The 72089-nt window shown below is 39.9% G+C and overlaps 2 protein-coding genes across 2 annotated transcripts in view; both read right to left on the minus strand.

Annotated features, from left to right (window-relative positions):
• cbx2 (chromobox homolog 2 (Drosophila Pc class)) overlaps positions 1–2040 on the minus strand; it is an 8227-nt gene extending 6187 nt beyond the window's left edge. Inside the window, exons 1-2 of the mRNA XM_053490399.1 lie at positions 1870–2040; positions 1721–1764 (exon numbers count right to left, since the gene is read on the minus strand). Coding sequence (XP_053346374.1) covers positions 1721–1764; positions 1870–1941 — 116 coding nt within the window. The 5' untranslated portion in view covers positions 1942–2040. The remainder of the gene's footprint in view (positions 1–1720; positions 1765–1869) is intronic.
• A 4919-nt stretch (positions 2041–6959) lies between these two features.
• Positions 6960–15794, minus strand: LOC128515878 (ectonucleotide pyrophosphatase/phosphodiesterase family member 7-like). The gene is made up of 7 exons (XM_053490119.1): positions 15567–15794; positions 12304–12431; positions 11299–11444; positions 9987–10619; positions 9562–9796; positions 8101–8221; positions 6960–7919 (listed from the first exon to the last, which is right to left on the minus strand). The coding sequence occupies exons 1-7, from the start codon at positions 15683–15685 to the stop codon at positions 7865–7867; spliced, it is 1437 nt and encodes a 478-aa protein (XP_053346094.1). The 5' UTR covers positions 15686–15794; the 3' UTR covers positions 6960–7864.
• Positions 15795–72089: the final 56295 nt, after the last annotated feature.

Below are 72089 nucleotides of genomic sequence, written 5' to 3' on the forward strand. Positions count from 1 at the left end.
GGGAGAATCAAACATGATAGATAAAAGACTGATTTGAAAAGAAAAATTATTACAAATAACAAAAAAGATAAAGAAAAAAAACATAGCCAATAAGAGAAAGATAAAAGTAAAACAAAAAAGAAACAGATAACGGTGATGTGTAAATATTATCATAAAGAAAAAGAGGAAAAGAGACAGAAAGCAAGACGGAATGACAGAAAACATGGAGATCAGAGGTGGAAAATAAAAGAAATCATTTTTGATATTTAACAACCAAAAAAACTGTTTTATTAAACAAAATATTTATTTTGTTTTAAGTAGTTTTCTTCAGAGCTACAATTCTTTACTGTTTCAACTTTTGTTACCTATTAATTATTAAATTCATGTGCTAGATTCATAATAACGTTAATCGTATTTTCTCTATTATCTTTGCTTTTTTATTGTTTTTTTTTGCTTAAGTGCATTATGTATATATTTTATTACATAATCAGATGGAATGGAGTTTATATCATGCATTTCTTACATCACAAAGTTAATTTTTCAATGTATTATTATTATGATTAGGGCTTCATGGTTTGATTAAAAATAAGTCACACTGTGATTATTTTGACACACATTGCGATTGAACCTTAACTGCAATATGTAGTGATTAAATGTACCATTATAAAAGTTATAAACAATCCCATTTAAGAGAATGTTTACTGATATTTATTTCTTAACCCAAAAGTATTTGAAAAAATAAAAATAAAAAAAAACTCATATAAATATATAAAAACTGTATATAACCTGTACATAAATTCTAGCTAAAGCTCTAATCGAAGGGTCGTCACAGTGGACCATCCGACCCGCACAGTTGTGATTTAAACTGCGATATGCAACAATTACCATTCCATGTACAGTTTTGTATCCAGTGGTATTTGTTGAGTCTAACCGCACATACCACTGGATCTCATTACGAGGACGTTTACTGATATTTAATCATCAACCAAAATGTTACAAAATCAAATTAAACAAACACTTACATAAATAGACAAACTTTACATAAAGTCTATTTAAAGTGTTACATACATCACCTGTGATAAAGTGCAGCTTTTTGAGATTAAATAACTGTGTTGTGATTTGGATTTTTATGTGATTATTGTACAGAACTTAACTAATATACTACTAATTATTATTATTATTATAATAAGAGAGATGGATAGCAGGAAAATGAAATGATTAACAGAAAGAGTAAGAGAAACAAGAGTATGGATAAGGAACTCCGTGTGTGTGTGTGTGTGTGTGTGTGTAGAAGGGCAGCTGCAGTTGCTTATGAAAGACGGCACGGGGCCAAAAACGGTTGAAAACAAAAGAAAAGAAAAGCAACAGAAACCCAGAAAAATATCACGCGTCGCTGTAAACAAGAGCGTAAATATTTACACCCGGTGTGTGTGTGTGTGTGTGTGTGTGTGTATGCGCGCGCGCGAGATACGAAAACGCTCACGATATTAAACACTAACAAACAAGAAAGACGAAAACACACACACACACACACACACACACACACACAGAGTGCTAAAGGTATAAAGTTGTTTGTGCTGTGTGCAGCCTGGCACTGATGCAGTGATAGCGCTCGCGCGCAGACAAAAGAGCTGCAGAGAGTTGCAACAATGTATCGGATCAACAGTTACAGTCACGCGCGCGCGCTTCATCCTAATCACGGAGATACAGTGTAGCTTTTATTGTTTCTGCTGAGACTTACTTGGACGACCATCCTCTCCACTTCACCAGATACTCCAACTTTCCCTGTGCAACACACACACACACACACCATCAAACCCAGAACGCGCACAAACCCTTCCGTCATAATAATCATAATAATAGTCATAATAAACTAATGAACCCTCTCACCTTGCGCAATCTTTTACTGAGAATACACTCTGCATCGAAGACCTGCTCTCCTACAGCGCTCAGCTCCTCCATGTCTGCTCCAGCAACAGCCTGCCTTCCTCCTCCTCCTCCTGCTGCTGCACCAGCGCTGAAACACAAGGAGCCACGAGGGGGAGGGAAAAAGGGAAGGAAAGATAAAAAAAACAGAAGAGAGAGAGAGAGAAACGCACTAAAAACAACCCCAAGTGGGGGTTTTTTGGGCCTCCGTGTACACCGTCGACTCTGACGTCATCTCCTGTTTCCTTCCTGGTGTAACGTTTGCCTGGATTTAATTACAAAACGCAATTAAAAGTTACATACAAAAAAAAAAAAAATCACCACAACAAAGCGTTCGAGCAGAGACAAAACTGAATGTCTCTCATGTATATCCTACATGGACAAGCAGTGCGGCACAATTCTAATACAAATTACAAATCAATTTACAATTAATTAATCAATCAACTAATATATTAAAAATGTACACAGACCATACCTGGTTTCTTTAAATGTATATTATTGTGTAAGAATGTGTGTCAAAATGAAAAAGAAACAAAATATGTCACTATAGCAAATACAGTGAAATAATTGAACCGACAAGGTTGATCCCATGTAGATTGTGTACTAATGAATATTAACGAGTATGCAAATGATACGGTCACGTGAAAATTACAAACAAGATGTCGGAAACTCAAACAAGTGAAGATTTTCTCTTGTGAGGCTTTATGTCTGCCATGATAATAAGGTCTCAGTGTTATATATACAGTGAGCTCAATAAGTATTTAATCATTCTGTGATTTTGCAAGTTCTCTTACTTAGAAATCATGGTGGGGTCTACAATTTTTAGCATAGGTGCATTTCCACTGTGAGAGACAGTCTAAAAAAAATCTGTCTGATAAGCAAGTGATCAAATACTTATTTAACACAGTAATTCACAAATAAATAATTAAAAACAATTTTTCTTTTTAGATTCTGTCTCTCGCAGTGGAAATGCACCTATGCTGAAAATTGTAGACCCCTCCATGATTTCTAAGTAAGTGAACTTGCAAAATCACAGGGTGATCAAATACTTATTGACCTCACTGTAGATAGATAGATTGATAAATAGATTGATAAATAGATAGATAGATTGATAAATAGATAGATAGATTGATAGATAGATAGATGTGCATGACCAAGACATAAACGGTATCACTCATCACTGAATATTTAATTAAATTTTTTGTGTACCTGTATAGTCTGAATCAATCTTTAACGTTGCTTAAGCGCTTAGGAGTACTTTAACAGCCTTAACACAGGATTGGTGCTGATTTTTTTTTTTTTTTTTATGTTATGCATATAATACAGAAAATGAGTTTGCCAAAGAAGCTACTCTTTGTTTTGTTTTTGATGATTTTATATGTGCTCTTTTATATGTGCTCAAAAAAAATCTAAATTATTTAGCATTATACTGTCTTGCTTTAAACAATACTTAAAATGCTAATTATTCAGATTTCTTTATGAGTATCAATGTTAAAATCAGTTTAAGCTTCTATAAGCATATGACCTGTAAAATGTTTGCTTAAATTATGAAAGCATTTCATAAAAACATAAGGATTTTTTCCCCCAAAAAATCTGTAGTGTTTGTAACAATGTCAAAGTCATGTTGCAATACCTTAACAATTTAGCGTTTTAGAATAATGCACATTTTCAGGTTTACGTCTTTTCATGTAAAATCTAAATTGGCCAAGTTTCATCTGAATGACAATTAAGATCATTGAAAAATTTGAATTCAAAAATGTTGCCGACACTACACCTAGGTAAGACACCTTTTATCACCAGTACCATGCTTTGGCTGTTAGCAAAAAAAAAAAAAAAGTGTGTGTGTATGAACAATTCGGACTAGAAGACTCATGAAAAAAGCCGCTCAATTCTGTTTCCAGTGTAATGCACTGCATAGTGTCTATGGTAGTCACATGACAATAAAAACTAAAGATTCAGAGTAATCAAAGGTAATTTCTCATTTCTGTTTCCTGTACATAACCTACTGAGGTTTTGCGATGGTTTGCGCATGCAGGCCCAGTAGAAAATTAATGAATCACTTTCTGAGACTACTCGTTTTTCTGTGTCACATTAAATACTTCTTCAAAAAGAAGGAATTGTTCATGAATGACCCATCATTATTAAAATTAGTCACTGATCTTGTGCTACACAGCAGTGGTTCTCAAACATGGTACTGGAGAACCACCTGCCCTGCACATTTATTACTCCCTGCATACCTGATTTAATTAATCAGCTAATGAACAGCCTTTTGTTAATTGAAGTGAATGTGGTTGAGCAGGGAAACACTAGGGTTGGAAACCATGCTATATAGATTGCTATGTGCTTTCTAAAAATAGCATGTTTGAAATGATAGGGGCCAGATGTATATTCTGATGGGGCCTATCTGGGTTAAACGTGGGGCAGATGGGTTTCACATGGACTTGGTCTTTGAGTGGGTTCAAACGTGGGTCAATACTGAAAATCCATTTTGGGTGGCCCCAAAACAGATATGGAATAAAAGTGAGCAGCCATAAAAGTCTTTATACAGTATATGTGAAACACATTGTCCCTTAATGTGTTCTTTAAAAATATATGAAATATAATATAATTCCATACTATACTTACTAATGAAAAAATGGGCACAGTGGATGAGTGGTTAGCACTGCTGGGGCTTCAAATCACACCTGTCTGCGATGCAGAGTACTTTTCTTCACGCACTTCCTCACTCTCCCACACACTCATTCCTCTATCCCACTTATCCACTATATCCTTGGAGCCTGTCGCTGGGAGACTTAGGGCATCAGCCATGGTACCCCTGGATAAGGTGCCAGTCCATCCCAGAACACACACACACACACACACACACACACACACACACACACACACACTACAGGCAATTTGAAAATACCCAATCTTCATATATCTGGACTGTGTGAGGACCCTAGCACAGGGAGAACATGCAGACTCAATGAGAATCAAAGCCTCAACTTGGGAGGCCACTTCTTTTCTTCTTAAAATGAATTTTCAATTTTTCTTTTTTTTTTTTTTTAGATGTTAAGGTAAATTAGGGGTGTTGAGGTGTTATGTTGCATTACACCATGGTTTTCAGGATTCCATTAACTGCAACTGCTAACATAATACTCATAATACATCTGATAAAAAATAAAAAAAAACTTTGAGTCTTTGTCTATGAGCCCCACATTACACTTTTTAATTGAATTTCCAAGAGACTTTTTTGTATTATCAGTTATTGTATTATCAGTTGTATTATTAGTGATGAGAGAAAAAAGATACTGGGGAGGGAACGACTGTGTACAGGAGCTCTGCTTTATTTCTGGACTTATCCTGATGTTTATTCAGTGCTGAAACTCTTCCATGAATGCTAAATTGGCTAAATGTTTCCATCCTGATAGTTTTGCCAATGTAAAGATTAAATACTTTTCTTGGGTAAACAATTTAAAATAATGTAGGTAACGTAAATGGTTATTGTGGTTCCTATAGAAATAATAAACCCATTACGATAAATGTAGCTCTTTTCACAGAGCCGTGCTGTTGTAAAAAAAATCAATCAACACCCTTTGATTCATTAATTTAACATTGCTGTGGTATAGCAATGTACCAACGTATGTTCTCTGTTAAAGGGAAAGGAATTTGACAGGTGTGACACGCCTCAGCCAGGGTGCTTAAAATTCCAGCAGCCCAATGAAAGATGCCTTCCTGCTTCCCTATGGAGCCCCATCCACAAATACTGCACATGTGCATTTTATGGAACAGATACTTCTTTTTTTTAACATATAAAGTTAAAGGAACACAGCTCATGCTTTACTTTCTCCTGTAAAGAATGAAGTGATCACTCATTGTAAAGTGGTATATATTGAATTAGTTGTAATAAATTTATGGTTCAACTGTGGAATGTTTTAATTGAATTTGGTTTTCACCACAGCGATGCAACCATGTTAAAATGTATAATGTTCGATTATGACTCTTTATCATATACTAATCAACCATACTGACTGTACGGCAAATAGTGTGTCACAGAGGATAACAAAGTCCAATTTAGATCCACTAGTTTCTATTTAGGTAGACATTATTTGTTTAATTAATGTTGTAAATATTTTATCACATTTGTTTATTCAGGATTTAGCTTAAATAATGCAAAGTATTAACTTACATAATTCTAAACTTAGAGGTTTTTTTATTATTATTTGAAGAAAGTATGTTTATGTGAAAGACTATCTGAATGGAAGCAAGACAAAGGGCTTAAGAGGCCACCACTTCCTGTTCCAGAGAGCCGACTCACAGGTTTATTACCTTAACCGCAAACATAATTGTTGGATAAGTTAGGAATGTGTTTTTCTTACCTTTGGTGAAAAGAAGATTTATGTTAGAATTAGAAAAAAAAGAATAGATTGTTTTTGTTACCTTTGGGTACAAACGCCCCAAAGTTTTAGCTAGGGAAAGTCTATTTGTGCATTTTTTATTACAAATATTATAAAAAAAAATAGTAATTCAAGTCAAACAGGGACTTATAACTTATAAAACTTAAACTTCTGGTGAATGAAAGCACAAAAGCCAATGACATTTATAGAAGCCTTCAAGCACAGTACACTCATGAGATTGGCCTAAGTGGCTTTATGCCCACTGCAGTCTTTCCCGTGAACATTCAGTGAGCGGAACGCCGGATCCTCGAAAATAAACTGATAAATTGTCGCCAACTTCCAGAAGAGACGTATTTGTGTTACGTGTCTGTGGGAACTGTATACACAATCATTGACTAACACCACCTGTACATTACCGGAACTCGACTAGACATTATTGCCACATCCCCTGTACAGTCCTGACGTCACTGGACTACCTTGATGGTGTCCAAGCACTAGTGAAACACTGGGATAAGTTCATAAGTGAAGCCGGGGATTATATAGAGAAATAAAGGGAGGTTTAATTCTAAAGGACCGTGTTTTGTTATTCTGCACAATCAATAGTCACACTTTGACTTGAACACCCTCCACACAATTTATTTATTTTTGAACAAATAATAATAGAGAAAATATACATGTTATGAATATAAACAAACATTACATTAGATGATAAATATATAGTTCCATGCTGTTTTACTTTCAACATTAATGCTATCACTGGAATTAAATCTGAGTTTCTTATTGGGTGTTCATCATGAGGGCTCCACTTCAGTAGGCAATATGGACATCCACATCTAAGCACCTCATTAAAAATGCCATATATACTGTAAGCCATGTGCACCTTTCTGAAGTGCCATTCATGCTGCTCCACAGGGGTCTGAGTAACACACTCTGAGGAAAGCCTTATTCACCCTCCTCCACGTGCATAAGCTTACAGATGTCCACAATCTGCTCGTGCATCATTGACTCACAGGGGACATAGAGAAACCAGTCAGAAGCAGATTGTCTAGGATTGAATGCTTTCTCTTCATTCTATATCAAAGGGAAGAGTTATGCACAATTCTAGGACAATATTAAGTCGTCTACCACTCAGCTTTCTACATCACTTCTACATCGACTATTTCACTACATCCTGTTTCTAATCTAAACCTCAATTATCTGATGTCTTGCAATGCCCATCTGACCAGTTAAAAAATCCGAATGTCCTTTTATTTTATTACATTTTTTTCAGAAGATTCAACGATTCAACTGGAGCCCGAAATGTTACAAAAAAAACCCACAAAGCATAAAACAGGGGAAAAAAAATTTATTTTAACACTATGGCAATACTTATGAAAATCTTGACAATAAAATGAAAATATCTTGACATAAATAATTTTTTTTCTGTTTTCTTTTCTTCTTTTTTGCAGTATGGCTGAGGAAATTAGTTCTTTAAAGTATTTTATTTCTTTATTTGTGTGTTAGTTTATACTTTTTCATATAGTCTGAAATTCCCTAATTTTCTTTCCAGTGGGGCAAAATGATACAAATGTAACTGCAGGCTAAAATGTTGTCTGTATTTTGTCACAATCTTCAGATTTTTCACAACTCCCAGCTCTAAAAAAAAAAGCACAAAAAATAATAATGAAAAAAAAGAGAAAAAGCAACAACAAACATATTAATAGACAAGAACATCATATGTTAAACCACCTTCATTTATTAATACATTAATACTAGAAATTGAATTGGTATTTTTTTCAGAGTTGTATTATTATTATTATTATTATTTATCCCATACCTCTGATTTTTTCTCTTGCGTAAAAGGACACTGTGGGTCACCATGACAACAAATACAATCACCAGAAAACCAGCGACAGCACCAAGGCCAATGAACACTCTGGACAAGTCAGAGCTGCTTTCTGCAAAATGGATGAGATTTTACATTAATTTGTGATCATAAGCTTATGAGTTTAAATCCCAGAAAGGCCAGAAAGCCACTGTGGGATACTGGGATGCAGAGGAAACTAAAAACAAAACAAAACTTAAAGACACCAATGATCACATGTTAATTCTAAATATTAATCTGCAGGTTATTCAGGGTGGGTTGTTACTTTCAGGAAAAATTTAGGAATTTCCAGTCTGTCCAGTCGCTGGCTGCAGAAGCAACGTCTTGACTGATTGCTTTTGTTGTATTTGATTAGTTATTTATAAGATTTAAACATTTCAGTTGAATTTAAAAAGCAATCAACAGTTTGACAGCAAAATAAAAAATCTCCAATTTTGCACCTTTGGAAAAAAAGGTTTATTCAAATAACCTTGCAAACTGATGGAGAATATTTTGTGCATGTTTAAATATTATGCTAAAATAGTTTGGGTTATGTAAGTGTGAATTTTGTGTCATTAAAAAAAAAAAAAGCTATAACTCCAACAGCGCACAAGATTGTCACTGGATAAATCAGCCTGCGGTTGTGTTTGTGGTTATTTGAGTATGCAATTTAGTATAAATGACATGTGGGTTGAATTTAAATAAAAGTATAACAAACTCAAGCTGTGATTGTTATAATTGTTTGAAAATCATGAGAAGTTTCACTGCTGTACATGAAGATAGCTTGCTATCATATTACAGGTATGTGCCATATAACTAACAGCTTCGCACACATAGCGCATGCATCTCATGTCTCTTGTACACAAATCACTTGTGCATGTTTTACATTTTGTAACATTGTTTCTCTGCTCCACCATATGACTTACATTACAGCATCCCTCATAGCTTTGGTAACATTGTGTTCAAAAAACATCCAAATTGAATAATGTCCTTGAACTTTGTCATTTAGTACTAGTAGAGTGAATGCAACGGCAGGAACAGGGTGTAAATGTCATTTTCTTGTCTTTAACATTTTCCAAAAAAGCTTTAAACACATTCAAACCATTCACAGGCTGTTGTGTTGCACAGAAAGCATTTTCACTTTATTGATTACGAGACAAAAATAAAAATGTGATTGGCTCATCAAGGCATGTTGTCTTTTGCCTAAAAATCTGGTGTCATTCTTTGCTTAAAACATGTACGTTTATAACTTTTAAAATAAGGTTTGCTTTAGACACACTTGTATGACAGAGGAAAACAATTCTCCAAAAAAATTCTCTTTAGTGTATTCAGTTGTCAAACTGTTCCAATTATTGCTTACTGTATTTCCATTTATTTCTACTAAAGTTAGGAACCATCTAAGATAATTAAGGATAATTTGAATAGTTAACTAACCATGTGGTTTCTCAGAGGAGAGCAACATGGAGCGCGTGACGTCCAGGTGTCCGTCGTTGGGTTCGGGTGTGATGCCCAGCAAGTGGCACATCAGTGAGTATATGTGCACAGTCTCAAATGGCTCAATAATAAAGTTTTTCCTGAAGTCAGGTCCTATTGCACGGAAGAATGGCTTCATGTCTAAATCATCATTGTCAAAGCCATGCTCTCCTTTGTTAAACTGCACAGGGAAGTACTGCAAGAAAAGTTCCACAAGACCATCCTTTATTAAACATTTGTCATTTACTGTACAACAAAATTTACCATGATTTGCAGTTGCACTTCTATTAAAGTTGTTGTGACCAAGCAGAACAATATTAAAATAAACCTAGAAAATCAATTGTATTTAAATTACTTTTAGTTGGTTGAACAGTCCAGTTACTCACCCCATTAATGACGTATCCCAAGTCAGCCCACAGGATTATAGGCAATATGCGGTCGTTTTTGGCAAAGTGCAACCTTGGTGGCATTTCCTCTTTCTTGTAGACATGGAGGTGAGGATGAGCCCCCTTCAGGGCATTGTACACTTTCTCCAGCTTTCCCTCTTTAGGAAGGAGCAAACCAGAGGGCCCGTAGTCCACCAGATGGAAGTCTAGATCTTGGAAAGAGAATCCCGGGATCTTGGAAAGTACAATCTCGTTTACCCCATTGCCACGAAACACTGTGGTCATGCCATGATCAGCAGTGATAATGATGTTGAGGCACTGGGTGAGGCCGTTGTGCTTGACAGAGTCTCTTAGGTAACCCACCGTTCGATCCACTTGTCTTACCATCTCCCTGCGCTGCTCTGAGTCTGGACCATATTTGTGGCCTGTGCTGTCCGGTTCTCCAAAATACAAGGCCACAAAGTCCAGGTCATTTTCTCCAAACCAGATGCCAATGATTTTGTCAATGTTCTGGCGCCATGCTGTCTCATTGCTGTAGTTGTAGAAGCGAGGCTCCACTTCAGACACCTCTGCTTTCTCACCATCATAGAATGAAGCTGTTCCAGGAAAGTGAAATGAGCCAGCTCGGAGACCCTGGGTTTTGAAAAGAGAAAAGGAAAACCATATTTTATAGAAACTCAGCTTAAATGTCAGATGTTAAATGTTATTGCAACACCAAATGTCATTAAATGCAACATAAACGCGGTCATCCAGGACTTGTTTATTATCTATTACATTTTCAGCTGCTGCATGATGGTGCCTTGAGTTGCATTCTGATAAATTCGAGGTCATTGGTTCATACTTAGACTCAGGTTACTTCTCTTCTGTACCGGGACTGGGATACACACTGGAGGTTCCACTTGCCAAGCGACTAACTAATGTTTATTTTATTATATTTATCCATCTCTGGCATTAATAGTCCAGGTGCTGTGACTTGTTACCTTATGCTTGCAACAATTACAATGTGTCTAAATGTAAAAGGTAATCGTGCCAGTTATCACAAGACAGAATCTGTTGTGTGCCATGTTGCCATTCTCCGAGCAGATAAAATCTAAGATCTTTCTTATCTCTGCCATATAATAGATAGCAATTCATACTTTTATGTATATGATAGTCCAGCAAAAGTCCATTGACCAATCCCAGATTCAGCTTCAGGACCAGAAAGAGGTTTCACCCCTAGCATATTTGTATGATTATAATAGTGATTAGAAAGTTTCCATGCATGGTGAAAGTGTAAAATTTTGCTTAGCAAGGCTTTTGTGTGTTTTTGTACCTGTCTCTGAGCGGTGATCCAGATTGGCAGGCTGCCGTTATCCCACCACTCGTTCACAAATTGTGTTTGGTAGTATGGCTTCTTCTCCGATGTCGTGGTGTTGAACCACATGTTGTGTATTACACCATGATTCTCAATATATTTACCTGGTGGATAAATGACAATGCCAGTATTGGAATGAGCTCAGTCAGGGTCAGGGGTAGTTCAGGTTAAGGCATAATGTCCACGGTTTTGAAGATTCCAGGTTCAAATCCCCTGACCACCTACTTGTCCCTGTTGGGAGCTTGAGCAAAACGCTTAACCCTCAACTGCTCAGATGTATATTGAGATAACAGATGTAAGTCACTCTGGATAAGGGTGTGTGCTAAATGTAATGTCAATGAGCTCTCTTCACACTGTGTTATGATGTTTTAGTAAACATAATTAATAATGGAGTGGTGTGAAAAAACAGAGTTACTGTTACCAACCAGGTGATGAAGATTTTCTTATCACAGCACATCCCAGAGTTTTTTTTTTTAAATAACAATTGATTATAGAAACAGTAACTTATTATTTCAAGTGTAGTATAAGATTTACACTGAACAATCATAAAAACAATCGAAAAGAATGGAAGAAAGTAAGGAATATCTGGGTGACACCAGATATTGGAATTATAAATGACTATACAGGTGTGAAGTGTGAAGATAAACCGTCTTGAGTGTGTTCAGTATAAACAGATTTTGAATAAGACACATAGAATAAGTAACAGGGCCGTGTTTATGGTTACAGCAGCAGCTTTAGGGTACAAATCTAAAGTTCACCAGGTGTTGCCTGATAAAGTGGCCGCTTCGTGTAAAGCACATGGTATCAGTGTGTCTTAATGAAGGATATGTCTTGATAAGACAAAAACATTTTGATTGATAAGAGAGTTGCATGTGTATGGTGTAGATAAGAAGATTGTGTGAAGGACACAAACAGCAATAGTCAAATTCTAATGAGGTTATTAAAGTACAGGTGTGTCATTACCTGTTAAAATTGTGAAGTGAGTAGGACTGGTCATGGTGAGGAAGGACGGTGTCACATAAGGAGCTTTTACTCCATCTATAGCCATTTGGTCCAGGTGAGGTGTATCCACATCCCTGTCATAATTCCATCTGAAACAACAGTAGGTTTAATCCCATGTAGTAGTAGTATTTTATTAGTGCTTAGTTTATTTTATTACTTATTTATTCAAGATCTAAATGAACATGCACTATTTGTGTGTTGTGAATGAAATGCAAGTGGATAGCTTTATGGCAGATTCATTACAAAAAACTAACAGTTGCAGCAGTTATTAACTTTAAGAAAGAGGGATAGAGGTATAGAGCGAGATAGAGGGTTAGATAGCTAGAGATAGATATATGAAATTGTTCCTGAATCTAGGCCATGCAGAGCTAGTGCAGAGCATTGGAGCATGTTTAAACATTTTGGCTGCTCCCCTACTGACATTAATGCCTCGTTAATCCCTTGGTATCAATTGATAAGTCTCATTATCAAGTCATTTTTTTATTTTTAAGCGCATTTATGGAGCCTTTATTGTTTTTTATCCTCTCTTTACCTGTTTGGAAGAAATCGGCAGCCAAAAATCCTTGTATTACATGTAGATAGGAGTAATTACTCAAATTAACAAAGTGATGTTTTAAGGAATATAGTGCTGATTAAACACGAGTGAAAGATATATTCCATGATAGTACAAGTCAGATGCACAATAAAAAATTTTTCAAGAATCTTAAATGGCTGTGGTTTGGTTCTATAATTTGTGTTAATTTTATAATAAAGTTTTATGACTTTACCATATTTTATGAATTTAAATTATATAAATTCACCCTATAATTTTTATTCCTAAAATATGTGTGGCATAGCTGGCAACATTTCAGAAAAGTTTGGAGTGAGATATTGAAAATAAGGGCGTACAGTACATGACGCCTCATAATGAAAAATACTAAGAAAGGAAAATGTTATTTTCCCTCACTTATGTTTATTACCCTTTGAGTATCTTATGATTATAAAAGGTGCCACATGATTAAACTCAATGCAAATATGTTAATGTTACTGTAAATGCTGACATGTTCTAATGATAATACTATATCACTGCCGCCACTGCTTAATGTGACAGCAGGTGCAAATATTATTTCTGTCCACTTGGAGAAAATAAAGTGGAAACTCATGCCGATGCGTTCCGGTATTTCTGTGTATGTGAGAGAGTGCAGGGATGCAGTGAGTGAAGTGCTATCCATCGACGGGATGATATGAGGTCATTATCATATTGTTATCACCATTGTAATCATTTTCAGTACTCGGTTATTGTTCTTAAGTCTTACAGCTGCTCCTAGCAAGGGGTTGCCACATCAGACCATTCAATCCACACACAAGCTTGGCACAGTTTTTACTTAAAATGCCCTTCTTGACAGAACTCTTCCATTTTATCTAGGCTTGGGTCTGGCACTGCCGCAGCAGTGGCTGGGGTCTAGGCATTGGGTGGGAATCAAACCCAGGCCTTCTGCATGGCAGACAAGAAACCTACCACTGAGCCACCAGTGCCTAATTCGCAATAGTCAGTACTTTGTTAAAATTTTATGTCGGTGCAGTTTAATTATCAGTTATTTAGGGATTGGTAGAAAATTGATAAATTATTTAATGGCTCACTATGGAAACATTATTATGTCAATAAAACATCATTATTGCTTTGTGTACAAATGAGCTGTAGAATCATTTTCATGTCCTTACAAATGTTTAAATCATTAACAGCTGAATGTGGGGTCACTGCACTTTACTGAATTAACCGAAATGGAACCAAACGAACAACTTTAGAAACAATTTTAAATCAGGAGAAATCGAAATTTGTCTCAAATTTGTATATTTGTGAATGTGGTGAGTGTATAAAACAGTGTAATGTTAATTGTAAATCAAATTACATGGATTTCACACCACCCCTCTTTTATTTCTTTTTTTTATTTTAATTTCATTAATTAATTCATTTATTTATTGCAATTTCATGTTGAAATGCTCCACAATGCTGATTCCTTAGGTCCAAACACACAATCCTCCAGGAACCTTGTCAATCATTCAGTATGTTTTTCATGGTATTCATAAAAATAATTCTATAAAAAATAGAAGTGAGTTTTCCAATGTAGACATGGATCACCTCCCCACTGAACATGCAATGTTTAAGAATAATGCCTTTTTTTTTTTACCTGAAAAATACAATTTATTAAAAATTTTTGAAATAAAAGTGAATTACCCTGATTAGAAAGGTTAGTAAATACTTTATTTATGGCTTGGTTGGGGTCCTCAAACGTACACATTTAGAGCTTTTAATAAAAACCTTTCATTTGAAATTATGCATCTAATATACCCTTCAAAAAGGACACATGGGCCTCAGAGTAGTGTAGTGATAAAGTGCTCACCCTATCATCCTGAGATCGTGAGTTTGATTCTCGGGTGATGCTGGAGAGAGCTATTTGGCCAAGCTCTCAAAGCGAGGTGCGATGAGAGGCACTTAGCGCTCGCATAACACTCATGGCTTTATAGCCAGCCATGGATGTTTGTGTGCTTACAGAACAGTGAAATGAATTTTCCCCATATCCCAGTTAGGAAGCTGGGGTCAGAGCACAGGGTCAGTCAGGATACAGAGCCCCTGGAACAGATAGGGTTAAATGCCTTACTCAAGGGCTCAACTGTGGTAACTTAGCAGTGCTGTGGCATGAACCCCCGACCATCCGATCAGTAACCCATTCACCCACAGCCTTAACCAACTGCACCACATGTCTGGCAGGACTGTCCCTAAGTGTCTTGGTGCCCTAGGTGAGTTTTTGCATTGGGGCCTCAGATAGATTTCACATAATGTAAATGTTAACAAATCACAGAAATAAATTACATAACAGTGCAGCAGTGCTAATAATAAAAAAAAAAAAAGTTCACCTCAGCAGTACTACAATAACAGAATGCTCATGTGGTGTTTGGCACCATACGGACATGCCTATGCCATGTATGCCATAAAACCCCCCTGTTCTTGGGTAAAAGAAACTGTACGCAATACTGGTACAAACTGTGTATATTTAATGGCACAACCCCAGTTATGAGTAAGGTATGGTTCTGTGCTATTTATTTGTGACACTGTGTTTGTAAATCAACACATTGTGTATGTGTGTTATACGATTTTTACATTTGCATACATCTAATTTTCATTTTGGATAAAATATAATAAACAAACAAACAAACAAGGACAAACAAACACATAGGTGTCTCACCTGAAACCATCAAAGGAGACCAGCAGCACCTTTCTGCGATGTAGGCAGTTATTTTTTCCGAGAGGTACAGCATGCAAAGTGCATGCAAACACACACAGACACACACACAAACTCCACATGGCTTTCACTGTTGAGTCGTCTCCTACAGCTCTGTGCCCAAGTTGAGGGATGATTGTGATTTTCGTCCTTCAGATTTTCCCTTATGAAGTCATAACCACCTTCTGTCTGTCTGTCCCTCTGTTTTTTAATCAAATTCATAGCCAAAGTTTGCTCTTATCTTAACTGCTTTTATCTACTTGATAGCAAAGGCCTTTACTCAGCAGCTTTTTCTCGGCACAAGTTAGTGTTACTGAAATAAAGTTTTCAATTCTGATTGACTATCTGTCTTCTAGATTAATTTCGTCTCTGTCACTGATGTACAAAGATTAACAATATTATGCTTATAACTGTTAGCAGATAAAGAACAATTAAATCAATAATGAAGCTCAACTTTATGAACACTTCTGCACAAGTTTTACAAAAGTCTTCCAGTCTGTCTCAGTTGCTTTGTTTGCCTTTCCACTTTAATTTCAATCATTTTTGCTTTAGCTGAACATGAGGATTTGTCTATCTCATTCTCCACTTTGGCCTTGATGCAAGTTCAAGGGAAATGTTAAGAGATTTAGATAAGAGAAACTGTACTGCTCCTCCACTGGTGTGGGTTTGTCTTGATCTTGGTGTCATGAAAGTTGTATTCCATTTTAACATGCTCCCCTCGAGTGCCAACTCAAACAAACAAACAAATGAATAAACAAATTTGACAAGATACACAATTTTATAAAACCACATGATGCACTATTTGTTTGTTTGTTTGTTTCCATTCCAACCCTAACCTCCCCATGGCAACTTCAGTCTTTGTCATGTGCTCTTTTTCTCTGAGGAAATGCAGTCACAAATTTCCAGCATGGCTCACATTACTGCATCATGTGAGAGGTGCCCTCTGCTGTCACAAGTTCATACTTACAAATTATTAACACAATTATAGTACACATGCAGAACGTAGGCTAGTAAGCACAAGATTATTTCCAGGATGTTTGGGTACTGTGGGTTGTGGGGTGGAGACACAGTAAAGTGGACTTGGATATGGGAAGTTTGGAGGCCAAGTTGACAGCCTTGGACTCACTGCTTGCTGGTCCCCATGCAGTGGCACCTTAAAATGAGTGGGCTATATTAAGCAGCAGTTGATCATTTTAGTCCTGAAGTTAATGCAGAAAAAAAAATAGGAAGGCATAAGAATACCCAGAAGCTAACAAAAGTGAAACAAAGAAACCCAGTGAACCAGAGACAGGGTAATGGGGAGCCAAGACTTTACACCAATAGTGTGAATGCTGGACTGTGTAGTTTGATCCAATTGAAGATCTTCTGTTGTTCTTTCTAGAAAACCTTGGGTTCTGCAATTCATGTGGATGTTACTCTGACACATATTATACCATGGGCAGTGGTGCCCACATATCATGGGCAGTGGTGGCTCAGAGGGCTAAGGCACTGAGTTACCGACCGGAAGATTGGCGGTTCAATCCCCAGCTCCACCAGGTTGCCACTTTTGGGCCCTTGAGCAGGGGCACTGTATTATGGCTGACCCTGTGCTCTGACCCCAGTTACGCTGCGATATGTGAAGAAGGAATTTCACTGTGCTGTAATGTATAGGTGACAAATAAAGGCTTTACTTAAACTTAACTTAAATATTACCTACCCAAACAAATGGTCCAAGGAATGATGTCTGTGCCAAAGTCTGATGCTACAATCAGTATGTCTCAGCAGAAATCTGAATTCACCAGATGAGGATATGTGGTCTTACTCTTCAACTGTCCCAGTTTGTTCTTAAATGACAGATGTGGCTTAAGGATAGTTAAACCTTCTGGTGTCTAGAATCTATGGTGCATCAGTCACAGTCCAAAGGACATAAAAAAATGAAATAAAAAAATACATACTAATTGTCCTCAATTCTCCTAGAAGTAAAGCTCCCAGAAGTAAAAATTTATAACTACCGTCCAATAAGCAGCCATGCACTTAAGTAACTATTCAAGATGAAAGAGCATAGAATAGAGTGTATAGAATTTATGGTGCCTGATATTCACGATACTGAATCATGAAAGTTTCCAGACATGAGCGCCCTTATCAATAAATTTCACTTACATTTATAGGGGTGGTGTTAATGTCTGAATTCATAAGCATTGACCCAGAAATTGTAGGTTGACCCCACTAACTTTGATAAATGCCTTCCAACCCAGAACAAGTCTGGATGGTATGAAACATTTACTTACTCTCTGAGCCTACTGTGAATCTTCATACCTGAGGGGGTGCTGCTGAAGATTCCTTAGGTCAGGTATCTCAGGATAACAAATGCCATCCCAACCCACTTTGGGCACCTTTGCACCAATTGAGCATGGTTTAAATACCACAGTCATACCTTTATGACAACATGACATGTCACGAATTTAAAATCATTTTAAACTGGTTTCTACACCATGTCAGTGAGGTTACTAAACTGAAATACCCACCACGTTCATCAGATATTCCAGTAGAGCACCATTGGGATGTGCTGGAACGGGAGATTCGTATCATGAACGTGCAGCCAACAAATCTGCAGCAACTGCGTGATGCCCTCAGGACAGTATAGACCAAAGTCTATGGAATGTTTCCAGCTCTGAATCTATACCACAAAAAAAAAAATTTGTTCTGAAGGCGAAATGGGTACAGCCTTGTACTAGCAAGATGTACCTAATGAAGTGGCTGGTGAGTGTACCGTACAGTATGTTGCTTGTTACATTGAAGGTGGAGCTGGGCCCGCCATCACAATACACATTTGTTTACATTAATATTGTGTGTATCTTGTGTGAGACTAAATACAGAATCACTAATAAATGTACTTTTTCTCTCAGGATTATAGTATATGCATCTCAGACAGAGGATCCAGGGCTTGTAGAGGTCAGATATTTAGCAGCAGAAATGTCTACAGCTTTCATGAATGATGCATTCAAATATTTGAGATTACCCAATTAACACTAATGGGTTAATTTTATAACACCACCATAGTAAAAAGTGTAAAATAACATGGACCTTGTAAATTTAAATATGGCTTCCAGTGACTTCTGCATGTGGTACTGAAAAGGGATTGTGCAGACATGAACACAAGGAGGCAGCAAAAGAACTGGAATAAACTTTAACATGACTCTTATCAAGAGCTTGGAGCGCTCTTAAAGCTCAGAGCATTTTAACCAGAGCATTTTAACCAGTATTTTTTTTTTGCTGTCTTTTTAATAAACATATATAGGGATCAGTATTGTGCAGTATAGAATTTGTGTTTTTTCTTTTGTTTAAAATAGGAAAAAATATGAACTGAGTTTTAGTTCGTTTTAACCAACCACCATGACAGAGAAAAAAATGTAAATAAAAAAAGGCAAAGAAACAGCACAGATACACATAATCATGTGTTTTTATGACCAAAATACTCAATCTCAGTAAAACCGAACTGTTGTTTATCCCTTGTGACTCATCTCCAGGTCAAGACCTTGTGATATCCATGGACAACAACCAAATCACTCCCTCAACCACCGCCCGCAATCTTGGGGTAACCGTGGACAATCATCTGTCATTTTCCCCACACATCGCTAACCTTACTCGCTCTTGTCGATTTCTTCTTTACAATATCAGAAGAATTCGCCCATTTCTTTCTTCACAGGCTACTCAGGTGCTTGTTCAGTCCCTTGTTATTTCAAGACTGGACTACTGCAACTCACTCCTGGCAGGCCTGCCTCTGTCCACGATTCGTCCTCTGCAACTGATCCAGAATGCAGCAGCACGACTCGTTTTTAACCTTCCCAAGTTCTCCCACACCACCCCACTCCTCCGCTCCCTGCACTGGCTTCCTGTAGCTGCCCGCATCAAATTCAAAACACTGATGCTTGCCTACAAAGCCAAAAATGGCCCAGCACCCACTTACCTCTCTGCGCTAATTACACCACGCACTGCACCACGTTGCCTCCGATCCTCCAGCACTGCTCGCCTCATCCCACCATCTCTCAGGGATCGAGGGCGGCATTCATCCAGGCTCTTTTCTGTTCTGGCACCTAGATGGTGGAATGAACTTCCTCTAGATGTCCGTACATCAGAGACTTTGACTATCTTTAAACGACGACTCAAGACTCATCTGTTTCTCCAGTACTTGGACTAACCCCCCTCCCCCCCCCCCCCCAAAAAAAAAAAAAAAAAAAAAAAAAAAAAAACTGTTGTGTTGGACTAATGGTACTTAGTTATTAACTTAGTTAACCCAGTGTAAGTATGTATCCAATGTTGTTAACATTAAAGCACTTTTTGTAAGTCGCTCTGGATAAGAGCGTCTGCCAAATGCCTAAATGTAAATGTAAATGTAAATACTGTATGTCAATATAATAATAACATGCTAATTTTGATCATGTTCATAATTCCCATATTACAGTAGCGGTGAATTTAAATTTGAAGCCTTCTCATGATCACTCACCAGCAAGGCTTCCACATAAGCACACAGTGAAACCTCAAATTGCGAGTACTGTGGTTTGCGAGTGTTTCACAAGACGAGCAAAGATTTGTAATAAATTTTGAATTAAAAAAAATGAGCAACTTTTGGTTTTTGAGTACCAAGTATCATGTATCACGCATGCGCTTCTTGTTTTGACACCGGGCATCACATGATCACAACTGAGCCAATGTTTTTTCTCTCTCTTGTGCTGCGGAATTGTGGGTAATCGTCTCCCCTGCTGGGTCTTAGTAAGCGTCTCTCCCTGGTTTAATTAACATCCGTGCAATCATGTTCTGTTTACTATAACACTGTGGCCATGTGTGTGTGTAAAACATATTTTATTTTGTGTTTAAAAGTGCATGTGTACAGCGCATGTGTACTTTTTCTTATAACACATGTGTGTGCGCGTGCAAAGCAAAAGAAAGTCTTGTTAGAGGTTAAAAATCCATGTTCTCCCTCTGATTCAGCCTGTCATGTGAGTGCGTTATGTGTGCACGCGCATAATTAAACACCGTGCCGAAGCAGAGAGGGGATACTTTGCACACACACAAACACACACACACACACACACACAAAGGGGGTGCTTCGACCACACACACACTCTGCTCTACACAGAAACACTGCTCTGAGGCGATTCTTTTCAAAGGTAAAGTTCATTTGTTTGTTTGTTTTACACACACAGTGTCATTAGCAATGTTCCTTGATAATTTGTCCAACAAAACAGTCTATCCATTAATGTGTGTGTGTGGTGTGTGTGTGTGTGTGTCAGTGCGCACAAACGGAAAGACTTATCCGTCTGGATTCATTTTTACTTTTTTTTTTAAAGGTAAAGTGCAGGTTATTTTGTTTTATTTTTACTTTATACTTTATTTTGTATTAATTATTTTTATTATTTTTTTGGGGGGCTCTTGAACAAATAATTTGAGTTTCTATCATTTCTTATGCCGTGTTTCTGGCATGTGTCTGTGCTGCTTGAGTTTTAAGGGTTTTAAACTGCTTAAGTGACAAAGCTAAGATGTTACTAAGCTTCCTGCAAGTCATTTATGTTTGTACAGATGATTATACAGTTGCGGCGGCCTTTAAACTTTTCTGTAAGGTGCTATATAAATAAATGTTAATTGATTGATTGATTGATAAATAGTTAAAACTTCAAAGAGTGTTGAAGGAGATACATGTATTTAATATGTAAACATGTTTCAGACACGGATATCTTATATTGTTTGCTGACAGGCTGCAGTTTTGCCTGAATATTTCTTAACATAGACAGTAATTTTAATTCAATTCAATTTTATTTCTATAGCGCTTTTAGCAATTTTCATTGCCGCAAAGCAGCTTTACACTGTCAAAAGAATTATTTAAGTTAGTATGAAATGTGAATTTGTATGAATCAAAATGGTGAGTTTGTCCCTGGTGAACAAGCCGAGGGCGACAGTGGCAAGGAAAAACTCCCTGAGATGGTAATAGGAAGAAACCTTGAGAGGAACCAGACTCAACAGGGAACCCATCCTCATCTGGGTGAAACAGAAAGCAGTAAATGATCTGCATTCATACAGTGTGTAGGGTGGGAGGCAGTTCAGCTATAATAGCTGATGTTAATTGATGTTAATATGGAGTCCAGGTAGTTATTGAAGACCCAGGTAGACTTGTAAGAAGTTCCAGTCATGAACTATCGAACTGTCAAGACCCCAGAGAAATAGTTGCCAACACCAGTCAAGGCCAGAACCATTTTCTAGGTAGAGAGAATCATCCCCAGACACCAGACGCATCCCAGAGAGACACACGGGGCATCCATGTGACGAGATCTTCAGCCAGAAGCGGGGCACCAGGATGGGTCAGACAGGTCCGGAGGGCAGAGGGAGTCTGGATCACTGGCAGCTCAGGAACGACATGTGTAGCTCGACAGAGAGAGAGAAAGAGTGGAAGGGGGGGACAGGAGGAGAGAGGAAAAAGAAAGAGGGGGGGAAAGAGAAGAAGAGGAGAGATGGCAGTTAGGTATGGTCACAGTCACACAATGTATAATGTGAATGTATATTAACTGTAGAGTGCAAGCAGAGACTCCGACAGGACTAACTATGACAGCATAACTAAAAGGGAGAGCCAGAAGGAAACACAAACATGAGGGGGAACTGAGATGTAAAGCAAACAATCACCTCACCGTCAGCAAACCTGAGTGATCAATGAGAGTGAGGAAGACAGCATCCAAACATACCAGTTCACCATAATACTCTACGTCCATGAGTCCCCCAGATCTGCTCCTTTACCTATGGCTAATCTATTTATAAAAATGCTCGGCTAAATAAATAGGTTTTTAGCCTGGACTTAAACACTGAGACTGTGTCTGAGTCCCGTACACTATTTGGAAGACTATTCCATAATTTTGGGGCTTTGTAAGAAAAAGCTCTGCCCCCAGCTGTATTTTTCATAATACGCGGTACAATTTCAGTCTATATGATGATAAGCACTGTCACCTTGCACCTCCAGGGGTTTAATTTTAGTCTTTGGTCTGTGTAATGAAGTTTGCATGTTCTCCTTGTGTTTGGCTGATTTCCTCCGACAGTCCAAAGGTTAATGGGAATTCTCAAATTGTCTATAGGGTATGTGTGTGTGCCCTATGATAGATTGGCATTGTGTCCAGGGTGTACCCTGCCTCGTGCCCTAAGTCTCCTGGGATAGGCTCCATGACCTTGTGATGCTGTTATGCTGCAGAGTTAGTGATATAGAAGATGAATAAATGAATGATGTTAAGCACTGTAATGACTTTCATAGGAGTTACTTTAAGTATGTAACCTCACTTAAAGTCAAATCTCTTGAAGCTATAACACACAAATGTGTTTGTGTGTGTATGTGATGCGTGAAGGGTATAATAATTGTGTCACTGTGTATTATTGCACGTCAGAGACATAGAGAGAGGAGAGTGGGTAAAGTTTACAACGTTAATGTGTTTGTGGTTTTACACAGATGATGAAGTGAAAGTAACAAGGTCACTGCATGGCCTCTGAGTGTCCTTTGTCAACTCAGCCTAACTCAGTCGTAAGATAAGGAGCGAGCGTGGCCTCGTCTCATTGTAATCTGAGGCTGCCCTGTGTTTGAAGAATAAGCCCCTCCCGCCACACCTTTGATGTATGCTATTGGAAATCAATAGTTTATAAGGACAACCCATTACTGACTTTTATTACCACAATACTATCATAAGCTTCTAAACAGCTGCTCAGTCTTTTCTCTCTCTCTCTCTCTCTCTGATCTCTGCTTTCTTTTTATTACTGTAACAGGTGGTTTAAATGGGTCTGTAATTACTGTTGATTCACCCGTTATGAAGTAATTTCACGTATCTCATCGTCTCATCGTTGCAATCCTTCTCAAAATTAATCAAAGTACTGAAGGTAAAGATTAAGGAATAAATTTATATTTGCATTACATTACATCCATATTTACAGTTTATATTGATTTATGTTCAGAACTAAGACTCTTCTTAGTTCTTTTTTCTTTTTCTCAAAGTTAATGATGATAATAATAATAATAAAAAAAACAAAAGCTTTCCATGTTACTGAGAAACGGTTATTATAGAAAGGACAACATTAAAGAGTGCATACTGTACACTACTACAGTGATCACCATGCCACAGTACAGTGCATTAAAAGAAAACGACCCCAAAAAGTTCTTTGATATATTGATTCGACATTACATTTCTTTTTAATGCACACAGCAGTCCCCTTACTAAACTACAGGGGTGAGTCAAAAGTTATCCTCACCCTGGCTGTAGAATTTATTTTAATTAACTTACATCAATTTAATACATATATTTGTTTACATAATCCCCTTGCTTTTTAATACACTTTGTCCATCTGTCACCAAGCTTTCGTATTCCCTCATTAAAATATATTTTAGGCTGAGCTGCGAGCCACGAATGCATTGCGGTCTTTACTTTTTTTTAATCAGAAGTGAATCTTAGTCTTCATATGGCTGCTTTCAGGAGGTGAAAGTCTGATGGAGCGAGATTCAAACTATAGGCAGGATGCTTTAACACCTCAGAGTGTCGACAGTGAGGGCAGAAGTGTGCCGACATGCATCGTCCAAAGTTTAGATTTCAGCTCTTCATTATGCATCTTACTGTAATGAGCACTATTGATTGTTAAATCTATTTTCCTGACAATGAATCTGTCATCACAAGTAATGATTCTCTTTAGGAAACTTTCACCTTCCCTAAAGTATTGCTCCAAATACTGTTTGCAGATATGCTTCTATTTATGCTCTTCAGTAAGTTGTTTTTTACCACAACAAAAAATCAAGTTGGTTTTAATTTTTTCTAAATTTACTTTACTAAACTAATTGTAATTTTCATTTGTTTACTTTACACAATAAACACACACCCTAATTAATACTTACACATCAGGGTCATGATGTACCACATTACTCCATATGTTGCATATTTGCACATACTGTAAGAGGAATAACTTGGAACATGACCATGACACTGCTGCTGAACCATTTTTTTTTTCAATTCAATTTTATTTGTATAGCGCTTTTAGCAATTTTCATTGCCGCAAAGCAGCTTTACACAGTCAAAAGAATTATTTAAGTTTGTATGAAATGTGAATTTGTATGAATCAAAATGGTCAGTTTGTCCCTGGTGAGCAAGCCGAGGGCGACAGTGGCAAGGAAAAACTCCCTGAGATGATAATAGGTAGACTTGTAAGAAGTTCCAGTCCTGAACTATCGAACTGTCAAGTCCCCAGAGAAACAGTTGCCAACACCAGTCAAGGCCAGAACCATTTTCTAGGTAGAGAGAAACCATACATCACTTCAATTAATACCTCATGTTCCACTCATCCTACTGTTCTATTCTCACCCTTCTATATCTTCATATTTTTCATACCTCAAAGTTTATAATTCCATTTTGTACATTCAGTAAATCCTGTGTAATTTAAATAATTTAAATGTTTCTTTTTAAATTCTATTTCATTTTGTAACTTTTGTTAATTTGTAAACAGCAGGCAAAATTGTATTTTATTTATTTATTTGTTTAAATTGAAAATTCTATCGTGGAATTGTACTCTAGTGCATTTTTATTGCAGTGAAATCCTTTTATTTTAGGTCACAGATATTCATATTTCACTTTATATCATACTGTGTATGGCTGTGTATGTAAAAAAGAAAATTTGAATTTAAATTATTCGTAGAAGATAAGTTGAATAATTTTCAAAGCCACACTTTCTCTGCCAACTAAATATTAGAAGTAATTTCCATTCAATTTAATTTAATTTAATTTAATTAAAAAAATGTATCTGGATAATAATGAGATGAATGAATAATGAATGAAATGTCTTTGATGAGCAAGCCAAGGGTGACGGCGACAGTAGCAAGGAAAAACTCCCTGAGATGGCAATAGGAAGAAACCTTGAGAGAAACCAGACTCAACAGGGAACCCATCCTCATCTGGGTGATAACAGATAGAAATAACATCATGTGTGTTGTGCAGGTGAAAGTACAATATAACAGAAGATCTTTAAATTAACATGAAGTCCAGTTCAGCACACGGAGTCAGTAGGTGCAGAGGGCAGATGGGGTCTGGATCACTGGGAGCACAGGAGCAGGATGTGTAGCTCCAACCATCATAAAGCAGAATTCAGCTGGAGCTGGTCCTTCTCTGGATGCCTCAGGATCCTCACAGGGTTGACCTTTGTCTACTGAAGCTGGTACAATCTCCAGATGCCTCGGGATGGGTTGAAAAGTACAGAACAGATGGAGAGAATTAGCGTAGCTGCCATTCAGGATAGGTGTACTGGAGAATGAGGTTATGGGATGAGTTACGCGTATGCCATATTAAAGAGATGCGTCTACTTTTAAACTGGGAAACTGTGTCTGAGCCCCGAACATTGTCTGGAAGGCTATTCCAAAGCTTTAGAGCTAAATATGAAAAAGCCCTGCCCCCTTTTGTAGATTTTGAAATTCTGGGAACTACCAGAAGTCCAGAGTTTTGTAATCTTAAGGACTGTGGTGGATTATACATTATTGTTTATTGTTCATTATACATTGTTATACATTGTTCGACTGTGACCATACCTAACTGCCATCTCTCCATCTCTTTTGCTCTCTCCTCTCTCTCTCCTTTTTTCTTTACCTATCTCTCTGTCGAGCTATACATGTCGCTCCTGAGCTTCCAGTGATCCAGACCTCCTCTGCCCTCTGGACCTGTCTAACTCGTCCTGGAATCCTGCTTCTGGTTGGAGATCTCGTCGCATGGATGCCAGACAGATAACTCCCTGCTATCCATTATTACCCAGATGAGGATGGGTCCCCTGTCGAGTCTGGTTCCTCTCAAGGTTTCTTCCTATTACCATCTCAGGGAGTTTTTCCGTGCCACTTTCGGCTGTCGTTCTCGGCTTGCTTATCAGGGACAGTCTTATCATTTTGATTCATACGCGTTCGCATCTCATAAAAACTTGATTGTGTAAAGCTGCTTTGTGACAATGACAATTGTTAAAAGCTCTATACAAATAAAATTGAATTGAATTGAATTGAACTGTCTAATATTACGCCCAGGTCTTTTACTGTCGAGCTGGTAGTAACAGTACATCATTCTAAACGCAAGCTGAATTATGAAACCTATTGTGTACTGGTTTTTGGGCCAATAAGTAATATCTCCATCTTATCTGAATTTAGTAAAAACTTGCCACAGTATTGTTTGTTTTTTGTTTCATTAAGCACCACAGACTAACTAAGATTTCAATTAATATACATCATGCATTTAGCTTCCTGCTTCTAATTTCAGTACTGCTTTGAATCACATTGGAGGTAAGATATTGCCTGTATAGGGAGTTGAGCTTTTGTCAGTTTCCTCTGAGCAAAAAAACGTGTCAATGCTAGTCGTCAGATTTGATGGGGTAGCAGTGGTGGAGAGACTCAAAATTGATCTGAAGCTCTATTCTTAGCTCAGGACTTGTAAAGTTGACAGTGAGGAAAACAGGTAGTGATTGATCTGTTTGCAAAAAGAGGCACGAGCAAGGGTGAGGGCAATGGGGTTTTCCGTTAACAAGACTGACCTCTGGTAAAGGAGAAAGAGATAAACACATGCAAGACATTCATGCGGTGAGCAGAATGTGAGGACGCAGCTGAGCAGAAGGGAGGTAAAAGGTGACAGGAAGTACCAGGGGATCTACTCACAGATGGCTGGACTAGAAGCGAGCGCAATATGCTCAATCACCTGAAGAGGACAATGTTCAGAAGGACAAAATGTGATGTGATCAAAGGGCAGATGAGAATACTTTGTGGATGTCTTCTTTATTACTCTGTCATGAGGATTAGCTGAAATGCTGTAAAAGGATGAAAAAAGAAAGAATTATATTATTAGAATTTCTTCTAAAAAGACCTGATCTTACACAGTTTCTTCTCCTTATTTTTTTAAAAAACACAAAACAGATAATTACAACAAATGTTAACTCTGTCTGTGTCCACATTTTGTGGTGTTTTAGGATCTCAGCTGTTTAGCTGATGAGTCTTTTCTTCCCACACAGAGGCGTATACAGAGCTGAGGATTTAAAGTTAAAATTGTGCATGTAAGTCTTCTGGCCTTAGATGTAGCTACAAACTTTAGTCTATGAAGAATTTCATCTGTTAATTTCAATGAGCATAATAATAATAATAATAATAATAATAATAATAATAATAATAATATAAAAGAATAAGAAGTATTCTTTCCCTAAATATTCTAATATTTTTTAAACACATAAAGTGTTTACATTTATATTTATGTATTAAAAGGATTATCAAATGATTACACCATGCCATTTGTTTGATTCCTGCCTCTGGGTCTGAGTGCATGGAGTTTGCATGTTCTCCCTGTGCTTATTGGGTTTCCTCTTCATACATCCAGTATCTTCCCACAGTCCAAAAACATGTAGATTAGGCTAATTGGTGTTTAGGCCCATTAGGCCCATATTGCCCATAGTGAATGTTGACTGGAGGTCCCACCACAGCCGTAAGATATGGAAATAAATAAAATGGTCATCATTGGCCGCCATGGTCCCTAGTTGGACTACAGGGGCTTCTAGATGGATTATATTATCCTAGGATAATATACTATTCCTGCCTTTACATGCATATGAATTTAATTTTTAATCCATAGGGTTTGATATAATCTAGGCATGTATAACAGCTTCAACTACTCTGGGAAGGCTTTCCACAAGGTCAGAAATCGATGTTGGATGAGAAGGCCTGGCTCACAGTCTCCACTCTAATTCATCCCAAAGGTGTTCTTTTGGGTTGAGATGAACTCTGTGCATGACGGTCAATTCTTTGCACAACATACTCGCTCATCCATGTCTTTATAAACCTTGCTTTGTGCTCTGGTGTGCAGTCATGATGGAAGAGGAAGGGGCCATCCCCAAATTGTTCCCACAAAGTTGGTAGTATGAAATTTTGCAAAATGCCTTGGTATAGTTGCAACTTGACTATGCAAAAGAATGGTCAATAAATTCCCATAAACACACTTCTAAACCTTATGGGAAGCCTTCATAAAATAGTTGAACAAACCTTTGTATTTATTTATTTTTATTTCCTAAACTTGATGTCCCTAGAATCAACTTTGTCTTTTTATATACTCAGCACAAATATGAATTGACTCTCTGCTATTTCTTCTCCTGTACTAACACAGTAACACAATCAGTTGAGGGATGGAAGTGTGCAAGAGCTTGACTTTGCTACAAGGTCACTTTCAGATGGCTGGTAAAATGCACCATTTGTAAACGGTGTGTTGTTTGAAGCCCCCAGAGAGGTGAGGAAGGACGGTTATGGTATGTCCCAGTGCTGCGTGCTTATAAAGGTTTATGGTATAGCCGAGTGTAATAATGCAATAATGGTGACTTTGTAACTTAAAGCAAGGATTCACAGGGTTATAGCCCTCCAGGCACACATTGTAAAAAAAAAAACACAAAGACTATAGGAAAGATTGAGGAGAGCGAGGACCTGATTTTAGTCACTAGGGCCCTGTTTTTTCTATATCTCAAGGTGGAAAAAGGGTCAGCAGCCAGCAGCAATGAACATGCCACTAATTATTCCAAATGATAGAGTCGCACAGTCCTGATTACAATAACAGTGTTACCTCTCTCCCTTTAAGGTCTAACCTTTCCTCTAAGTTATCCGCCTACTTTGTCTTTTTGTGTTTTGTTTCTGTAATTTAACAGCATCCAGTGTAGTACTTGCTAATTTGAATAATAACTACAAAATGTTGTGTTGAAGCATGGCCAGTAATGCTTACTGTCACTACCTCAAACTTAATTACATTTTCTATAAGAACATATAACAAAAGTTTTTAGTTTTTTGTTGTTGTTGTTGTTGTTTATACTGTTTTATTGGAAAGGTAACACAAAAGATGGTTTGTTGGAATGCTTGGCATGAGATTCTTAGCTTAAAAGTAGCTCAAGAATGTCCTGGGATGGGATCTAGTACCTTTTTTTTTTTAAGTTCATAGCCTTCATTGAGTTTTTTTTTCTGACAACTTTCAACTTTTAGGATACATGTGTGACAACAGATATCTTTAGAGGAGAAACACACTCTTTCCCAGGTTAATGGCATTGCACCTTGAGGTTTTTTTTGTTTCTGTGCCATTTCTTTATGGTGTATGTGTGCAACCTCACACACTTGTGTACTCAGTTTCAACCAGTTGTTGACTGTACTGTAAGCAGGCAAGGGGTGGTAACCAAAGACAGGTAAACTGAAACAGGATAAGTTGCGTGATTCAGTTATAGTAAAAAATATCTGGAAAACAGGACTTCCCACTGTCTGTCTCACATCCATACCAAAGAACCAGGATGGATCTGGTTGCAAAAGAATGATGATCATTCTAAATGCCACCTTTTAGGCAATGGAACGCTTGGTCAGCAGAGAGGGATGAAGCATCTTGAGAACCATAAATGTCTCACTTAACCTTCCTTTTAGAAGCATGGCTGCAAGAGGGGTGGTGTAGTCATTTGTGGCTTGAGTTCACCTTTAACAGCTACTTTCATGATAATTACTAACTTCATGTCCTCTCTCACTGCATCCATAAATCTCCTCTTTGGTCTTCCTCTAGACCTCCTGCCTGGCAGTTCCAACCTCAGCATCCTTCTACCGATATATTCACAATCTCTCCTCTGAACATGTCCAAACCAACTCAAACTGGCCTCTCTGACTTTATCTCCAAAACATCTAATGTGGGTTGTCCCTCTGATAAACTCATTCTTGATCCTATCCATCCTTGTCACTCCCAAAGAGAACCTCAACATCTTCAGCTCTGCTACCTCCAACTCTGCCTCCTGTCTTTTCTTCAGCGCCACTGTCTCTAAGCCATAGAGCATTGCTGGTCTCACCACTGTCCTGTACACCTTTCCTTTCATTCTCGCTGATACTCTTTTATCGCACAACACACCTGACACTTTTCTCGACCCATTCCAACCTGCCTGTACCCACCTCTTCACCTCCTTTGAACACTCTCCGTTGCTCTGGACTGTACATTCCTTATGGGATTTTATTTTTGTTACTGAACACTAGAGTCTTTCTCTGAGGCATATTCAAATTTAAACCTAAAGCTACTAAAATGTAACTGAATGAAGATACGGATAAAGATTTATTTACTTAAATGGCCAATTGGATTTTGATGTTAGTGAGAGCATCCTGAGAAAACCTCAGTTAATAATATAATATAATATAATATAATACAACAGAATAGATAAGAATAGAATGTAAAAATAACTCATGTAGTTTGTCCTACCACATTCCTGTATGGACTTTGAGCACACCTCAGTTAACGAGCTACAATACTGTTTTAGTGATGGATGTAGAAACAGCTTTAAAAGTTGTTATGGAAACTGTCAAGAAGAAGTTTAATTTCCAGGCACTGAAAATGTTTTCTTTTTTGTTCTTTTTCTGCATATCTGTCAACTCTCTGTTCATCCCGTTGTTTCTCTCAGGGAATGTCCTTGTGTGGGTCAAAATCCAGCAGCTCGGGACATAATATGGCTTCCACATAAAGGCCTCTAGCCTGATTTTGCTCTGTACAGAAAAACAATAAAACAAATCTTGGGGCCAGCAGCCATGGAAAAAGTGATGTGATGCACTCACCAGTGATAATTGATAACATAAATAATTACATCTCACATTTAACATTGGATAAGGCAAAACCCACAAATGAAGTATTGGTGATGAAAGAACTGGGTGAAACCTGCAAATGAACAGAAATAGCGTACTCTTTCTATGCAAACCTAACTTCCAGATCACACTGACTGCATCTTTAATTACAGGCTCATCTTTGTATAATCTGAGATCTACAGAATGTTGTCTTTTTATTTAGGTGAAAACCCAAACACAGGATATAGTCAATCCTGATGAACCAGGCAAGATTCCTGGATGAGCGCTTAGAGGATGTGCAAACCAGCTAGTGAGTGTATTAATGGACATTTTCAACATCTCCCTGAGTGGTGCTATTGAAAGCTTTAAAGGCCACCACCATCATCTTTGTATCCAAGAAATTACCTGGAAAATAGCCCTTATGTTTTCCTGCAATTCATTCCAACCACTTTTTTTTACACCACAGATTACACTATTTTCACAACCCTCCAAATCGGACTAAGCCAGCTGGACAAATAAGACATTTACACTTAAATGCTATTCACAGACTTCAGCCTGGCATTCCATACATTTTCAGTTCAGTATTTAGCACCTGTCTGGAAAGCACAACCTGCATGGCTTGAACATCTTCCTCTGCAACTGGATGGTGGTCTCCAGATAAGAAGCAGCATTTTCAGCACCACCAGACTGAACTCTGAGGCCCCACAGGGCTGCATGTGCTGTCCACTGCTGTTCACTCAACTGCTGTTCATTTCCTTTGTGTCCACCTGGCAGAGAATCTTAACTCTCACCAGTCTTTAAACACCATAGCTAAGAAAGCACAGCAGTCTATATATTCTACACCCTTATCCTCAACACATTTTACAGAGGGTCAGTCAAGAGCATTCTGAGCCGCTGTATCCCTACCTGGTTTTGGAACTGCACTCTCTTAGATTAAAAGACATTGAAGCAGGTAGTAATGACAGCTGAGAAGATCATCAGGGTCTATCTTCCCTCTGTCATACTGAATCCTTAAGCCACCAGCACTGTGGATAACCTCACATACCCCTTACAGAAACCATGTTGTTTTATTTAGCATTGCAGTCCTAAAGAAATGTTGATTCATTTCACTGTGTACTGTATCTGCTATATAAGTTCCCCCAGACCATTAAATAAATATAAACTTAAAAATAGCGAAATAAATAAATATATTAACCTCCACTACAGTAATAATAAGCTGCTAGGATTTCTGCTTCAAGAAAAGAGAATGTAAGTGATGAATATGAATATAAATAAATAAAAAGCAGAAGGTATGGAGATATACAGTAGGAAAAGTGATGAGAAATTAAGATTGTGAAAGAACAAGGCACATTACATGCCTAGATAATGAATAGAAAATAATGAAAGGATAGAGAGAGATAATGGAGGGGGTTTAGACCTAAGAGACTGTGACATCTTTTTTATATGAATAAACCCTACAAGTTAATTGAATCTTTTTTTTTTTGGATTAATAATGCATAAGAGTGAGAAAATTAGTAAACTATACTGAAGCATTAGCAACATTCCTGTTAAAAACTTATTAGAAATGAAACTCTGATTTAACTGGCAATGCTAGGAAAAAAAAAAAAAAAATATATATATATATATATATATATATATATCACCACCACAATCATCATCATCATCATCATAACCAGTATCATCATTATCATCATCATCACCATCACTAAGATCATCATCACCACTACATCACTATCATCATCACACCTCTTCCACCTTCACAACTACTACCACCACCTCCATCATCATCATCATCTTCACCACACCACCTCCATCATCATCATCGCCATCAACAGCAGTGCAGAGGGAGATGGAGTAATTAGCTAGCAGGTAATTGCTAAAGACCAGATGAACATGGTGCATCTGAAGGTTTCTCTCACACACACTTTCTTTTTTTTCTGCTGTTCTGAGAGAAAACATTGGGACTCTTTTTACCTTCTGTCTTGGTCTCTCTTTCTCTGAGCTTCATCAATGTACTTTTTTTTTCAAAGACAGAGCTCGGTTTGTAACAGGTGCTGCTGAATATTCATCACCAGAACTGCTTACCTGTTTCTAATCACTCACAATATGCCTGTGCTCACAATCTGTCAATCATGCAGGTCTCTGAAATGGCCTGCATGCTACACTGGTTATGGAAATTCATACTGTTGGCGTGTGGAAGGAGCGTTCCCCACCTGAACCCTGATTGAGGTTCTAAAAGTGTGGGTTTATGTGTATGACTGAGTGCATGGCTGAATGCTTCTGGACTACACAATCACTACTAGAGGAAGGAAGGTAAATTACCCTCATTTTTTAAAATAATAAACAGTTCTTCTACAGGCATTCACCATGTACTCTCTGCAGTCACCTTATATATACTGTATAGTTTTCACTGCTCATTTCTTAGAAGGTAAGATATGTAAAAATCTTGGATGATTATTGTCTTTTATTAAATTTATTTTTGGAAAAAGTTTTTTTGGCATTTGTGTTTATAAGCACTTTAGGAATCAAATGTACTTATTTACTTACTTTCATTAACAATGCCTCAACAAAAGACACACATGGAAGTATCATGCCTACATTTTCTGATTAAATAAACATAAATGATTTGTGTAATTAACATTAGTGGCATATTTTATGTAAGCCTGCCTATTAAGATTGATCCTACCATTAGTAGGTCACATGTCTAACCTCATTAGTAGATCATATAAACCATAACCATAGGAACTCAATACTTTAGTACAGCATCACCTAAACCCAGAATGCCCTCAAAATACTGCTTCACTGACCCATCCTTTTACATTCTGTAAAGGACAGAGAAATCTTTCCAGACATATGTTCCAGACAGATTGAACAAACATATCCGTACAATAAAAAGGGCAGGATAGCACTTTGCTCTGAGTGTGTTTCTCCATTCTTTAGTGCTCACTGAGCAGCAGTTCAAAAGTACAGTATGAGGTCGGCTGGTTTAAGTACATGGTAGTCTTTTACCTCACTACTTAGTTGTAGAGAGTGAACGCTGTAAATTGGAAATAGGAAAATTAAGGAGAAAATCAGGGGGGGGAGAAAGAAACAACATGAACAATCTAGCAAGATGTACGACAATAACTGGAAAAACAAAGGAGTGTGATCTAAAGAGAGATGATGAGTTTATTAAACTGAAAATGGCAGATGATCCAGTGGGGAAGAAAGACATTGGACAAAGAAAGACAAAGATAATGATCTGTTCAGATTTCTAGTGAGTGTACATCAGCTTGTTTTACTGACAATCACATATGCTAATCTCATAGTGAGGGTGCTGATGTGTGACAGTAAGATGTTAAGATTTGCTCTACACCCAAATTAGTCTTCATGTTAAAATGAACCATTTTTGGGTCATCCATATGTTTCCAGACTCCTATAATCCCAGAGTCCTGTAATGACATGGCCCTATGGTTCCCAAATTTCTATGGCACATTACGAGGTCTTGAAAAAGGGTTCTGTGTTTCCATAGCATAATACTACGCAGTTTGAGGGGTCTATGTTCCTAGGGTCTTACGCTCATGTGGTCTATATACTGTATATATATATACACTATATACACATCATGAAAAGCTAAACAGGATGTTTCCGAGCTCTCTATTTGTTGTTGTTGTGTTTAAATTGTTTTAAAGCCTTGTTACAATAATTTACAATATGAATCATTTTATTATGAAATTGATTACATTTGTTCTAAAAAAGGAAAAAAAAAAATTGAACTAGGGAACATAAGCCTCCAGGGTCCATGTTTGGTTCCCGCTGCAGGTCTGTGTGCACGGGGTTTGCATGTTTTACCTTCGGATACTCTGGATGATTCATTCCACCAACATGTCACAGAAAGCTCTGTCTTACAAATACTTTGAGTCAGGTACACACACACACACACACACACACACACACACACACTTAAATTACCTTTTTAATGTTAAAAGTGTTTAGAGTACACTATTCCTAACACCTTATTTTATGAACACACACATGCTTACGTTATTCTTCTAGACGGTGTAATATCTTTCAATCATGCACTTATCTGGCTTGACATCTTAATCATAACTGCAGGATTGGCATCCAAGTCACAATTAGTCAGGACTGACGTGGATAAGACTGAGCACTGATTTACACACACTCCTGAACTGAGATCATGTACAACTATGAAACACATTCCTCCACAACAATATTTAACTAATACTAAGTAAACTGACTTTTTTTAACCACTGGGTTGTGTTACACATGTTACTGTATCATGACTGTGTCAAACTTATAAAATCATTATTTGGAATAGAATTTTTATTAATTATAGAGATTGACAAGATACTCTAGAGAGGTGTGTGTGTGTGTGTGTGTCTGTTTCAGAGGTACAGTAGAGCGCTGTATGTCCTCAGGTGCTCAGGGAACTCAGGACACACTCTTTCCTTTACACCTCGTTAGCCTTGCTCATCCTCCTGACCTTGGAGCATGCATACTCTCTCTCTCTCTCTCTCTCTCTCTCTCTCACACACACACACACACACACACACACACACACACACACAGAATCCAGTCAAATGTATAGCTACAATATTTTCATTAACTTCAAAAAAGATTAAAAAAAATGTTATGTCATGAAAAATATACATAATTTGCAAAGTATTTATTGTGGAATAAAAGGAATTAAAAACATGTGCTTTATACGTAAAGTATAAGATGTATATGTGAGTTTTTTGTTAGATCTTAGCTGGTGGCATGGTGGTGTAGTAGTTAGCACTGTGTCCCTGCACCTCCAGGGTCTGGGTTTGATTCCCATCTTAGGGTCTGTCTACATGAGTTTGCATGTTCTCCTCATACTTGGTGGGTTTCCTCAGGTACTATTGTTTCCTCCCACAGTTCAAGCACATGAAGATTAGGCTAATTGTCATTCCCAAAAAGCCTGTAGTGTGTGAATGAGTGTGTGGCCTGCAATTAATTGGCACCCAGGGTGTACCCCGCCTTCTGCTCTAAGTCTCCTGGGATCGTCTCCCGGTCCCCCACTACCTTATATACACGATAAAATGGTATAGACAATGAAATGTTGTATTTGGAATCAAAGTTCCAAAGTAAATGTTTCTGCACTGCTCCTATGTGTCCAGCAGGAGGCGCAGGTGGATGTCTCATCTATTCTCTTCTAAGAAAGATGACTTCACTGCCTTTATTTCTCTCTCTCTCTCTCTCTTTCGCTCATTCCCTCACACACACACACACACACACACACACACTGGAAACATCACTCTGTGTGGTTTTTGAGTGCACAAGAGCACTTGACACACACAGAACTTGTTTTATTTTGCTTCCTCTGTGTCTGTCTCTGAGTCTTATTGTAAGAAACTGTGCGTGTGTGCGTTTAATACACACACAGTGATCATTCATTCATCCTTAGTAAGTGCCTGGTCAGGGTGATGATGGTTTAAATTAGGACACTAGTGTAGTGTGTGAGCAGGTCTGATGAAACAGCTGATATGATGTTGTTGAGGAACTGTCAGAGAGAGAGAGAGAGAGAGAGAGAGAGAGAGAGAGAGCACTCCCCATCACACACTGTATTGTTTTCATTCATAAAATGCTTCTGATTTAGTCCAGACCCACTTGACGTTAAATCTAAACACAAATAATACGATGCCGCCTGTAACACACTCTTTTATCACTTAGGAATAAAGCATGAGTGTGTAAAGTGACCTGTGTTTATCTCTCCTCTGTTTCTGTTGAGCGGAAGAGAAAGACTCGTCTCGACTCCGGTCGGGCCGCTGCTGAATAGAGTCACAGAGAGCTTTTCCACTGACTCAGCCATGCTCAGCTCATTGAAGACTGCTTCAGGCGTCTGCCTTTAAGTGTGATATCTCTTTATACGCAAAGAGGACAGAGGAGTAGAAGAGTGAATAATTAGAGAGGAGAACCAGAGAGAGGCAGAACTTTACTTTTACAGACAGAGACAGGGAGTAAAGAGAAAAAATATAAGAAATGGAAAGCAAGGTGGAGACAAAAATGTAACCTCTGCATTTATACTGGCAGAGGGACGACAGTGAGGCAGGTATGGGGATTGGAAGTAAGACAGGCAGATAAATACAGAATGACTGACAGTCAGACATGTAGACAGAGGGACTGACAGTAAGACAGGCAAACAGACTGACAGTAAGAGAGGCAGACAAGGGGACCTAAGGTGAGACAAGCAGACAAGGGGATCGACAGTGAGACAGGCAGACAAGAGGACCAACAGTGAGACAGGGAGACAGAGGGACTGACAGTGAGAAAGGCAGACAGAGGAACTGACAGTGAGGCAGGCAAACAAGGGGACAGACAGTGAGACAGGCAGACAAGGGGACTGACAGTGAGACAAGGGGACTGACAGTGAGACAGAGGGACTGACAGTGAGTGTGGCAGACAGAGGGACCGGCAGTGAGAAAGACAGACAAGGGGACTGACAGTGAGTGTGGCAGACAGAGTGACTGACAGTAAGAGAGGCAGAAAGAGGGACTGACAGTGAGACAGGGAGACAGAGGGACTGACAGTGAGTGTGGCAGACAGAGTGACTGACAGTAAGACAGGGAGACAGAGAGACAGGGAGACAGAGGGACTGACAGTGAGAGAGGCAGACAGAGGGACTGACAGGGAGACAGGCAGACAGAGGGACTGACAGTGAGACAGGGAGACAGAGGGACTGACAGTGAGTGTGGCAGACAAAGTGACTGACAGTAAGACAGGGAGACAGAGGGACTGACAGTGAGAGAGGCAGACAGAGGGACTGACAGTGAGACAGCGAGACAGAGGGACTGACAGTGAGACAGAGGGACTGACAGTGAGACAGGCAGACAGAGGGACTGACAGTGAGACAAGGAAACAGGGGGACTGACAGGGAGACAGAGGGACTGACAGTGAGTGTGGCAGACAGAGGGACAACAGTGAGACAGGGAGACAGAGGGACTGACAGTGAGACAGGGAGGCAAAGGAACTGACAGTGAGACGGGAGACAGAGTGACTGACAGTGAGACGAGAGACAGAGGGACTGACAGTAAGACAGGCAGACAGAGGGACTGACAGTGAGACAGGCAGACAGAGGGACTGACAGTGAGACAAAGAAACAGAGGGACTGACAGTGAGACAGAGGGACTGACAGGGAGACAGAGGGACTGACAGTGAGTGTGGCAGACAGAGGGACTGACAGTGAGACAGGGAGACAGAGGGACTGACAGTGAGAGAGGCAGACAGAGGGACGACAGTGAGACAGAGGGACTGACAGTGAGACAGGGAGACAGAGGGACTGACAGTGAGACAGGGAGACAGAGGGACTGACAGTGAGACAAGGAAACAGAGGGACTGACAGTGAGACAGGGAGACAGAGGGACTGACAGTGAGTGTGGCAGACAGAGGGACTGACAGTGAGACAGGGAGACAGAGGGACTGACAGTGAGACAGGGAGACAGAGGGACTGACAGTAAGACAGGGAGACAGATGGACTGACAGTGAGTGTGGCAGACAGAGGGACTGACAGTGAGAGAGGCAGACAGAGGGACGACAGTGAGACAGGGAGACAGAGGGACTGACAGTGAGACAGGGAGACAGAGGAACTGACAGTGAGACAAAGGGACTGACAGTGAGAGAGGCAGACAGAGGGACTGACAGGGAGACAGGCAGACAGAGGGACTGACAGTAAGACAGAGGGACTGACAGTGAGACGGGAGACAGAGGGACTGACAGTGAGTGTGGCAGACAGAGTGACTGACAGTGAGACGGGAGACAGAGGGACTGACAGTGAGTGTGGCAGACAGAGTGACTGACAGTGAGACGGGAGACAGAGTGACTGACAGTGAGACGAGAGACAGAGGGACTGACAGTAAGACAGGCAGACAGAGGGACTGACAGTGAGACAGGCAGACAGAGGGACTGACAGTGAGACAAAGAAACAGAGGGACTGACAGTGAGACAGAGGGACTGACAGGGAGACAGAGGGACTGACAGGGAGACAGGCAGACAGAGGGACTGACAGTGAGACAAGGAAACAGAGGGACTGACAGTGAGGCAGGGAGACAGAGGGACTGACAGTGAGTGTGGCAGACAGAGAAACTGACAGTGAGAGAGGCAGACAGAGGGACGACAGTGATACAGGGAGACAGAGGGACTGACAGTGAGACAGGGAGGCAGAGGGACTGACAGTGAGACAGGGAGGCAGAGGGACTGACAGTGAGACAGGGAGGCAGAGGGACTGACAGTGAGAGAGGCAGACAGAGGGACTGACAGTGTGACAGGGAGACAGAGGGACTGACAGTGAGAGAGGCAGACAGAGGGACTGACAGTGAGACAGGGAGACAGAGGGACTGACAGTGAGACAGGGAGGCAGAGGGACTGACAGTGAGAGAGGCAGACAGAGGGACTGACAGTGTGACAGGGAGACAGAGGGACTGACAGTGAGAGAGGCAGACAGAGGGACTGACAGTGAGTGTGGCAGAGTGACTGACAGTAAGACAGGGAGGCAGAGGGACTGACAGTGAGACAGGGAGGCAGAGGGACTGACAGTGAGAGAGGCAGACAGAGGGACTGACAGTGTGACAGGGAGACAGAGGGACTGACAGTGAGAGAGGCAGACAGAGGGACTGACAGTGAGACAGGGAGACAGAGGGACTGACAGTGAGTGTGGCAGACAGAGTGACTGACAGTAAGAGAGGCAGAAAGAGGGACTGACAGTGAGACAGGGAGACAGAGGGACTGACAGTGAGTGTGGCAGACAGAGTGACTGACAGTAAGACAGGGAGACAGAGAGACAGGGAGACAGAGGGACTGACAGTGAGAGAGGCAGACAGAGGGACTGACAGGGAGACAGGCAGACAGAGGGACTGACAGTGAGACAGGGAGACAGAGGGACTGACAGTGAGTGTGGCAGACAAAGTGACTGACAGTAAGACAGGGAGACAGAGGGACTGACAGTGAGAGAGGCAGACAGAGGGACTGACAGTGAGACAGCGAGACAGAGGGACTGACAGTGAGACAGAGGGACTGACAGTGAGACAGGCAGACAGAGGGACTGACAGTGAGACAAGGAAACAGGGGGACTGACAGGGAGACAGAGGGACTGACAGTGAGTGTGGCAGACAGAGGGACAACAGTGAGACAGGGAGACAGAGGGACTGACAGTGAGACAGGGAGGCAAAGGAACTGACAGTGAGACGGGAGACAGAGTGACTGACAGTGAGACGAGAGACAGAGGGACTGACAGTAAGACAGGCAGACAGAGGGACTGACAGTGAGACAGGCAGACAGAGGGACTGACAGTGAGACAAAGAAACAGAGGGACTGACAGTGAGACAGAGGGACTGACAGGGAGACAGAGGGACTGACAGTGAGTGTGGCAGACAGAGGGACTGACAGTGAGACAGGGAGACAGAGGGACTGACAGTGAGAGAGGCAGACAGAGGGACGACAGTGAGACAGAGGGACTGACAGTGAGACAGGGAGACAGAGGGACTGACAGTGAGACAGGGAGACAGAGGGACTGACAGTGAGACAAGGAAACAGAGGGACTGACAGTGAGACAGGGAGACAGAGGGACTGACAGTGAGTGTGGCAGACAGAGGGACTGACAGTGAGACAGGGAGACAGAGGGACTGACAGTGAGACAGGGAGACAGAGGGACTGACAGTAAGACAGGGAGACAGATGGACTGACAGTGAGTGTGGCAGACAGAGGGACTGACAGTGAGAGAGGCAGACAGAGGGACGACAGTGAGACAGGGAGACAGAGGGACTGACAGTGAGACAGGGAGACAGAGGAACTGACAGTGAGACAAAGGGACTGACAGTGAGAGAGGCAGACAGAGGGACTGACAGGGAGACAGGCAGACAGAGGGACTGACAGTAAGACAGAGGGACTGACAGTGAGACGGGAGACAGAGGGACTGACAGTGAGTGTGGCAGACAGAGTGACTGACAGTGAGACGGGAGACAGAGGGACTGACAGTGAGTGTGGCAGACAGAGTGACTGACAGTGAGACGGGAGACAGAGTGACTGACAGTGAGACGAGAGACAGAGGGACTGACAGTAAGACAGGCAGACAGAGGGACTGACAGTGAGACAGGCAGACAGAGGGACTGACAGTGAGACAAAGAAACAGAGGGACTGACAGTGAGACAGAGGGACTGACAGGGAGACAGAGGGACTGACAGGGAGACAGGCAGACAGAGGGACTGACAGTGAGACAAGGAAACAGAGGGACTGACAGTGAGGCAGGGAGACAGAGGGACTGACAGTGAGTGTGGCAGACAGAGAAACTGACAGTGAGAGAGGCAGACAGAGGGACGACAGTGATACAGGGAGACAGAGGGACTGACAGTGAGACAGGGAGGCAGAGGGACTGACAGTGAGACAGGGAGGCAGAGGGACTGACAGTGAGAGAGGCAGACAGAGGGACTGACAGTGTGACAGGGAGACAGAGGGACTGACAGTGAGAGAGGCAGACAGAGGGACTGACAGTGAGACAGGGAGACAGAGGGACTGACAGTGAGACAGGGAGGCAGAGGGACTGACAGTGAGAGAGGCAGACAGAGGGACTGACAGTGTGACAGGGAGACAGAGGGACTGACAGTGAGAGAGGCAGACAGAGGGACTGACAGTGAGTGTGGCAGAGTGACTGACAGTAAGACAGGGAGGCAGAGGGACTGACAGTGAGACAGGGAGGCAGAGGGACTGACAGTGAGAGAGGCAGACAGAGGGACTGACAGTGTGACAGGGAGACAGAGGGACTGACAGTGAGAGAGGCAGACAGAGGGACTGACAGTGAGACAGGGAGACAGAGGGACTGACAGTGAGACAGGGAGGCAGAGGGACTGACAGTGAGAGAGGCAGACAGAGGGACTGACAGTAAGACAGGGAGACAAAGGGACTGACAGTGAGACAGGCAGACAGAGGGACTGACAATAAGACAGGCAGGAAGATGGTTGGTGATGATACACCACTGCCTGAATGTCATTGTGCTGTTAGGAGTTTCCTGTCTGTTCTGTGTTGTATTTCTTCTCAAATAATTTTAGACAGGAAAGAAGATGTAATCCTGTTGGCAGCGGAGACACCCAGTGGTGCACAAAGCGCTTAGTTGCAGTAAATTCGGCATTGTGTGTATGCAATATAAAAACAATAAAACACTGCGTGGAGTTGGAAACATGGTGGAACTGCAGCCAGCTTTGTGTAGCACGTATATTGGAAATGCTTTAGCGCTGGGTCGCTAAGTAATTGAGCCGTAATACAGACAAAGAAACAGGGTTAATCTGAGCACTTCTTCCGTGTTAGACTTGACCGGGGTGTCACTGATGCTGCAGTCACTTTTACTGTTGTCATGGCAACCGTATCTCAAGCTGGTGGAAGATGAACCTAAATCCTGAGTTCAGCTACTTCTACCGTCTGTGCAGTGAAAACCACAGTGCAGTGGAGAAACTGAAAGTTTGTGTGTGTGTGTGTGTGTGTGTAGATTGTCCCTGGTTTCTGCTCCAGGCCTGACTGAGCTCTCTTCCATAATTACATCCTGCATGCTGCAGGACTGAGCCTGGAGAGCTCCACCTAGTCAATCCTTAAAGTTTGATTTATTTTGACTCCAAAAAACAAAAATATTACAGTTCACACATTTGAAATATGTGTTTCAATATGATAGATTGTTCTATTTTTTTTTGGCCAGTGCGAGTGTAAATTCTCAAATGTTTGCTAAAATGTAAGTTTTTGTCATGACAGAACAAATGCAATTATTAAGTGTGATTAATTTACAGTGATTCATTTAACACGGGTGTGTGTGTGTGTGAAAATCTTTCCCTACGCTCAATTCATTTACACTGCAGATCACTTACTCTGTTATTTCATTTAAAACGTGTTTTATTTACAGAATCAATGTGTTGCAGCATTATTCATTAATTTACAGTGTGACTCATTTACAGCATTATTAATTAATGTTCTGTTTGTGTTTTTAAACGACTGATTAGAGTACAGAAAGTCCCCTACATACAAACAATTTCCATTTCAAGAGCTTGTTTATATGTCCAATTTGTTCCTAAGGCCAACAAACATTGTGTAGACAGTAGGATACTAACACACTTGGCTATACACAGTATAAAACCAATATGTTCCATGATCTTGCTCTTGTTCTTTAGATTTGTGCCGATGGTTGAATAACTAATAACTAATGATTAAAAGAATGTCTGCCATCTTTTCACCTCGCTCTATTCTCTCAATTATTTTCACTTTTGCCCTCATCGCTATTGCTCGGCGCTTCTTAGCAGAACCAGCTTCATCGCTGCTGCTTTTACGCTTGGGCTTGTAATGCACTTTCAGAGAAGGCATGCTTTTTTCATTGTGTGTGTGTGTGTGTGTGTGTGAGAGAGAGAAAGAGAGACAGAGATAGAGAGAGAGAGAGACAGAGAGAGAGAGAGAGAGAGAGAGAGAGAGAGAGAGAGAACACTGGAAACATAGCAACTGCTTAGCAACTTATATCTATCAGCATTATACTGAGCTAATAATAACTGTAACGAGAGTGTGAACTAATATTATATTATTTGGGGAACATCAGTGTGTGTGTGTGTGTGTGTGTGAGAGAGAGAGAGAGAGAGAGAGTTTGCATGTGTGCGTACGTGGATGTGTGTGTGTGTGTGTGAGAGAGAGAGAGCGAGAAAGAGAGTGTGTTTGAGTGTGTGTGTGTGAGAGAGAGAGAGTGTTTGAGTGTGTGTGTGTGTATACCTGTCTATTTGAAAGTGGTAGTAAATGTGTGTATATGTGTGTGTGTGTGTGTGTGAGAGAGAGAGAGAGAGAGAGAGAGAGAGAGTGTTTGAATGTGTGTGTGTTTGTGTGTGAGAGCATATTTGTGCACATGGGTTTGTGTGCATGCTTCTGGATGGGTGTCTATGTGAAAGTAGCACTAACTTGTGTGTGTGTGTGTGTGTGTGTGTGTGTGTGTGTGTGTGTGTGTGTAAGAGAGAATGCATGTTGGACCAAAAGTTGTTGTGACTGACTGGTATTCCCAGGCTGCAGGTTCACCTCTCCATCCATACTCAATGTGAGTGGGTGCCTGGGGCATAGCTGAAACACACACACACACACACACTGCACACAAAAATCCCTTAATGAGACAGAGCTCCGCTAATTGTATTACAGAGAGGCTTATCAGCCTGAGGCCATCTAAGCAGCATTGTGTATGTGTGTGTGTGTGTGTGAGTGACATAAAGTGTATCAGTTAACTGTGTTCTTGCCATAGGGCAGAGAGGTTTGCTGGCAAAGAAGGTGAATTCCAAGAATTATGTGTGTGTGTGTGTGTGTGTGTGTTCTGGATTTCGATTAGTCAGAAGGTGTTGATGAGTTTCCTGCTCTTGCAGTGGAAGTACAGTGGAAGCTCCAGCTCATGAATCACAGATTAGTTGATTGTTTCAGGATCATAACACACTCCAGCTGACAATTTCCAGGTTTAATCAAATTTGGTGAAGTGAAGCGGAGAGCAAGTGACATCTCTGTGCATGTGTGTGTGTGCATGTGTGTGTTTTATTATACATAGCTACATTCTCAGGGAATCTAAAGCACATTCAGGTTTCCGACGGTGTTATTACTGAAAGCTGATCTTACAGAGCGATGGATATCTGATCCTGATTGTGGTTTTCTATACCACACACAGATAAATTCACACACACATTTTTGACACAAAGCTCTCACTGTATCAACAGGCTCCTCCCACTAAGAGATTTCCACCTGTTCTTCATTAAACCATAATCAGGACTAAACGACACACCTCTCAGTATACCAGCTCTGACTTTCCTGGGTTTTGTGATTTCTAATCCGACCTGTTTATCTCTCACCTTGTGACTTTGTGGCTCTGATTTACTTTACTGCAAGTTATAAAAAAAGACAACTTATGAGTGCAGTAATTTGTTTTTTAATACATTTTTTTTAGCATGTGCAAAATATGAGCAGAAATATTAACATATGAAAAAGTTTTAGCGAACACTATGAGTGAGATCCATGTAGTTGGTTACTAGATGAGTATTTTTTACTAAAGTTTAGAAATATTGTATTGAGGTCACAAAATCTTATACACAGATCAGCCATAACATTAACTCATTAAGTATAGTCAACTATACAGTATATCAGTGAACTAGTGACAGGATCATGAGCACACAAGGCTCACATATGCCTTCAGGGCCCAAACGCTAGCCTGCACAATCTGATTCCACAGAAAAGCCATGAGCTGATCACAATATGTAGGTACTATAACACCAAGCTTTTTTTACACTGTAATGTTATGGCTCATTAGTGTACAGTATATTTAGTGCCGGATATACTACATTTCATCACATTTTTTATTTGCTACCTGTCATTTTTGTTTTAATTAATAACATCCACTTATTTAGGATAAAACTCAGTTCTTCTACACTAAACTACAATTGAATTGAGGTGAACAGACAGCAGCACATCTGCTGGGCAAATCTGAAAAAAACATACCATTTCGAGACTTGGAGTCGAGGCACAAGTACACAATAACACCTAAGATTCAAACTAAAAATACTCTTGCCTAGGGAATTGCAAAAAGCGACATGAAACCCAGATGAACATCACATTGCACATAAACACTGAAATGCAAGGGCTTGATCAGACAACTAAATTACAAGCAAAAACAAAATGAGTTTTTAAGTTCAGAATACTACATGGATAAGACACAATAGATAGACATTTTTTCCTCCAACTCAGCCTAGTGTCCAACCAAACTTTCTTAACTTAAGTGAACAGAACAATAATCAAGAAAAAATCAGTGATATTAGGCCAAGTAACAATTGGCCCCCGGTAAGACAGAGCGATTGCTTTTCAAAGAAAGTGTGGTGTGAAAGTGTAAATGGCCCAAGTGTCAATAATCAGTTGACCTAGAATGTTTACGGTATCTTACTCCCAGCACAGATGACATGATTGTAAACTGCACTTTGTTTTGGAAAACCTAGCTGGACACAATTATGGAGTAGACATGCCCTTGAGGTGCTACTTCAATGAAAGCTGTTCTTCTTGCATCTTCAGAATCATGCATGTCCCTTTTGTTCCTTAACCTTCCCTGTCAATGAGGTACTGATTGTCCTGTGTTGGATAAATAATATAATAATAAAGTGGGTTGCTGTTTAATGTCCATGTGTTTAGCGGGCATGGTGGTATGCTTCTGTTAAGTGACCTAGGCTCAGCAGTTGTAGTATGTCATATGTGTGTGTACATTTATATGCTTGAAGGTGTTTAATGAGCCTTGTTCATAGACAGAGAAGAAAGAAGGAAAGACAAGAGTTTAGGAGTGACAGTAGGGACTTTAAAATGTTGGGACTATGACAGAGAAAGCAAGAGAGTTGGTTGACATGATGTAGAGAAGAAAGGTGGATATGCTGTGTGTCCAGGAGACCAGGTGAAAAGGTAGCAAGGCTAAAAGCTTAGGAGCAGGGTTTACCATGGGATGGACAGGTAAAGGAGTTATCTTGAAAGAAAAGTTTGTAAGGAATGTTCTGGAGGTAAAAAGAGTATCCGATAGGGTGATGAGTCTGAAGCTGAAAATTGATGGTGTGATGTGCAATGTTGTTAGTGGTTATGCCCCACAGGTAGGATGTGAGTTAGAAGAGAAGGAAAAATTCTGAAGTGAGTTAAATGAAGTTATGCAGAGCATCCCCAGAGGTGAGAGAGTGGTGAATGGTGGAGATTTTAATTGACATGTTGGGGAAGGGAACAGAGGTGATAAGAATGTGATGGGCAGGTTTGATCTTCAGGACAGGAATGTAGAAGGACAGATGGTGGTGGACTTTACAAAGAGGATGGAAATGGCAGTATTGAATACTTTCTTCCAGAAGAGGCAGAGACATAGGGTGACATATAAGAGTGGAGGCAGAAGCACTCAGGTGGACTACATCTTGTGTCAACGTTGTAATCTGAAGAAAATCAGTGACTGCAAAGAATTGGTAAGGGAAAGTGTAGCCAGACAACACAGGATGGTGGTGTGCAGAATGACCCTGGTGGTGATGAAAGTGAAAAGGATAAAGGCAGAGAAGACGACAAAGTAGTGGAAGTTAAAAAAGGAAGAATGTTGTGCAGTTTTAGGGAGGAGTTGAGACAGGCTATGGGTGGTCAGGAGGTGCTTCCAGTTGACAAGAAAACTACAGCTAAGGTAATCAGGGAGACATGTAAGAGGGTACTTGGTGTATCATCAGGAAAGGGAAAAGTGGACAAGGAGACTTGGTGGTGGAACGAGGAAGTCCAGGAGTGTATACAGAGAAAGAGACTAGCTAAGCCTAAGTGGGATACTGAGAGGACTGAAAAGAGTAGACAGGAATACAAAGAGATGCAGCGTAAGGTGTAGGTAGAGGTGGCAAAGGCCAAACAAAGATCATATGAGGATGTGTATGCTGGGTTGGACAGTAAGGAGGGAGAGATGGATCTGCACAGGTTGGCAAGGCAAAGAGATAAGGATAGGAAGGATCCGCAGCATGTTAGAGTGATTAAAGATAGGGACTTTCCTTAGTGAAAGAAGAGGATGCAGAGGATAGGGTTAGATGTAAGCAGATGATTCGCTGTGGCGACCCCTGAACGGGAACAGCTGAAAGACAAAGAAGAACCAGATTGCCTGGTTCGTAATGTGTTTTTTTTTTTTTTTTTTTTGCCAACTTTGGTCATCAAACTACTTTCCTGATCATCTAAGAAAGAGGGTAAGTTGAGTTGTTGTGTGCTAGAGCAGGTTTTGGGTGTGATGACTTAAAAAAGCTGCCTACATTGACCATGGTGGTGGTGCATGAAGAGACGGGAAGATGAGTGAAGTTGTTGGTAAAATGTGATCAGGGTCACTTTTTTATGCAAGAATGAACAGCCCATCTCCATGCTCAGAGGCACCCAATTCTATGACAAACAACTTTTGGGATTGAGTTAAAGATGTCATAAGCTTGGGTTGTGTTTGGGTCCACCTTGAGGTACTTGATCACCTTCTTGAAGAGAGAGGTCAGTGGAAATGCAATCATACTGAACTCTTAAATAAAGTTGGGGTTTGCTGAATCCCAGGAAGTGTTGAGATCTTTGCCAGCTAGATACTGTTGACACCTTATCCTGGACAATGTGCACCACCTCTGGCCCAATGAAGTAATTAAGGAAAGGAACTAAGGAGTAGATCAAGATCATTGATGTACTGTAGGCTATCACAGACTTTGTCAGCATGTCTCATAGCATGTTGTTGATGAGACACTGGAATGCTGCTGAAGCCAATGACAGACCATATACAGTAGTATCATACTGCCATTCATCACCATTATGAATACACAACAGGTTCCCTTGCATTCATTTGTAAATTTGTATTTATTTATTTACTATTAACTTAAAAGTTTATTAACTTTTTTTATAAGGCAAGATGGACCAGTCGCAGTGGATATTGTGGATAACTTTTGGGTGTGTGCTAAGCATGGCTGCAAAGTAGAGAGGTGGCATGGGCTACATGGTTGTGATAAAGTAAAGCAGCACCATGTGTGAGGTAAGCTTATCAGTCTGTCCCTGGGCAGCTGAAACACAATTTTGTCAAATACTTAGGATAGGGAAGGATGCAGGTGCACGTAAACCAAACTTTATTAGTCCCAACAAAGAAAACGGAATGGCAAACAGGCAATAGTAAACAACCAAACAAAATTAACAAACAAAATTAACAAAGGAGAACAGGAGCAAACACAGGGTCATCAGAGCAGAACAGAAACATAGTGCATGGTGGTGACAGGCAAAACCCAACACAGGGAGTGTTGCCAAAAGAGTGTGCTGCAAAAGTCCTTATTCTGTATCTTGCATTAGTGTAAGTGAATCCAGGTGTTAGTAATCAGTAATAAGGGTGGCTAGAATGAATGTAGCATGTTTGTAGGCTGCTTTGAATTCTGATGTAAACATGACGCAATGTCTGAAGTGATGTCCATTGATATGGGGTTTTGGACTTTAAACTGGAAACACTGTCCAACTCATGTTTTTTTTGTCTGTTTTGGCTACTCCCATCGAAAGAGTCCCCACAGTGGATCATCTGATCTGCACACAACTTTTATACCAGATACCCTTTCTGATGCAATCGCCCCATTTATTTAACTTGAGACTGGCACTCCATCCAGTGGCTGGGGTTTGGATATTGGGTGAGAAATTAACCCAAGCCTTCTGCATGGCAATTCAAGAAATTATGATATAAATCCCTTTCCTTTACTCGCTACTTAATTTTGTCCTTATGTCCAAAAGAGCATTTAAACTACAGCCATTTATACTTTACCCTCTAACTGCTATACGGCCACAGTTTTATTCTAATCTCTCTCTCTCTCTCTCTCTTTCACTCTCTCTCTCTTGCTCCTGCGTTTTTGCTCTTAAACTCTAATAACTGTTTCCTGCCCATTTCTCTGACACCGGATCGCAGCATCTGTCAATTGTCATTTGACACAAAATTATCATTGCATTATTAAATTTATAAATGTCAGTTGAAATCAGATGGAATCACGGTCAGGAGGAAAAGAGGGAGCGACTTTCTAATCTGCTTCGACTGTCAGCAAGCTCGCTCATCATTTCTGCAGCGGGAAATGAGAGCGCCCAAACGTCTGACAGCACAATATCATGAAACACTGACACATCATCCTTTCATTTTTCCCCAGACGAGTTTTTTTCCCCACTCATAATTTGCCTCCCTCGTCTCTTCAGTGCTTTATTGATTTATTATTTTTTTTAATTTATAGAATGGGAGCAAAAAAGTAGCAGTAATAAAAACCTATGAGCAGAACAAAGACCTCTTTATTTGAGAACATTTCTCTTAGCGAAGGAACACAAAAAACATTAGTCTAGTAAAAAAAAAAAAATCCTGACTTTTATTGTTCTACTATTGGCCCTTTCAGTCCAATAAGACTGAAACCAACAGTGATGCAGTATGTCTTTTCTTTACCTTTGTGAATTAGACCATTACTAATACTGCTACTGGTAATATTACATACTTTAACTATTGCACACTTTACCATTTACACACAGACTAAATTTTATTGTCACTTTCATGCTGATCTTTGCACAAATACTGTACTTAGGTTTTTGGACAATTAATACTGCTGCACTGTTGTCACCTTGCCATATATAAAGTTGCACATCATGCCTGAACTGCAATTAATCTCATTTCTATGTGTTTGTAAGATATACAGTGTGCAATCCACAACCTGTCTTAGTGTTACGGTCTGTCTGTCTGTCTGTCTGTCTATCTATCTATCTATCTATCTATCTATCTATCTATCTAGCACTGCTATTATTGCAATTACTATCACTATTACCACTATAACTATTATTATTGTTCTTGCAGCTGCTGCTTTTATTATTCATATTATTGCTATTACTACTAGCATTAATACTATTGCTTTTATTGTTATTGCTGCTAATATTGCTACTATTTTTACTACTACTACTACTTTTACTATCCAGTAATGGGGCTGTGTAATGAAAAGGAGCTGCTGTTACCACCTGAAAAGAAAATCTCTTCATATCATTATGTCCCAAAGTGCTTTGTACCTCTTATATTACTATAATTTACCAAATATTATGTTTTATTAATTAATGAACACTATTTTTTGTAAAAAAAAAAAAAAAAAAAAAAGAAAAGAAATGAGGTGGTACAAGTCCTGTAAATCTTGTAGGTTAATCTCTATTTTTCCACTTTTTCGGCCTTATCACTATATTTTGTAAAAAAATAAATAAAAAAAGGAAAAAAGAGGTGGTACAAGTCCTGTAAATTTTGTAGGTTAATCTTTATTTTTCCACTTATTCAGCTTTAAAATATTAGTTCCAAAAAAATCCAGCTATCTCAAATAGCATTAAATGGAAAGCTTGTGCACAATGTAGGATATACCATCCCTTGTTCCACACATCAAGTAGTGCCCTTGATCAGGGGTTAGAGAGGGATTTGAGATTTAGTCTTGTGTTAGAAGCCAGAACTTTGAAGCTATAGACTTTAACGGTTTAATGTGTTTTTTTTTTATTATTCATTAAAATTCCATACAAACAATGACAATTGTTAAAAGTGCTATACAAATAAAATTGAATTGAATTGAATTAACTCATGTTAACCTTTGTGAATTAGACCATTACTATTACTGCTACTGTAGTTACAAACAATGTAACACACATTAAAAACAATGACAATTCTTAAAAGTTCTAGTTAAATAAAATTATTTGAATTGAATTAACGCGTGTATGGCACAACAGATACATGAACAAGAGACGAGGTCTTACGGCAAAAGGGTAATTTTATTTAGATTAATAGGGATGGAAAGGGTTGAAGTAGGGAGGACGGAACAAAGAGAAGGAAAGTGATGAAGGTGTGCATGTGTGGGTCTGGGGACAGTGCCCAGCTGGGCACAAGGCTGCCAAGCGATGGCAGTGGACAGAGTGTCTTCTGCATGCTCCCTTGAACGCGCCTCTTTGCTGACTGGCCAACCGCCCTTTTCCAGCTCTCCTTGGGCGTAGCCACAGACAGGAGTCCCTCGTAATGTCCGCCCACTGAGCAGCATTCCCATCTGGGAACAGGGGTCTTAACGCAATGATGGAGCAATCTTTTCCTCTTTGGCCACAGTGCAAAAGTGAAAATCCTGTGGGAGCTCACACAGTCTTTTGTGACTGTCCTTTACACAGAGATCTAACAGTTGCTTTCAGTTCTATGCCTTTAAAGTTCCCTGGGGTGTGTTACATCACACTGCTAACATGGCAAATCAAATTCAAATTCTAATTTTATTTGTCACATACACAGTCATACACAGTACGATATGCAGTGAAATGCTTATACGACTGCCGGTGACCTTAAAAAGAAAATAAAAAACTATATATAAGAAATAAATATTAATAAAGAAATAAAATACAAAGGAAAATAAATGTAACTAGTAAAATTAACAACTGTACAAATAAGGGCATGTAAAAATACACACAAAAAAAAGAATATAGGAATATGGTAAAATTATATAGTAAAATTAACAACTGTTCAAATAAGGGCATGTAAAAATATCACAAAAGTATAATATAGGAATATGGGGGGGGAATATATATATAAAGTTTTTAAAAATGTTTTAAAGTGGCATTGAAATGTCTTAAAGTGTCAGAGTGGCAAAGTGTCATGTGCAATGGCAGGGAAACATGTATTGTATAAAGTGACATGTGCAATGGCTTCAGATATGTAAATATGTATTGCATGAATGTGTCCATGATGGTCCAGTCAGTGTCAATGTTTAAAAGACATTACTTCTGTGTGGTGTGATGTGATTGAGAGACCTTATCGCCTGCGGAAAGAAGCTCCTCCTCAGTCTCTCTGTGTTGGCCTTCAGGGAGCGGAATCGCTTCCCAGACCGCAACAGAGAAAACAGTCCATTGTTGGGATGGCTGAGGTCCTTCACAATCTTCCTGGCCTTGGTCAAGCACCGCTTGCTGTAGATTGAGTGCAGGTCAGGGAGCTCGATGCGGATGATGCGCTCAGCTGATCGCATCACCCTCTGTAGAGCTCGTCTGTCCTGCATGGTGCTGTTCCCGAACCAGGTCGTGATATTTCCCGTCAAAATGCTCTCTATGGTGCAGGAGTAGAAATTCCTGAGCACCTTGGAGGGCAGTCTAAAGTCTCTCAAGTGTCTGAGGTGGTACAGACGCTGCCTTTTTTACCACAGTGCTGATGTGACAGGACCATGCCAGGTCCTGCGTGATGTGAACACCGAGGTATCGGAAGCTGTCCACTCTCTCCACTGGGTTCTCATTGATGATGGGGGTCTGGTAGTTCCTCTCCTGCTTTGTACTAAAGGTCATTATCAGCTCCTTTGTCTTGCTGACGTTCAGGAGAATATTGTTCCTCTGGCACCAGTTCTCCAGATTTACAATCTCCTCTAGGTAGGCCGACTCACCATTGTTGGTGATCAGGCCCACCGTGACAGTGTCGTCAGCAAACTTGATGATGGCGGTGGAGTTGGTAGTGGCCACGCAGTCGTGGGTGTACAAAGAGTACAGCAGGGGGCTCAGAACACAACCCTGGGGGGCTCCAGTGCTGAGAGTGAGTGAGGCTGAGACATGTCCGCCCATCCTTACTGCCTGTGGTCTGCCAGTCAGAAAATTGGAGATCCACTGACACATGGATGAGCTGAGTCCCAGGTGCTCCAGCTTGGTGGTAAGTGTGGAGGGAATTATGGTATTAAATGCAGAGTTGTAGTCGATGAAGAGCATTTTAAAATAATTCCCTTTCCTAGTGTCCAGGTGAGTAAGTGATGTGTGGAGGAGATGAGAGATTGCATTGTCTGTGGAACGGTTTTGGCGGTATGCAAACTGTAGTGGGTCCAGTGTGTCTGGTAGTGAAGAAATGATGAAGTCTCTGACCAGGCGTTCAAAGCACTTCATCACTACTGAAGTGAGGGCTACAGGGCGATAGTCATTGAGAGAAGCAGGATGTGGTTTCTTTAGGACAGGAACAATGATGGACTCTTTGAAGCATGTGGGGATCACCGACTGAGATAAAGAGATGTTGAATATCTCAGTGAACACAGGTGCTAGCTGGTCTGCGCAGGCTCTGAGAATACGACCTAAGATGCCGTCTGGTCCTGCTGCTTTCCTGGTGTTCACTCTCTTGAAGGCTCTCCTCACGTCATGCTCGGTGATGATGAACGCGCTTCCGGTGCTGGCAGTGACTTCCTGCCTGCAGCCGTTAGCATTAGCATCGCTAGCGTCTTTAGCTGCAGCCTCAAAGCGAGCATAGAAAGTGTTCAGCTCGTCTGCCAGAGTCACGTCCGCGTTCGTCATACCGGTTGTTGGTGTTTTATAGTCCGTAATTGTCCTTAATCCCTGCCACAGGCTCCTAGAGTCACTCTGTTGGAGTTGTGACTCTAGGTTTCTCCCGTAGCGCTGCTTCGCCTCTTTCACCGCCTTCCGGACGCTGTATGACGCAGCCTTATATGGTTCCATGTCCCCCGACGCGAGTCCCATGTTGTAGGCAACGGTGTGAAATCTCAGAGCTTCGCGGATGGTTTTATCCATCCACGGCTTCTGGCTGGGAAACGTTATGATAGTCTTTTTCTCTACGGTATCGTCCGTTAATTTCCCAATGAATCCCACAACCGCTTCCGTAAACACGCTGACGTCATCATCTGAGCTGTTTCGGAACATGTCCCAGTCTGCGTCATCGAGTGCGTCCTGTAACACGGTCATCGATTGGTCCGTCCAGCGCGCGACCTCCCTCTGAACCGGAACTTCCTGTTTCAGCCTTTGTTTGTATTTTGGCATGAGGAAGATGGCGGCGTGGTCGGATTTACCAAACGGAGGGCGAGATTGTGCCTTGTAGCCGTCCTTGACAGTTGTACAACAATGATCCAGTGTCCTTTCGCCCCTGGTGGGGCAGGTGATATGCTGATAAAAGTTCGGTGCTGCGCGTTTGAGGTTGGCACTGTTAAAGTCCCCCGCCACAATAAGTGCAGCGTCCCGGTGTTGTGTTTGGTGCTGTGTGAGTGCCTCATGCAGCTCGCATAAGGCAGTGTCCGTGTCCCCTTGTGGTGGAATATAAACGGCACTGATTATGACCGATGTGAACTCCCGAGGTAGATAAAAAGGACGACACATGATGGACAGTAGTTCCAGATTTGGTGTGCAGGAGCGTGTGAGAGGAACAACGCTTGCGCTGTTGCACCAGCTGCTGTTCACCATTAAACACACGCCGCCTCCCCTTGACCGAGAAGAACTCAGCCGGCTGGATGGCGTGGTCCGGCACCGCTGGGTTCAGCCATGTCTCGGTGAAGCTGAGGAGATTGCAGTCCCGAATGTCTCTCTGGAACTTTATCCTGGCCCTGAGGTCATCGAGCTTGTTTTCCAGTGACTGAACGTTGGCGAGCAGGAAGCTAGGCAGAGGTGTGCGGTGTGCACGGGCTCTCAGCCTGTTCCTGACGCCGGCTCGTTTCGCTTTGCGTCCTTTGTTTTCCCTCAGGATCTCACTCGGCCAGCTCGGATCCGGGGTTAAAAACGTCGAATTGTGAGTACATTGTACACCAATAGAAACAAGAGTGTCTCTATTATAACTAATGTACTCCATGGTGGTAATTTTGCCGATTTTAAAACACTAAAAACTAACTTAAAAAACAAAAACAGAGAAAAAGTGGTCAGAGCAGTCGTGACGGCAGCCGACCTCAGCGGCGCCATCTTGAATCTTCTGAATCTAGCGTTCGCTGTGTGACTCTGTTCCGCAAACCTCAAGAACCTAGATCTAAACTTCCTGCCTTGTTTTTCTAATGTGGAGAAAGGTCTAGATACATTAAAGATAATTATTAGCCATCTGTGTGTATTTTCAGTGGCCCCTCCCTTTCTCACAGTTGCAGAAGGGGAGGCCATCTACCAAGCAAGCCTACGGAGTGAGTGAAGAGCACCAACAGATTGAGGCAAACACCCATCACTGGCACATGCCATGACAAAACATAAGAACATGGACAATTCAGAGGTAATTTAGAACAACTTAGGACCAATTATCGTGTATCGTGTTTAGTTGACATAACATTATAAGAAAAGCTTCTGTGTCTGGTTGTGAATGTGGGTTCTGGCAGTCAGGTGCTCTCTCTTTAGTACTGCGGACCATACAGACCTACTCTCATGCTGCGACCCACAGTTAGTGTAATTAACCACTGTAAAACACCTGGTATGCCAAGTGATACATACTGTATACTGTAGTTAAATGGCCCAGTGCTGTTGTCCTCCATTATCACCACTTGCCAAACAGATCTTGTCCAATCATATTACTCTGTCAGAATTGACTGGTAGATAATTATACTTTTAACATATTTAGGATTAATATATTTCTACATAAATCAATTTACAATATTTTTATGCAAATTAAATTAGATCGATAAAATATCTTTCCACATTGTTAAAGGCATCAGTACGACCTTAGTAAACAATGTAATATTCTCGCGTGGAAAACATTCATTTATCAGAAATTAAGGCAAAGACACAGGGTTATCAGCTAAATGGATTTAGCAGTGGGTGCTAACAACCATCTGTTGGGAGACAGAACACACACACACACACACACACACACTCTAGCAACCCTGTTGGAGGATTTCCATGCAAGCATCTGTTCACTTTCCTTTTAGGGTTGCCAAATTGGGTGTTTTCCCACCTTCTGAGCTATTTTTTACTGCGAGGAACACACTGGACCATGAGGGAGTGAGACACACACACACACACACACACAAAGAGAGAAAGAAAGAGAGCGAGAGAGAGATTCTTTATTTATTCCATATCATCTAGCAGTCGGTGTTCATGGAAGGGGTCAGATCACAGAATTTCTGAGGCAAATTTATAATCATCATCCAATCAGATCAGATTTGGAGAGCCACCAACGTTCCATATGAGCCTGTTTGTTTGCGTAAATCTGCAATCACAAGTTTTTTTTTTAAAACAGACGAGAGACAGTTTCAAAACTTTTTCAAGTGAACTCAGTGACCTGCACACTTTCATGAAAATCCCACTCAAAGTTCTGTCATCTCCAAACCAGTACAGACTCAGTGGAGTTCATTAGGCACAACTCTCTGTTACTAAATACACAGCAAACTAACTCTATATAAGGGAAAATCAATATATACAAAAATAAATGTATGTTTTTTTTTAGTTCTACTGCAGCACTACAGCACAATGATGGATTATAAACAATTTTTTTCTATAAACAGTTTCTCAACCTCTATTTTTTTTCTGTTTTGTGGGGGCGTCTGCCTTATCATCAGAAGGTCCTCTAGTCAAATAATTGATATAAATACATTTATTCTTTTAATGACGTAATTATGCTTGCCAAATATGTCTATATTACGATGAAATTCTTTACAAAAAGCACAACAAAGTGCCATACCACTACAATGCAAAACATTATGGGCTGCTTTTATGTCCCCAAACTGAAAGTATTGACCATCAAATGTCATTCTTTTTACCTTCCATGGGAGTTTACCATCAGGCATAATCAGCACTGATTATATTCCACCTAAGGTGGATATGGTCACTGCCTTATGCAAGCTGCATGGGGCACTCACACAGCACCAAACACAACACGGGGGCGCTGCTTATTGTGGCGGGGGACTTTAACAATATCAACCTCAAACGTGCAGCTCCAAACTTTTATCAGTAGTACATCACCTGTCATCGAAAGGACACTGGATCATTGCTACACCACAGTCAAGAATGGCTACAAGGCACAACTTGGCCCCGTTTGGGAAATCCGACCACGCCATCATCTTCCTTATGCCAAAATTCAAACAAAGGCTTGGACAGAAAGTTCTGGTTCAGAGAGAGGTCATGCGTGGTTGCGCACTATCACTTTGTTCTTGCTCTTGTTTGCACATTTGCACGTGCACTTTATGTTGTCTGTAAAAATGTTATACTTAGCTACTTAGTTTTTGTTAATTTATGTTGTAAGTTATGTTAGGTCTCTCTGACCTGTCTCTGCTAGCCAGCTAACTAGGCCTCTTGGTTAGCTAGTTTAGTGTCTATGTTAATTTATGTTGTAAATTTAGGTTGCATGTAGCACCTTGGTCCTGGAGGAACGTTGTTTTGTTGAACGTTGTACTAACTGTATATGATTGTAATGACAATAAAGCCTACTTGAACTTGAACTTGAGACCAATTGTTGGCCACTTTACAGGACGCACTCGATGGCGCAGACTAGGACATTTTCCGGCACAGCTCTGTTGACATCAACGTGGAGTGTGGGATTTGTCAAAAAACTAGCGGATGATACCGTAAAAAATAGGGATGCACCGAAATTTCGGCCGAAATAGCATTATCGGTTTCGGCCGAAACGTAAGAAAGCGCCGAAAATAAAAGCCGAAATTGTCGCCACGCCTCTCCCATCCTCCCGTCTCGTTCGCGCTGTCATTACGCATCAAACACGGAGTATGTCGGCGGTTTGGAAGCACTTCAAAGTTTCAGATGAGGACAGCAAAGTTGCAATAATTGTAATTAATTTGTAGTTTTTTTAATACAAACAAAAAGAAAATATTTTAAACGTTTTTTAATGAAGACATTTTCGGTTTCGGTATCGGTTTTCGGCCAAGTGCATCCAAAAATTTCGGTTTCGTTTTCGGCCCAGAATTTTCATTTCGGTGCATCCCTAGTAAAAAACAATCATCAGAATATTTCCCAATCAGAAGCTGTGGGTAGATAAAACAATCTGCGACACTCTAAGATCTGCCTTATAACGTGAGACTTGGTTTGTGTGACATGGACCCATACAAGGCTGCGTCATACAATGTACAGAAAGTGGTGAAGAAGGCAAAGCAGCGCTACGGGAGAAAAATAAAGTCACAGCTCAGTGACTCTAGGAAAAAAAGAGTGACTTCTGGTATGACGAATGTGGACGCGTCTCTGGCAGACGAGCTGAATACCTTCTATGCTTACTTCAAGGCTGCAGCTAAAGACGCTAGCTATGCTGATGCTAGTGGCGCCATCGGCTGCTGACAGGTAGACACAGCCAGCACTGGAAATGCGTTTATCTTTAAGCATGATGTGAAGAACATCTTCAGGAAAGTGAACACCAGGAAAGCAGCAGTTTTCCCAGTTCCAACTCCTTATCCCAGTTAGTTACCAACTCCTTACCCCAGTTATTAATCCCCACATGCTTTACAGAATCCATCTTTGTTCATGTCCCGAAGAAACTCCATCCTGCTTCCCTCAAAGATTATCGCCCTGTAGCCCACTAGTGATGAAGTGCTTTGAATGGCTGGTCAGAGACTTCATTATCTCTTCATTACCCAACACACTTGACCCATTACAGTTTGCTTAGCGTCCAAACCGTTCAAATTGATAATGCCATTTTCTACCTTCATACATCACTCACCCACCTGAATACTAGAAAGGAGAATTATGTTAAAATGTTCTTTGATGACTACAGTTCAGCATTTTATACCATAATTCCCTCCACACTCGCCATCAAGCTGAAGCAACTGGGACTCAGACCATCTCTGTGTCAGTGGATCTCCAACTTCATAACTGGCAGACCACAGGCAGTAAGGATGGGCGGACACGTCTCAGCCTCTCTCACTCTCAGCCCTGGAGCTCCCCAGAGTTGTGTTCTAAGTCTGCTGCTGTACTCATTGCACATGTATGACTGCATGGCCACTATCAACTCCACCACCATCATCAAGTTAGCTAACGACACCATCACGGTGGGCCTGATCACTGACAACAATGAGACAGCCTGCCTGAAGGAAATTGGAAATCTGGAGAACTGGTGCCAGAGGACAAAGGGGTTGATAGTTGACTTTAGTACAAAGCAGGAAAGGAACTACCAGGCCTCTGTCATTAACGAGAGCCGAGTGAAAAGAGTGGGCAGATTCCTATACATTGGTGTTCAAATCACGCAGGACCTGTCATGGTCCTATCACATTAACAGGCCCAGCAGTGTCTCCACCACCTCAGATGCTTGAGAGACTTTAGACTGCCCCCCAGGGTGCTTAGGAACTTCTACTCCTGCACCATAAAGAGCATCCTGAAGGGAAACATCACAACCTGGTTCAGAAACAGCACCATGCAGGACAAATGCACTCAGATGTTCGCACCACCCTCTGTAGAGCTCATCATCCGCACCGAGCTCAATGACCTGCACTCAATCTACAGCAAGCATTGCTGGATCGAGGCCAGGAAGATTGTAAAGGTCCTCAGCCACCTCAATAATGGACCGTTTTCTCTGTGGCCATCGCAAAGTTTTTTACAGTTTCTATAATTGTACTGAAAAATATTTTTTAAAACAGTTTTCTTATAGTTATATTTTCCATAAATGAAGTTTCGCTATATTTTATTTCTTATTTTATCCCATATTTATTTCCATAATCTTTTTTAAGGTCATGACAGTTGTACAGTATAAGATATGAACACTTCATATCATGGCTGTGTATGTAACAAAAAAAATCTTCTTCTTTGTCTTTTGGCTGTTACCTTTTAGCCACAGTGAACCATCTACCTTCATCTAACCCTATTTTCTGCATCCTCTTCTCTCACACCAACTAACTTTATCTCCTCTTTGGTCTTCCTCTAGACCTCCTGCCTGGTAGTTCCAACCTCAGCATCCTTCTCCCAATATATCCACAATCTCTCCTCTGAACATATGCAAACAATCTCAATCTGGCCTCTCTGACTTTATCTCCAAAACATCTAACATGGGTTGTCCCTCTGATAAAATTCTTGATCCTATCCATCCTTGTCACTCCTAAAGAGAACCTCAACATCTTCATCTCTGCTACCTCCTGTCTTTTCTTCAGTCTCTAAGCTGGTCTCACCACTGTCCTGTACACCTTTCTTTTCATCCTCGCTGATACTCTTTTATCGGACAACACACGTGACACTTTTCTCCACCCATTCCAACCTACCTGTACCCGCCTCTTCACCTCCTTTCCACACTCTCTGTTGCTCTGGACCGTTAACCTTAAAAAAAATAATTATTTAAATTCAGTAGCAGTGGTTTCTTTGGGTACTGTGTATCGGACTACTTTGTACAGTGCATCCCATGGGTGCCTGATTGGACCAGATAGGCCAGGTCAGTGGCCTGGGGCTGTTAAGCCCAGTACACAATAGGCTGTGGTGGATTGGTCTCTTTTCTGGCCAGCATTGACTTTTTTCAAACGTTTGTCCTGCATTACAGTAGCTTTTATGTGGGTTTGGACAGGACAGTCTGGTCTTTGGTTCCTATGGGCATGGGTGACCCTTGGATGCTCATGATTCTGTCACCAGTTTACTGATGTATAACTGATAATAAATGTCAATGTGTTACTGCTATGTGGTGTTAATGTTTTGGCTGTTCCGTGTATTTATATGATACATATTAATTTGAATGTTTTGATATAAAATTAATATAGCTCAGTGGTTTTGAATGATTAATACATTTACCTTTGAAATATATAAATATTTTATATAAGGTGTCTGGAGTAAAAAAAAAAAAAAAAAGGAAGAAAGAAAAAACACCAAATTAACAATTACTGGACATGGCATAGATTTGACAAACAGGATCTATAATCGGTTGGCATTTCAGAGGGGAAAAAAGGACAATTTAATACCCCATGAGGATAAAAAATATAAATATTAAAATTATTATATTATGTGTTACATAATTTAAGGTGACAATGCTGTACTGGTGCTGTAAAGTAATAAGTGGGAAGCTCTAATAAGTACACACTTTTTTTTTCATCTTACTGTGTGTGTAAAGCGTCTATTGTACAAGTCCATGTGTATGATCTGTTATTATAGAAACTTGTAAAATAATAATAATACCCAGTGTTATTGAAACACAGTTATATAATTTGAATCAGTCAATACAGCTTTCTCCAATCAGAGTCCAGGATTCAACAGCAGTGAGGAGTGACATGATAATAACAGCTTTGAGGAATTTGAACACACATATTCAGGGGTTAATATTAAGTCAATTCTGTTTTCAACACAAGTGAATCACAATTTCTTTTATTCACACGCCAACATTTCCACCTCTGCCAAGTAGAAAACCCTGTGATATGTAGGAGTCCTTTTCAAAATTCATATGAAAACCGATGGATGGAAACCCCATGATGAACACGTAGGTGTGCTCAGAAGAGAGCCTGTTCTTGGTATTTTTGGTCTTGCACCAAGTAACACCTCCACACTCTGCTTTAGTTTTATAAAATGATTCCCTCTCTGTCTTAATCTTTCCCAGCCCTCCGTTGCTCAATTCCTGGACAACTGCTTATCCGTCTCTCAAAGTCTCTCAACCTGTCTTTGAAATTCTCTGAGAAAATTATGAAGGCAAAGAGGAACACAGACCAGTTGCTGTGTCTATGTGTTGTCACTGTCTGGATGTGTGGATGCTTAGAGCATTTTGCTGTTGAAGTGAATAGGTTCAAAGAGCTTGGCCTTGGATGCTATGGTCCTCATTTGCACATACTATTGGTCTTCTAATGAAAGTCTCCTCTTCAAGGTCTTGCCAGATTGAGTTTAATGCTGGAGTAATCGACTTTGTTGTTCGACCGTGTCTCCTGGCAGGATTTACGGCACACAATTACTGCCAGCTATTAGAGTGTGTTTGTCAGGACTCATGAACACCTGGAATGATTATCAACCCTTTTTTTTTTCTCCAACTCATTCTCACAATTCTTCCCTTATCCTTGTAAGTACAAAGCATTTACTGGCTAAATACTAGGCTCACATTACAAACATCAGTGAACTACAGTATTATATTTTTGTTGTTGTTGACTTAAGGTTTGATGTCGATTGGATCTAAGACACATTTGACCTAAATCTGTCTTTAATGGGAAAGCCCTGGAACACGCCTTAAGCACAAATTAATTTCTTAAGCAGTTGTTTCACTATAATATACAATTTCACTTAATTATATTCAGTACCAACACTGGGTAATGATGCCTGTGATGAAAAAGTCATATCCATCCAGATTTGTCTGTTATCAATTCATGTTACATAGTAATTTTTTTAAAAATCTAAATTTAAATCCAAAATCAGACCAAATATGATCAGTTAAATAGATAAATGAATAAGTAAATTATATAAGTTGAGAATTTTTTTTTTACTTAAAATTGGCCAATTTGAATGGTTTTGTTCACAATACTTAACTTTCATTGCTAGTCAAAAATACAGTAATTTGGTTAAACAAGTTTTAGATTGTGGCTTAAATCCCAGCTGAGTAGATCATCTGTACTTTTGAATGTCACCAGTTGGCATGTTTGCACTCTCAGCCTCATCACAACCAAACTAGCCAATCATGGGAGCATACATGTGTACATGCTGGATGTGTACATACACCATGTGCAAATTGAAAACACTAGTCATCCAACACAGCGTTAGAGTGTAAGAGCCCACAAAGCACAGGTAGAAGTGGAAACATGCCAATTTATTCCGGAAGAGAGATCATAAACAATTAAATCAGTAATAATGAATTAAACCAACATTTATCCACATTTACATCCTTAATTATAACCCAAGACTCATGATAAGATGTCGATTCAGATTGAGTCCTCCTGGATGAGATAAAACAAAGTCAAGGTACTTGGTGAAAACTCAGACAAAAAGATCAGACAAGATGTTGCTGGGGAAGCAGATGAAACGTTCATTCTGTGTGTCACCGAGCATATGTTTGGGGTTCGGCATTTGAGCTCCTCCTTTGAGAAAGAGAGAACCCAAAACAGTGTGAAGCCTGCCACCACGGCATCGCAAAAGCCTTAATAACTGCTGACTTCTCTTCAAGAGAATGCTTTATCAAACAGCAAGATCATCACAGCAGCTCATGATGTTGGGACTCGATGTTCCACATATCCTGACAACGGAGCTGAAACTAAGAGACGGGTGTAAATAATTAATTACAAAACATAGATTAAAGTTTGATTTCATCATTGAGGACATGAAATGTATGGTGGTGGAATGAGGCCAGTGCACATCTTAAGGATGGGGAAGAGTAGAATAGCAAGTGTATCTGCTTCTAGCTTGCAGTAAGGTTTGTAGAGGATGATCTTTTTTACATAAAACATAAAAAAATAAAACAACAATAATAATACCAATAATAATAATAATAATAATAATAATAAATTATACCTTCCTGATTAGGGATAAAAATAAATAAAAAATCCTGGCCTAAGAGTAGTTCCTAGTAGTTCCAGTACATTCTACTGGAGCACTAGAGGGCATGCTGTTGATGGTAGTAACGATGTATACAATAAAAATTGTATACCTAGGGTTAAAAATACCAGACAACAGCAATTTGTAAAGCAGACAAAAGGTAATAATAATAATAATAAACACTACAACTAAGATCCTTTTGTAAAAGTGGACATGAGGCAGTTTGGCTCTGTGTAAATATATATTACATATATTAAAATATATTACAATAAAGTAATTTGGGTACTGAGATGCACCTCACTGTAATATTTATGGGTAAAAAATATTATATTAAAAATATACAGAGAGGTAACATTACAAAACTCAGATGCATGGCATGAGACACATGCTCTTTGTGTAAGAAGCTGTTGTTAGGAACTTAAGGGAATATGGACGTCATGCGAATGGATATCATGCATCTTCAGGTGTCACTTAGTAGTCAGGGCTCTTGGGTGTGAGTGTTGGAACAGGTAATAGGGAGAAAGCATAATAAAAGAGAAAGAGGTGGTCACGGAGAGACTCACGGTTATCTGATCTTCTTGTTAGTTGATTAGAACACTGTAATCATGCAACTTCCCCTCGTCCAATAAAACAAACAGAACGGCCATGCCATGTGACCTCTATTAGATCAGCTTACTGTGGGGGAGCTGGGAAAGCATCCGCTATCGATCGCTCATCGACCCCTTCATTCCTCTCGCATTTGCAGAGGTCATAGGAGTCTAGACATCGCACTCTCACATCTTGACGTACTTATACAGCCTTATGTCTGGAGCGGGGCTCAGCGTATGAGGCAGTGTGACATTTATTTCCTTCTAACTAATGGAATAATCACATGACTAGTCAGAAGACATTACATTCCTCCTTCATTTATTTGCTGTGTTCAATTACATGGTGGAGTGAAATACACATGGTTATAAATGAGGACTCATCAAGGCTGTGGGAAAAGTGTGTGTGTGTGTGTGTAAGATTAACAACACCTGCAAATGAAAAATGTGAGACTAATTTATGATCTGGAGGATTGTGTATATTACCAAGAGCACAATAACATGCTGTGTTTGTGTTTGCTTGAGGACATGTTGAGCTAGAAAAAATAGTATTATACCATTACCAGTCCAAAAGTCAGCTGCATTTACTCTGTGTAAAATCTTAAGAATCTGTATTGAAACTGTTATTCTGCAATTGAAGCACATTCTTGAAATGTTGTCTCATCAACCAAATGAGCTATTTTTGTCATACTGACATTAAGTCATTTTTCCACTTTCCAAAAACTAATCCTGAACTTCAAGATCTTAAAAAAAATCTAATTTCTTAGGAAGTTCATTTGAGTTTGTTATGGGACATTGCGGTCAAGGAGAAATGGTATTTAAGCTTGTTAGATTTTTTAGAACATAGTCATAGACTAACAAACATTGTAACACTGTAATTTATTTCTAGGAAGATCATAGCCATTCATGGGCTTCATACGTAGCTTGTGACTCTTTGTAAAGGGCTTATAGAATGTACAGACTTGCTAAACATGAAACTACTATGAACCCTTCCTGAACTGTAACAATTAAAACTCATGATTAGTTTAGAATTTTCACAATTCTGCACCAAACATCATGTGCATGCTGGATGGATTATGTTGAATGATGGATTGATAATTTCCCAGCTATTGCCATGCTAGCTAACTAGTCTATGTATCTGCATTTGGAATTGGCCTGTTCTGCACTACATATATATTCTAGGTATTTAGAAATATTTTTTTTACCAATATAGTGCATTTATATAGTAAATGTTAGGATTAAAATCAGGGAAGAATGTATGTCTGTCAGAGCTGGTTGCAAATAGGCTTTGCAACCAGCTCTGACACACAGCCTGTAGGGACACCAAACACACATTTGCACACATGCACACAGCATGCATGGCAACAGAGTCTGATGTTCTCTCGTTTATTTACAGCACAAAAAGATATTAAAATCATTGTCCAAGCATCTTGTGTCATGTACAGCACATCTCTTACAGCAAAATAAGGGTCTTTAACATTGTTCCATTGAGAACAAAGAGAGAATGTTGCATAAACATCTGTCCAGACGTGCACTATAGGAAATATTGCCATATAAGGAATGAGGAGGAAGAGAGAGATGCGTGAAAGTTAACACATTCAAAGGAAAATGTCGGTAAAACTTAACAGAGAGGACAAAGAGATTTGAGGCTTTTTGACTGTTCACTAAATGCTTGTTCCTATGCTGAGGGACATACAGTAGATGAGATGAATTTTCACACCGTCTGGAGACAAAGGTTAATAAGAAGGATGTTCATAAGAATGAATCCAAAAGGTTACTGGTGAGCTGAGAGAACAGGAATGGGAAACCTCTAAGCATGGGAGGAAAACAAAAGAGCAAATTTTCACAATTGTAAAGAATCTTTGAGAAACCTTATCAGCGCTTCGGATATAGCAAAAAAAAAAAAAAAAAAAAAAAGACATGTAATCGGCATGTATGTAATCGGTGCTTAGTAACAGCTAAAAAGTAAATACTGTTATTTGAGTCGAGTTTGTAAATAGAGTTTGTAGATAACCACTAAACAGTTAAGTATAAATGTGGCATGGTGTATTTGAGAGTCCTAAGTGATTTATAAGTGCATCCTAGGGTGTTTTCACATCACTGTATGTATGATTGACTTGTACCATGCCCAGGAATGGAGTCTTCTGCCTTTCCACTCCCCTGCAGGCCAGCGATAACACTGTTCTTGCTGTCCATTTTGGGGACACTTGTGTATTTACACACTCCGATAAAGCAGCTGTCAGTACTGGTTTGAGAGAAGAGAACAAGGAAGTTAACCTTTGTGCTATGCCTGATATTGATATTTTAGAAAAAATGTCAAGAGCGACGTTCTCATGTGTCTTTCTACTTGGAGAGTGCTATGCTCTACACACAGAGATTTCAGGAGAGACAGACACACTGATGATGTCACGTCTAAACACTGATGTACTTCCGTTTTCACGTACAATTGGCTTCCATATCTGATTCTATTCATTCCAGAGTGTGCCAGTATCATTCTCATGACCAAACCTGGGTACGATTTCTAAGCCTTGATCACTGATCAAAATGAATCAGACTTTGGGGTCAAATGTACTTGGAAATGAACCCGGTGCCCTAATATAAAAACGCCCTTTGGAAATGTAGGGTGGAGAGTGACCAGTAAGCATGAACTAAGCAAAACCCCAACTTCTTCTAACTATAATTGGATAGAAAGTATAACATTATGCAATTTGGTCCAAAATAAATAAACAAACAAACAAACAAACAAACAAACAAACAAACAAACAAACAAACAAACAGGAATGTAGGCAAAATGGTGGCATATTGCCTGGCACTGTGGCCTCACACCTCTAGAGTTGTGCTTGAACTTTGCACATTCTCCAGATGCTTGGTGGGTTACTTCCAGGTATTCTGGTTTCCTCCCAAAGTCCAAAGACATACAGATTAGCCTTAGTGACCCCTGTGATCCTATACACAGGATAAGCAGTATAGAAGATGAATAAATTAATTTAAAATAGGAATGTATAGTATACAAAAAATAAAACATTTGGTGAAGTACTATTGCAGGAAAATAATCAGCTTGGAACAGTACCGCTTAAAATGTTATTCTGTATTTTCAGCACATAGCTGCCCTGAGAGCTTACAGTGTGTGATAACCTCCAAGAATCAGTGCTCCTGAAGAAAACGAGCCATGCTGTAGGTAAAGAGGTTTAAATTCCTGATGATTATCTCAGATGATCACTTGCTCACTCACACACACCAGTCGGTGTCAGCGCCAGGACAGAGTGAAAAAGAAAGAAAGACAGGAAAGAAAGGCAAAGAGCTGTCACTGTCTCCCTCTCCTGCTCACCAGCCTGTCTGTTAATACCCTCAATTATCCTGCAGTGCATGCTGGGAGAACGAGCACAGACCCAGAAAGTGGAAGTCAGAAAGTTTTTAATTTGACAGCTTGGCTCTGTAATGATGGTGTGTAATTAGGGAAGAAGAGATCTCTAAGTGTGTGTGAATGGCTGGCCAGCACCAGGGACTTTAGGTGCATGTCTGTGTGTGTGTGTGTGTGTGTGTATGTGAGAGAGAGAGAGAGAGAGAGAGGTTTATAGTACTGACCTGCTAAAGCTTCTTAGTTTACTGAAGCATTTCTGAGTTCCATTACAGTTTTTTAACAACTATGTATGAAGTGTAAATCGGCAGACTTGCTTGAGCACTCACGTTCAGAGCGAGTGGAGATATGTGTAGTGAGGAGAGAGTGTGTGCAAAATCATTTTCTAAGTCATTCGCAATTATAAAGGAAACCATTTGGAACTACTGGAAATCAAAGCTTTTCCCAAGACAAGTCTTCAGTGTCCAGTTACACAGGAAGGCCAGCATGATTCCTGTGTACAGTATGTGAAAAAATGGTTAAGGTGCACCACAAAATGATCACGACGCCCTTGGATACCAGTCCTCCGTGTTTAATCCCGCCACCATAAATGATTCTCTTGAAGAAGCTTTCACCTTCATTAGAGTGTTGGTCCAAATGTTCAGTTTCTCCATCAGGTACACCCTCAGACCTCACACCGCAGTTACAAATGAACTGAGGTAACACGTTCCCACCTGCACAGCAGTGACTGGGGAGACAGTAACCTTGAACGGAAATGTTGATGAGACAATGCGGCCAACAGACTTTTTTTATATACCAGTATATAGGTGCGGACCATTTTTGACTTGACCTCATAATAAAGAACATTACGTAGTAAAGGACATTATGTATGGACGGTCCAGTGAAATAAATAGCAATAAATTAGCTCAGAGACACTGCTTTCATAAAAAAAAAAAAAAAAAATCATCCCAAAAAAAGAAATAGTAAATTATACATTTTATCAATTTCTAGGTACAATTACCTATCCTGTTATCAAGAAGTTAAGCTTCATCCTGTTTATATTTAGGAGTCTCCTCAAGGTGGTCATGATGTTGGGGAACATTACATCTTCCAACTTTAACACAGTGGTTCTCCCAGTGGAACTGAACTCATGACCTCCAGATGACGAAGCAAACACACAATGTACTGCTGCACCACTCAGGAGCCTCCAAAAAGAAATGGACTTTTTATGAAGTTGATAAATTTTTTTTGTCTTCCTTTAAAATAAAGAAGCCAAACCTGTATGTTTGTTGCCAAAGGATGGATGGTTCTGTCGAGTTTCTGTACATCTGGCATTTCTGTGACAGTTATTTTACGCTCGATTTTATCTGAGCACTTTAGTGGTGAAGGACCTTGATCAAGAGTTCAACAATGGTGACCTGGTTGTGTCGGGGCTTGACCAGGGACCTCCTTGTCAGTAGTTCAGCACCTTAACCACAAAGCCACCTCTGGCCTGTTTGTTGCCAAAGAACATTTGTTAGTTAAAAATTGTAAATAATAAATCATCATCATCATCATCATCAACAGAAACAATTTGGAAGGACTTGCACCTGCCAATGTCAGGATTCACTTAAACACACTAACATACATTATAGATCACTGTAGATTGTAGAAGATTCAGTTTAGCATTTCTTATGTCCATTAGTGGTGTTTGTTTACATTGAGCAAGTAGCACATTTGTAGCTTATTTTAAAGTAGATTATTAAATCTGACACATAGTAACTGTTTATAACATTGCTTTTACTCAACATTTAGATTTTACTTATGGAGCAGGTTAAACTTCAGGCAGAGATCTAGGACTGCAAAAGTTTCAGTAAATTTTGTCCAGTCATCAGTTTAAGACATGCCCACAGTTTGTTAAAGCTTGTTTTTCATAATCTGCCAAAAAAAAAACTGAGCAGAACTTCCCTTCTACTCAATATTTTGATTTCATTTATGGTGCAAGGTTCAGTTTTCATAGTCCACATCACATGGACATCAAGTTGCACTGTCATGTGTATTTATTTTACTGGCTTGTAGGAGGCTAACCGTAGTTTCTGTGTCTTCTGCATCCTGTGTACATTATAAAATATCACATTGAGTCCTGGCTCTGTGGAGTGATGCGTATAGCCACATCCACCTCAAGGCAAAAACACTAATTGAGTAAAAATAAAACACTAGATGTTGTGATGTAATCTGGCTGAACAGACATACAGACAGAGACAGACAGAAATTTTGACTGTCCTCCAATGTATGAAACATGAACATATATTTAAAATAGCAAGTTCTGACCAAAGTACAGACAAAACCTCTCTTTTATTTATAAAGATCAAAAACACTGTGTGTGTGTGTGTGTGTGTGTGTGTGTCAGTATATTCGTCAGATATCAAGAGTGTGTTGTGATGGAGAACAGTTCTGTTGACATTAAGAGACAGATTGAGATTGATGGACATTTAAGGTAATGGACTTACTGATGGAGTGGAACTATTCTCCTCTCTCCCTCACACACACGCACGCACACACAGACACACAGTGACAGAGTGACTGTGTGCATAATTGCACATGCATTTGCTATCAAGCTTGAACCATCCTCCCACACATACACATTTGTGACCTTTTAAAAGGCACATTAACCTCTAATGACAGGAAATGACACTTATACTGATGTACACTGTACTGACACTCATAAGAGATGAGGTGCTGTTTACAGGAAGCAGAGCCTTAGTGTTACACAACATGTGGTGAGGTGGTGACAGTGCTGAACCCTTAACTTCACAGAAGAAATGTGGCAAGAAAAACATCATGAATGAGTGTGTGATGGGAGATCATTTAAACGGTTGGTGTAGCAGCAGAAATCTTAAAATTAAAACATTTTTACACACACACGCACACACACACACACACACAATGTGATGTGAACTCACAGAATTGGGACTAAACTGCTTGTGTAAAAATTGAAAACCACTCGTTAGTGAGACTCATCAGGAAAAACAACAACAAATTTGTTATAAAGCATAAAGATTGGACTTCAAAGCGATAAAGAAGATCATGAGGTCCAGATTGAGCATATGCAGGCATCATGCATAGTGGCGAGTGCAGAAGCCTCTTTAGGCAGTGTTATGATCTGGGGATGCTTTGGTTATTCTGGACACCACTTTGCATGCTGTAATCAAAGATTGAATGAATAGTTAGGGCTGGGCGATATGGCTGTAAACTGTATCACGATATCAGTGTTTCATATCGGTCGATATAGATAATTATTGATATTTTTATGACTCATTTAAAATATGGACCAGGAGAAAAATATATTACATTTAAACATTTTTATTTTAAACTTAACCTTCCTCTGATCATAGTCTCCTCAGTTATTAAGACAAATGTCAATAACTATGGAAAACTGAAATAATTAAAATGTAAACATAAGTCTAAAGTCACAATGAACACTTAATTATCTCTTAACATTTAAGGTGCAAAATGAAAGAAAATGTAAGAAATGCTTAATAAAGTGTAATAAAATAAGTGCATTTTCTGCTTTTGAAGAGGAATCCAGCAGACCAGCATGAGACAACGACATGGCGCAACAAAACGCGATACTGTTACATGATTGACGTTAGTTTATCACTCCCTACGTTGCATCTCTCTTCCAGTCTCTATGCTCTGGCCTCTCTCTCTCTGTCTGTCTGTATGTCTGTGAGTTTGTAGTAGAAAGAGGGTAAGAGAAAGAGAGGTTTGGATCAGGGCTTCCCTCAGGACAAGGCTAAATTGGCATGAGATGTGTGGAAGAGAGCACCAGGCTCTTTGGAGGGAAAGATTTTGATGTGTCAGTCACGTGGATAGTTTCTCTCTCTCTCTCTCTCTCTCTCACACACACACACACACACACACACACACACACACACACACACATTTCTGTAGTAAAAAAAAGCATAAAGAAGAAGAAAATACTGAGTAAATGTCTGAGTGACTGTGCGAGAAGCGTCAGATCTGGCTATGTAATGGCTCTTGAATGCTTAACATTAATGCACTTGTGCTTATACAGTAGAAAGCATAACCTATAGTAACAGCTACTTTACAGGGATGTTTACAGTGCAAGCTTCACATAAATAATAAGAATAAAAAAGAATCTAAAATGGTGAAGCATTCTGTGTGGAGACGTTAATAAATTTATATGAGGAGTCCCCATTGTCCTGCTTTGTCATTTGTTGTTATCTATGTCATATGATTGTAGTAAGTTGTTTTCTCCTCACTTCATATTTGGCTTATATTTCATTAAAATAAAATGGACTTAAAACCTCCATAGCTTGAGGTTTGTACATGCCTTCTTTCTT

This window comes from Clarias gariepinus, chromosome 28, assembly GCF_024256425.1.
Source record: "Clarias gariepinus isolate MV-2021 ecotype Netherlands chromosome 28, CGAR_prim_01v2, whole genome shotgun sequence".
NCBI classification, from domain to species: domain Eukaryota; kingdom Metazoa; phylum Chordata; class Actinopteri; order Siluriformes; family Clariidae; genus Clarias; species Clarias gariepinus.

What these genes read in the sequence shown, in the direction of transcription:
- LOC128515878 (XM_053490119.1), bottom strand. Translation starts at nt 15,685, where the DNA reads ATGTGGAGTTTGTGTGTGTGTCTGTGTGTGTTTGCATGCACTTTGCAT. An exon ending in TGGGATACGTCATTAATGGG is followed by an intron (nt 9,797 to 9,986) that starts GTGAGTAACTGG and finishes CTTTTCTTGCAG; the next exon opens with TACTTCCCTGTGCAGTTTAA. An exon ending in CGCAAGAGAAAAAATCAGAG is followed by an intron (nt 7,920 to 8,100) that starts GTATGGGATAAA and finishes TTTTTTTTTTAG; the next exon opens with AGCTGGGAGTTGTGAAAAAT.